This window comes from Schistocerca gregaria, unplaced genomic scaffold (assembly GCF_023897955.1).
Source record: "Schistocerca gregaria isolate iqSchGreg1 unplaced genomic scaffold, iqSchGreg1.2 ptg000256l, whole genome shotgun sequence".
In the NCBI taxonomy this organism is placed as follows: Eukaryota; Metazoa; Arthropoda; class Insecta; order Orthoptera; family Acrididae; genus Schistocerca; species Schistocerca gregaria.
The window spans coordinates 3,824,443-3,896,531 of NW_026061762.1; positions in this window are offsets into that span (position 1 = coordinate 3,824,443).

The following is a 72,089-nucleotide window of genomic DNA, read 5'->3' on the forward strand; positions in this document are numbered from 1 at the left end:
GCTAAAAAGTGAATAATCGACAACTAAAACTTGAATTGTACTACTTCTTACTGGCTATTACTTCAACTTAGAAACTCCTTCTGTGTTCTACTATGGTGCTTTTAGTGTCTCCGCATATGGCAGCACGCGACATAGCTTTGCAGACGATAAATGTAACCGTCTCAGGGAGAAAAGCGGCCAATGTGACGATCTGGCTTTAAGTCGATTCGATAACAAATGACGAAAATGGTCAGATTTCTCAGGTTTTTACTACATATGAACACTTTCACATTCTCCCATGTAACGCGGCTGCTAGTCCTCCTTTCATGCAAAATCTTAAGGTCCTAGGTCATGTCCAAGCCACCAAAGCCGGCTAAAAGGTGAATAATCGATAACTTAAACTTGAATTGTACTACTTCTTACTGGCTATTGCTTCAACTTAGAAGCTTCTTCTGTGTTCTACTATGGTGCTTTTAGTGTTTCCGCATACCGCAGCACGCGACATAGCTTTGCAGACGATAAATGTAACCGTCTCAGAGAGAAAAGCAGCCAATGTGACGATCTGGCTTTATGTCGATTCGATAACAAATGACGAAAACGGACGGATTTCTCAGGTTTTTACTACATCTGAACACTTTTCACATTCTCCCGTGCAACGCGGCTGCTGGTACTCCTTTCATGCAAAATCTTATGCTCCTAGGTCATATCATAGCCACCAAAGCCGGCTAAAAAGTGACAATCGACAAATGAAACTTGAATTGTACTACTTCTTACTGGCTATTACTTCAACTTAGAAGCTTCTTCTGTGTTCTATTATGGTGCTTTTAGTGTCTCCGCATACCGCAGCACGCGACATAGCTTTGCAGACGATAAATGTAACCATCTCAGAGAGAAAAGCGGCCAATATGACGATCTGGCTTTAAGTCGATTCGATAACAAATGACGAAAATGGACAGATTTCTCAGGTTTTTACTACATATGAACACTTTTCACATTCTCCCGTGCAACGCGGCTGCTAGTCATCCTTTCATGCAAAACCATAAGGTCCTAGGTTATGTTCAAGCCACCAAAGACGGCTAAAAAGTGAATAATCGATAACAAAAACTTGAATTGTACTACTTCTTACTGGCTATTACTTCAACTTTGAAGCTTCTTCTGTGTTCTACTATGGTGCTTTTAGTGTCTCCGCATACCGCAGCACGCGACATAGCTTTGCAGACGATAAATGTAACCGTCTCAGAGAGAAAAGCGGCCAATGTGACGATCTGGCTTTAAGTCGATTCGATAACAAATGACGAAAATGGACAGATTTCTCAGGTTTTTACTACATATGAACACTTTTCACATTCTCCCATGCAACGCGGCTGCTAGTCCTCCTTTCATGCAAAATCGTAAGGTCCTAGGTCATGTCCAAGCCACCAAAGCCGGCTAAAAGGTGAATAATCGATAACTAAAACTTGAATTGTACTACTTGCTACTGGCTATTGCTTCTACTTAGAAGCTTCTTCTGTATTCTACTATGGTGCTTTTAGTGTTTCCGCATACCGCAGCATGCGACATAGCTTTGCAGACGATAAATGTAACCGTCTCAGAGAGAAAAGCGGCCAATGTGACGATCTGGCTGTAAGTCGATTCGATAACAAATGACGAAAACGGACGGATTTCTCAGGTTTTTACTCCATATGAACACGTTTCACATTCTCCCGTGCAACGTGGCTGCTAGTCCTCCTTTCATGCAAAGTCTTAAGGTCCAAGGTCATGTCCAAGCCACCAAAGCCGGCTAAAAAGTGAATAATCGACAACTAAAACTTGAATTGTACTACTTCTTACTGGATATTACTTCAACTTAGAAGCTTCTTCTGTGTTCTACTATGGTGCTTTTAGTGTCTCCGCATACCGCAGCACACGACATAGCTTTGCAGACGATAAATGTAACCGTCTCAGAGAGAAAAGCGGCCAATGTGACGATCTGGCTTTAAGTCGATTCGATAACAAATGACGAAAACGGACGGATTTCTCAGGTTTCTACTACATATGAAAACTTTTCACATTCTCCCGTGCAACGCGGCTGCTAGTCTTCCTTTCATGCAAAATCTTAAGGTCCTTGGTCATGTCCAAGCCACCAAAGCCGGCTAAAAAGTGATTAATCGACAACTAAAACTTAAATAGTACTACTTCTTACTGGTTTTACTTCAATTTAGAAGCTTCTTCTGTGTTCTAATATGGTGATTTAGTGTCTCCGCATACCGCAGCACGCGACATAGCTTTGCAGACGATAAATGTAACCGTCTCAGAGAGAAAAGCGGCCAATGTGACGATCTGGCTTTAGGTCGATTCGATAACAAATGACGAAAACGGACGGATTTCTCAGGTTTTTACTACATATGAACACTTTTCAGATTCTCCCGTGCAACGCGGCTGCTAGTCCTCCTTTCATGCAAAATCGTAAGGTCCTAGGTCATGTCCAAGCCACCAAAGCCGGCTAAAAAGTGAATATTCGACAACTAAAACTTGAATTGTACTACTTCTTACTGGCTATTACTTCAACTTAGATGCTTCTTCTGTGTTCTACTATAGTGCTTTTAGTGTCTCCGCACACCGCATCACGCGACATAGCTTTGCAGACGATAAATGTAACCGTCTCAGAGAGAAAAGCGGCCAATGTGACGATCTGGCTTTAAGTCGATTCGATAACAAAGACGAAAATGGACAGATTTCTCAGGTTATTACTACATATGAACACTTTTCACATTCTCCCATGCAACGCAGCTGCTAGGTCTCCTTTCATGCAAAATCTTAAGGTCCTAGGTCATATCCAAGCCACCAAAGCCGGCTAAAAGGTGAATAATCGATAACTAAAATTTGAATTGTACTACTTCTTACTGGCTATTGCTTCAACTTAGAAGCTTCTTCTGTGTTCTACTATGGTGCTTTTAGTGTTTCCGCATACCGCAGCATCCGACATAGCTTTGCAGACGATAAATGTAACCGTCTCAGTGAGAAAAGCGGCCAATGTGACGATCTGGCTTTAAGTCGATTCGATAACAAATGACGAAAAGGGACGGATTTCTCAGGTTTTTACTACATATGAACACTTTTCACATTCTCCCGTGCAACGCGGCTGCTAGTCCTCCTTTCATGCAAAATCTTATGGTCCTAGGCCATGTCACTGCCACCAAAGCCGGCTACAAAGTGACAATCGACAACTAAAACTTGAATTGTACTACTTCTTACTGGCTATTACTTCAACTTAGAAGCTTCTTCTGTGTTCTAATATGGTGCTTTTAGTGTCTCCGCATACGGCAGCACGCGAAATAGCTTTGCAGATGATAAATGTAACCGTCTCAGAGAGAAGAGCGGCCAATGTGACGATCTGGCTTTAAGTCGATTCGATAACAAAGACGAAAACGGACAGATTTCTCAGGTTTCTACTACATATGAAAACTTTTCACATTCTCCCGTGCAACGCGGCTGCTAGTCTTCCTTTCATGCAAAATTCTAAGGTCCTAGGTCATGTCCAAGCCACCAAAGCCGGCTAAAAAGTGATTAACCGACAACTAAAACTTAAATAGTACTACTTCTTACCGGCTTTACTTCAATTTAGAAGCTTCTTCTGTGTTCTAATATGGTGCTTTTAGTGTCTCCGCATACCGCAGCACGCGACATAGCTTTGCAGACGATAAATGTAACCGTCTCAGAGAGAAAAGCGGCCAATATGACGATCTGGCTTTAGGTCGATTCGATAACAAATGACGAAAACGGACGGATTTCTCAGGTTTTTACTACATATGAACACTTTTCACATTCTCCCATGCAACGCGGCTGCTAGTCCTCCTTTTATGCAAAATCTTAAGGTCCTAGGTCATGTCCAAGCCACCAAAGCCGGCTAAAAAGTGAATAATCGACAACTAAAACTTGAATGGTACTACTTCTTACTGGCTATTACTTCAACTTAGAAGCTTCTTCTGTGTTCTACTATGGTGCTTTTAGTGTTTCCGCATACCGCAGCACGCGACATAGCTTTGAAGACGATACATGTAACCGTCTCAGAGAGAAAAGCGGCCAATGTGACGATCTGGCTTTAAGTCGATTCGATAACAAATGACGAAAACGGACGGATTTCTCAGGTTTTTACTACATATGAACACTTTTCACATTCTCCCGTGCAACGCGGCTGCTAGTCCTACTTTCATGCAAAATCTTAAGGTTCCACCTCATGTCCAAGCCACCAAAGCCGGCTAAAAAGTGAATAATCAATAACTAAAACATGAATTGTACTACTTCTTACTGGCTATTACTTCAACTTAGAAGCTTCTTCTGTGTTCTACTACGGTGCTTTTGGTGTCTCCACATATCGCAGCACGTGACATAGCTTTGCAGACGATAAATGTAACTGTTTCAGAGAGAAAAGCGGCCAATGTGACGATCTGGCTTTAAGTCGTTTCGATAACAAATGACGAAAACGGACGGATTTCTCATTTTTTTACCACATATGAACACATTTCACATTCTCCCGTGCAACGCGGCTGCAAGTACTCCTTTCATGCAAAATCTTAAGGTCCTAGGTCATGTCCAAGCCACCAAAGCCGGCTAAAAAGTGAATATTCGGCAACTAAAACTTGAAGTGTACTACTTCTTACTGGCTATTACTTCAAATTAGAAGCTTCTTCTGTGTTCTACTATGGTGCTTTTAGTGTCTCCGCACACCGCATTACGCGACATAGCTTTGCAGACGATAAATGTAACCGTCTCAGAGAGAAAAGCGGCCAATGTGACGATCTGGCTTTAAGTCGATTCGATAACAAATGACGAAAACGGACGGATTTCTCAGGTTTTTACTACATATGAACACTTTTCACATTCTCCCGTGCAACGCGGCTGCTAGTCCTCCTTTCATGCAAAATCTTATGGTCCTAGGCCATGTCACTGCCACCAAAGCCGGCTACAAAGTGACAATCGACAACTAAAACTTGAATTGTACTACTTCTTACTGGATATTACTTCAACTTAGAAGCTTCTTCTGTGTTCTAATATGGTGCTTTTAGTGTCTCCGCATACGGCAGCACGCGAAATAGCTTTGCAGATGATAAATGTAACCGTCTCAGAGAGAAAAGCGGCCAATGTGACGATGTGGCTTTAAGTTGATTCGATAACAAAGACGAAAACGGACAGATTTCTCAGGTTTCTACTACATATGAAAACTTTTCACATTCTCCCGTGCAACGCGGCAGCTAGTCTTCCTTTCATGCAAAATCTTAAGGTCCTAGGTCATGTCCAAGCCACCAAAGCCGGCTAAAAAGTGATTAACCGACAACTAAAACTTAAATAGTACTACTTCTTAACGGCTTTACTTCAATTTAGAAGCTTCTTCTGTGTTCTAATATGGTGCTTTTAGTGTCTCCGCATACCGCAGCACGCGACATAGCTTTGCAGACGATAAATGTAACCGTCTCAGAGAGAAAAGCGGCCAATATGACGATCTGGCTTTAGGTCGATTCGATAACAAATGACGAAAACGGACGGATTTCTCAGGTTTTTACTACATATGAACACTTTTCACATTCTCCCATGCAACGCGGCTGCTAGTCCTCCTTTGATGCAAAATCTTAAGGTCCTAGGTCATGTCCAAGCCACCAAAGCCGGCTAAAAAGTGAATAATCGACAACTAAAACTTGAATGGTACTACTTCTTACTGGCTATTACTTCAACTTAGAAGCTTCTTCTGTGTTCTACTATGGTGCTTTTAGTGTTTCCGCATACCGCAGCACGCGACATAGCCTTGAAGACGATACATGTAACCGTCTCAGAGAGAAAAGCGGCCAATGTGACGATCTGGCTTTAAGTCGATTCGATAACAAATGACGAAAACGGACGAATTTCTCAGGTTTTTACTACATATGAACACTTTTCACATTCTCCCGTGCAACGCGGCTGCTAGTCCTACTTTCATGCAAAATCTTAAGGTTCCACCTCATGTCCAAGCCACCAAAGCCGGCTAAAAAGTGAATAATCAATAACTAAAACATGAATTGTACTACTTCTTACTGGCTATTACTTCAACTTAGAAGCTTCTTCTGAGTTCTACTACGGTGCTTTTAGTGTCTCCACATATCGCAGCACGTGACATAGCTTTGCAGACGATAAATGTAACTGTTTCAGAGAGAAAAGCGCCCAATGTGACGATCTGGCTTTAAGTCGTTTCGATAACAAATGACGAAAACGGACGGATTTCTCATTTTTTTACCACATATGAACACATTTCACATTCTCCCGTGCAACGCGGCTGCAAGTACTCCTTTCATGCAAAATCTTAAGGTCCTAGGTCATGTCCAAGCCACCAAAGCCGGCTAAAAAGTGAATATTCGGCAACTAAAACTTGAAGTGTACTACTTCTTACTGGCTATTACTTCAAATTAGAAGCTTCTTCTGTGTTCTACTATGGTGCTTTTAGTGTCTCCGCACACCGCATTACGCGACATAGCTTTGCAGACGATAAATGTAACCGTCTCAGAGAGAAAAGCGGCCAATGTGACGATCTGGCTTTAAGTCGATTCGATAACAAATGACGAAAACGGACGGATTTCTCAGGTTTTTACTACATATGAACAGTTTTCACATTCTCCCGTGCAACGCGGCTGCTAGTCCTCCTTTCATGCAAAATCTTATGGTCCTAGGCCATGTCACTGCCACCAAAGCCGGCTACAAAGTGACAATCGACAACTAAAACTTGAATTGTACTACTTCTTACTGGATATTACTTCAACTTAGAAGCTTCTTCTGTGTTCTAATATGGTGCTTTTAGTGTCTCCGCATACGGCAGCACGCGAAATAGCTTTGCAGATGATAAATGTAACCGTCTCAGAGAGAAAAGCGGCCAATGTGACGATGTGGCTTTAAGTTGATTCGATAACAAAGACGAAAACGGACAGATTTCTCAGGTTTCTACTACATATGAAAACTTTTCACATTCTCCCGTGCAACGCGGCAGCTAGTCTTCCTTTCATGCAAAATCTTAAGGTCCTAGGTCATGTCCAAGCCACCAAAGCCGGCTAAAAAGTGATTAACCGACAACTAAAACTTAAATAGTACTACTTCTTAACGGCTTTACTTCAATTTAGAAGCTTCTTCTGTGTTCTAATATGGTGCTTTTAGTGTCTCCGCATACCGCAGCACGCGACATAGCTTTGCAGACGATAAATGTAACCGTCTCAGAGAGAAAAGCGGCCAATATGACGATCTGGCTTTAGGTCGATTCGATAACAAATGACGAAAACGGACGGATTTCTCAGGTTTTTACTACATATGAACACTTTTCACATTCTCCCATGCAACGCGGCTGCTAGTCCTCCTTTGATGCAAAATCTTAAGGTCCTAGGTCATGTCCAAGCCACCAAAGCCGGCTAAAAAGTGAATAATCGACAACTAAAACTTGAATGGTACTACTTCTTACTGGCTATTACTTCAACTTAGAAGCTTCTTCTGTGTTCTACTATGGTGCTTTTAGTGTTTCCGCATACCGCAGCACGCGACATAGCCTTGAAGACGATACATGTAACCGTCTCAGAGAGAAAAGCGGCCAATGTGACGATCTGGCTTTAAGTCGATTCGATAACAAATGACGAAAACGGACGAATTTCTCAGGTTTTTACTACATATGAACACTTTTCACATTCTCCCGTGCAACGCGGCTGCTAGTCCTACTTTCATGCAAAATCTTAAGGTTCCACCTCATGTCCAAGCCACCAAAGCCGGCTAAAAAGTGAATAATCAATAACTAAAACATGAATTGTACTACTTCTTACTGGCTATTACTTCAACTTAGAAGCTTCTTCTGAGTTCTACTACGGTGCTTTTAGTGTCTCCACATATCGCAGCACGTGACATAGCTTTGCAGACGATAAATGTAACTGTTTCAGAGAGAAAAGCGCCCAATGTGACGATCTGGCTTTAAGTCGTTTCGATAACAAATGACGAAAACGGACGGATTTCTCATTTTTTTACCACATATGAACACATTTCACATTCTCCCGTGCAACGCGGCTGCAAGTACTCCTTTCATGCAAAATCTTAAGGTCCTAGGTCATGTCCAAGACACCAAAGCCGGCTATAAAGTGAATATTCGGCAACAAAAACTTGAATTGTACTACTTCTTACTGGCTATTACTTCAAATTAGAAGCTTCTTCTGTGTTCTACTATGGTGCTTTTAGTGTTTCGGCATACCGCAGCACGCGACATAGCTCTGCAGACGACAAATGTAACCGTTTCAGAGAGAAGAACGGCCAATGTGACGATCTGGCTTTAAGTCGATTCGATAACAAATGACGAAAACGGACGGATTTCTCAGGTTTTTACTACATATGAACACTTTTCACATTCTCCCGTGCAACGCGGCTGCTATTCCTCCTTTCATGCAAAATCGTAAGGTCCTAGGTCATGTCCAAGCCACCAAAGCCGGCAAAAAAGTGAATATTCGACAACTAAAACTTGAATTGTACTACTTCTTACTGACTATTACTTCAACTTAGAAGCTTCATCTGTGTTCTACTATGGTGCTTTTAGTGTTCCCGCATACCGCAGCACGCGGCATAGCTTTGCAGACGATAAATGTAACCGTTTCAGAGAGAAGAGCGGCCAATGTGACGATCTGGCTTTAAATCGATTCGATAACAAATGACGAAAACGGACGGATTGATCAGGTTTTTACTACATATGAACACTTTTCACATTCTCCCATGCAACGCGGCTGCTAGTCCTCCTTTCATGCAGAATCTTAAGGTCCTAGGTCATGTCCAAGCCACCAAAGCAGGCTAAAACGTGAATAATCGACAACTAAAACTTGAATTTTACTACTTCTTACTGGCTACTACTTCAACTTAGAAGCTTCTTCTGTGTTCTACTATGGTGCTTTTAGTGTTTCCGCATACCGCAGCATGCAACATACCTTTGCAGACGATAAATGTAACCGTCTCAAAGAGAAAAGCGTCCAATGTGACGATCTGGCTTTAAGTCGATTCGATAACAAATGACGAAAAGGGACGGATTTCTCAGGTTTTTACTACATGTGAACACTTTTCACATTCTCCCGTGCAACGCGGCTGCTAGTCCTCCTTTCATGCAAAATCTTAAGGTCCTACGTCATGTCCAAGTCACCAAAGCTGGCTAAAAGGTGAATAATCGATAACTAAAAGTTTAATTGTACTACTTCTTACTGGCTATTACTTCAACTTAGAAGTTTCTTCTGTGTTCTACTATGGTGCTTTTAGTGTCTCCGCATACGGCAGCACGCGACATAGCTTTGCAGACGATAAATGTAACCGTCTCAGAGAGAAAAGCGGCCAATGTGACGATCTGGCTTTAAGTGCATTCGATAACAAAGACGAAACCGGACGGATTTCTCAGGTTTCTACTACATATGAACACTTTTCACATTCTCCCGTGCAAGGCGACTGATAGTCCTCCTTTCATGCAAAATCTTAAGGTCCTAGGTCATGTCCAAGCCACCAAAGCGGCTAAAAAGTGAATAATCGACAAGTAAAACTTGAATTGTACTACTTCTTACTGGCTATTACTTCAACTTAGAAGTTTCTTCTGTGTTCTAATATGGTTCATTTAGTGTCTCCGCATACCGCAGCACGCGACATTGCTTTGCAGACGATAAATGTAACCGTCTCAGAGAGAAAAGCGGCCAATGTGACGATCTGGCTTTAAGTCGATTCCATAACAAATGACGATAACGGACGGATTTCTCAGGTTTTTACTCCATATGAACACTTCTCATATTCTCCCGTGCAACGCGGCTGCTAGTCCTCCTTTAATGCAAAATCTTAAGGTCCTAGGTCTTATCCAAGCCACCAAAGCCGGCTAAAAAGTGAATAATCGATAATTAAAAATTGAATTGTACTACTTCTTACTGGCTATTACTTCAACTTAGAAGCTTCTTCTGTGTTCTACTATGGTGCTTTTAGTGTTCCCGCATACCGCAGCACGCGACCTAGCTTTGCAGACGATAAATGTAACCGTTTCAGAGAGAAGTGCGGCCAATGTGACGATCTGGCTTTAAATCGTTTCGATAACAAATGACGAAAACGGACGGATTTCTCAGGTTTTTACTACATATGAACACTTTTCACATTCTCCCATGCAACGCGGCTGCTAGTCCTCCTTTCATGCAGAATCTTAAGGTCCTAGGTCATGTTCAAGCCACCAAAGACGGCTAAAAAGTGAATAATCGATAACTAAAACTTGAATAGTACTACTTCTTACTGGCTATTACTTCAACTTAGAAGCTTCTTCTGTGTTCTACTATTGTGCTTTTAGTGTCTCCGCATACCGCAGCACGCGACATAGCTTTGCAGACGATAAATGTAACCGTCTCAGAGAGAAAAGCGGCCAATGTGACGATCTGGCTTTAAGTCGATTCGATAACAAATGACGAAAATGGTCAGATTTCTCAGGTTTTTACTACATATGAACACTTTTCACATTCTCCCGTGCAACGCGGCTGCTACTCCTCCTTTCATGCAAAATCTTAAGGTCCTAGGTCATGTCCAAGCCACCAAAGCCGGCTAAAAGGTGAATAATCGATAATTAAAACTTGAATTGTACTACTTCTTACTGGCTATTGCTTCAACTTAGAACCTTCTTCTGTATTCTACTATGGTGCTTTTAGTGTTTCCGCATACCGCAGCATGCGACATAGCTTTGCAGACGATAAATGTAACCGTCTCAGAGAGAAAAGCGGCCAATGTGACGATCTGGCGTTAAGTCGATTCGATTACAAATGACGAAAAGGGACGGACTTCTCAGGTTTTTACTACATGTGAACACTTTTCTTATTCTCCCGTGCAACGCGGCTGCTAGTCCTCTTTCATGCAAAATCTTATGGTCCTAGGTCTTGTCATTGCCACCAAAGCCGGCTCAAAAGTGACAATCGACAACTAAAACTTGAATTGTACTACTTCGTACTGGCTATTACTTGAACTTAGAAGCTTCTTCAGTGTTCTACTATGGTGCATTTAGTGTCTCCGCATACCGCAACACGCGAAATAGCTTTGCAGACGATAAATGTAACCGTCTCAGAGAGAAAAGCGGCCAATGTGACGATCTGGCTTTAAGACGATTCGATAACAAATAACGAAAACGGACGGATTTCTCAGGTTTTTACTCCTTATGAACACTTTTCACATTCTCCCGTGCAACGCGGCAGCTAGTACTCCTTTCATGCAAAATCTTAAGGTCCTAGGTCTTATCCAAGCCACCAAAGCCGGCTAAAAAGTGAATAATCGATAATTAAAACTTGAATTGTACTACTTCTTACTGGCTATTACTTCAACTTAGAAGCTTCTTCTGTGTTCTACTATGGTGCTTTTAGTTTTTCCGCATACCGCAGCACGCAACATAGCTTTGCAGACGATAAATGTAACCGTCTCAGAGAGAAAAGCGTCCAATGTGACGATCTGGCTGTAAGTCGATTCGATAACAAATGACGAAAACGGACGGATTTCTCAGGTTTTTACTACATGTGAACACTTTTCACATTCTCCCGTGCAACGCGGCTGCTAGTGCTCCTTTCATGCAAAATCTTAAGGTCCTAGGTCATGTCCAAGCCACCAAAGCCGGCTAAAATGTGAATAATCGACAACTACAACTTGAATTGTATTACTTCTTACTGGCTATTACTTCAATTTAGAAGCTTCTTCTGTGTTCTACTATGGTGCTTTTAGTGTCTCCGCATACCGCAGCACGCGACATAGCGTTGCAGACGATAAATGTAACCGTCTCAGAGAGAAAAGCGGCCAATGTGACGATCTGCCTTTAAGTCGATTCGATAACAAATGACGAAAACGGACGGATTTCTCAGGTTTTTACTACATATGAACACTTTTCACATTCTCCGGTGCAACGTGGCTGCTAGTCTTCCTTTCATGCAAAATTTTATGGTTCCACCTCATGTCCAAGCCACCAAAGCCGGCTAAAAAGTGAATAATCGACAACTAAAACTTGAATTGTACTACTTCTTACTTGCTATTGCTTCAACTTAGAAGCTTCTTCTGTGTTCTACTATGGTGCTTTTAGTGTCTCCGCATACCGCAACACGCGACATAGCTTTGCAGACGATAAATGTAACCGTCACAGAGAGAAAAGCGGCCAATGTGACGATCTGGCTTTAAATCGATTCGATAACAAATGACGAAAACGGACGGATTTCTCAGGTTTTTACTACATATGAACACTTTTCACATTCTCCCGTGCAACGCGGCTGCTAGTTTTCCATTCATGCAAAATGTTAAGGTCCTAGGTCATATCCAAGCCACCAAAGCCGGCTAAAATGTGAATAATCGATAATTAAAACTTGAATTGTACTACTTCTTACTGACTATTACTTCAACTTAGAAGCTTCTTCTGTGTTCTACTATGGTGCTTTTAGTGTTCCCGCATACCGAAGCACGCGACATAGCTTTGCAGACGATAAATGTAACCTTTTCAGAGAGAAGAGCGGCCAATGTGTCGATCTGGCTTTAAATCGATCGATAACAAATGACGAAAAAAGACGGATTTCTCAGGTTTTTACTACATATGAACACTTTTCACATTCTCCCGTGCAACGCGGCTGCTAGTCCTCCTTTCATGCAAAATCTTAAGGTCCTAGGTCATGTCCAAGCCACCAAAGCCGGCTAAAAAGTGATTAATCGACAACTAAAACTTAAATAGTACTACTTCTTTCTGTCTATTACTTCAATTTAGAAGCTTCTTCTGTGTTCTAATATGGTGCTTTTAGTGTCTCCGCATACCGCAGCACGCGACATAGCTTTGCAGACGATAAATGTAACCGTCTCAGAGAGAAAAGCGGCCAATGTGACGATCTGGCTTTAAGTTGATTCGATAACAAATGACGAAAACGGACGGAGTTCTCAGGTTTTTACTACATATGAACACTTTTCACATTCTCCCATGCAACGCGGCTGCTAGTCCTCCTTTCATGCAAAATCTTATGGTCCGAGGTCATGTCCAAGCCACCAAAGACGGCTAAAAAGTGAATAATCGATAACTAAAACTTGAATTGTACTACTTCTTACTGGCAATTACTTCAACTTAGAAGCTTCCTCTGTGTTCTACTATGGTGCTTTTAGTGTCTCCGCATACCGCAGCACGCGACATAGCTTTGCAGACGATAAATGTAACCGTCTCAGAAAGAAAAGCGGCCAATGTGACGATCTGGCTTTAAGTCGATTCGATAACAAATGACGAAAACGGACTGATTTCTCAGGTTTTTACTACATATGAACAATTTCACATTCTCCAGTGCAACGCGGCTGCTAGTCCTCCTTCCATGCAAAATCTTAAGGTCCTAGGTCATGTCAAAGCAACCAAAGCCGGCTAAAAAGTGAATAATCGACAACTAAAACTTGAATTGTACTACTTCTTACTGGCTATTACTTCAACTTAGAAACTCCTTCTGTGTTCTACTATGGTGCTTTTAGTGTCTCCGCATACGGCAGCACGCGACATAGCTTTGCAGACGATAAATGTAACCGTCTCAGGGAGAAAAGCGGCCAATGTGACGATCTGGCTTTAAGTCGATTCGATAACAAATGACGAAAATGGTCAGATTTCTCAGGTTTTTACTACATATGAACACTTTCACATTCTCCCATGTAACGCGGCTGCTAGTCCTCCTTTCATGCAAAATCTTAAGGTCCTAGGTCATGTCCAAGCCACCAAAGCCGGCTAAAAGGTGAATAATCGATAACTTAAACTTGAATTGTACTACTTCTTACTGGCTATTGCTTCAACTTAGAAGCTTCTTCTGTGTTCTACTATGGTGCTTTTAGTGTTTCCGCATACCGCAGCACGCGACATAGCTTTGCAGACGATAAATGTAACCGTCTCAGAGAGAAAAGCAGCCAATGTGACGATCTGGCTTTATGTCGATTCGACAACAAATGACGAAAACGGACGGATTTCTCAGGTTTTTACAACATATGAACACTTTTCACATTCTCCCGTCCAACGCGGCTGCTAGTACTCCTTTCATGCAAAATCTTATGCTTCTAGGTCATATCATAGCCACCAAAGCCGGCTAAAAAGTGACAATCGACAAATAAAACTTGAATTGTACTACATCTTACTGGCTATTACTTCAACTTAGAAGCTTCTTCTGTGTTCTGCTATGGTGCTTTTAGTGTCTCCGCATACGGCAGCACACGACGTAACTTTGCAGACGATAAATGTAACCGTCTCAGAGAGAAAAGCGGCCAATGTGACGATCTGGCTTTAAGTGCATTCGATAACAAAGACGAAACCGGACGGATTTCTCAGGTTTTTACTACATATGAACACTTTTCACATTCTCCCGTGCAACGCGACTGATAGTCCTCCTTTCATGCAAAATCTTAAGGTCCTAGGTCATGTTCAAGCCATCAAAGACAGCTAAAAAGTGAATAATCGATAACTAAAACTTGCATTGTACTACTTCTTACTGGCTATTACTTCAACTTAGAAGCTTCTTCTGTGTTCTATTATGGTGCTTTTAGTGTCTCCGCATACCGCAGCACGCGAGATAGCTTTGCAGACGATAAATGTAACCGTTTCAGAGAGAAGAGCGGCCAATGTGACGATCTGGCTTTAAATCGATTCGATAACAAATGACGAAAACGGACGGATTTCTCAGGTTTTTACTACATATGAACACTTTTCACATTCTCCCGTGCAACGCGGCTGCTAGTCTTCCTTTCATGCAAAATGTTAAGGTCCTAGGTCATATCCAAGCCACCAAAGCCGGCTAAAATGTGAATAATCGATAATTAAAACTTGAATTGTACTACTTCTTACTGACTATTTCTTCAACTTAGAAGCTTCTTCTGTGTTCTACTATGGTGCTTTTAGTGTTCCCGCATACCGAAGCACGCGACATAGCTTTGCAGACGATAAATGTAACCGTTTCAGAGAAAAGAGCGGCCAATGTGTCGATCTGGCTTTAAATCGATTCGATAACAAATGACGAAAAAAGACGGATTTCTCAGGTTTTTACTACATATGAACACTTTTCACATTCTCCCGTGCAACGCGGCTGCTAGTCTTCCTTTCATGCAAAATCTTAAGGTCCTAGGTCATGTCCAAGCCACCAAAGCCGGCTAAAAAGTGATTAATCGACAACTAAAACTTAAATAGTACTATTCATTCTGGCTATTACTTCAATTTAGAAGCTTCTTCTGTGTTCTAATATGTTGCTTTTAGTGTCTCCGCATACCGCAGCACGCGACGTAGCTTTGCAGACGATAAATGTAACCGTCTCAGAGAGAAAAGCGGCCAATGTGACGATCTGGCTTTAAGTCGATTCGATAACAAATGACGAAAATGGAAAGATTTCTCAGGTTTTTACTACATATGAACACTTTTCACATTCTCCCGTGCAACGCGGCTGCTAGTCATCCTTTCATGCAAAACCATAAGGTCCTAGGTTATGTTCAAGCCACCAAAGACGGCTAAAAAGTGAATAATCGATAACAAAAACTTGAATTGTACTACTTCTTACTGGCTATTACTTCAACTTAGAAGCTTCTTCTGTGTTCTACTATTGTGGTTTTAGTGTCTCCGCATACCGCAGCACGCGACATAGCTTTGCAGACGATAAATGTAACCGTCTCAGAGAGAAAAGCGGCCAATGTGACGATCTGGCTTTAAGTCGATTCGATAACAAATGACGAAAAGGGACGGATTTCTCAGGTTTTTACTACATATGAACACTTTTCACATTCTCCCATGCAACGCGGCTGCTAGTCCTCCTTTCATGCAAAATCTTATGGTCCTAGGCCATGTCACTGCCACCAAAGCCGGCTACAAAGTGACAATCGACAACTAAAACTTGAATTGTACTACTTCTTACTGGCTATTACTTCAACTTAGAAGCTTCTTCTGTGTTCTAATATGGTGCTTTTAGTGTCTCCGCATACGGCAGCACGCGAAATAGCTTTGCAGATGATAAATGTAACCGTCTCAGAGAGAAAAGCGGCCAATGTGACGATCTGGCTTTAAGTCGATTCGATAACAAAGACGAAAACGGACAGATTTCTCAGGTTTCTACTACATATGAAAACTTTTCACATTCTCCCGTGCAACGCGGCTGCTAGTCTTCCTTTCATGCAAAATCTTAAGGTCCTAGGTCATGTCCAAGCCACCAAAGCCGGCTAAAAAGTGATTAACCGACAACTAAAACTTAAATAGTACTACTTCTTACCGGCTTTACTTCAATTTAGAAGCTTCTTCTGTGTTCTAATATGGTGCTTTTAGTGTCTCCGCATACCGCAGCACGCGACATAGCTTTGCAGACGATAAATGTAACCGTCTCAGAGAGAAAAGCGGCCAATATGACGATCTGGCTTTAGGTCGATTCGATAACAAATGACGAAAACGGACGGATTTCTCAGGTTTTTACTACATAAGAACACTTTTCACATTCTCCCATGCAACGCGGCTGCTAGTCCTCCTTTTATGCAAAATCTTAAGGTTCTAGGTCATGTCCAAGCCACCAAAGCCGGCTAAAAAGTGAATAATCGACAACTAAAACTTGAATGGTACTACTTCTTACTGGCTATTACTTCAACTTAAAAGCTTCTTCTGTGTTCTACTATGGTGCTTTTAGTGTTTCCGCATACCGCAGCACGCGACATAGCCTTGAAGACGATACATGTAACCGTCTCAGAGAGAAAAGCGGCCAATGTGACGATCTGGCTTTAAGTCGATTCGATAACAAATGACGAAAACGGACGGATTTCTCAGGTTTTTACTACATATGAACACTTTTCACATTCTCCCGTGCAACGCGGCTGCTAGTCCTACTTTAATGCCAAATCTTAAGGTTCCACCTCATGTCCAAGCCACCAAAGCCGGCTAAAAAGTGAATAATCAATAACTAAAACATGAATTGTACTACTTCTTACTGGCTATTACTTCAACTTAGAAGCTTCTTCTGTGTTCTACTACGGTGCTTTTAGTGTCTCCACATATCGCAGCACGTGACATAGCTTTGCAGACGATAAATGTAACTGTTTCAGAGAGAAAAGCGGCCAATGTGACGATCTGGCTTTAAGTCGTTTCGATAACAAATGACGAAAACGGACGGATTTCTCATTTTTTTACCACATATGAACACATTTCACATTCTCCCGTGCAACGCGGCTGCAAGTTCTCCTTTCATGCAAAATCTTAAGGTCCTAGGTCATGTCCAAGACACCAAAGCCGGCTAAAAAGTGAATATTCGGCAACTAAAACTTGAATTGTACTACTTCTTACTGGCTATTACTTCAAATTAGAAGCTTCTTCTGTGTTCTACTATGGTGCTTTTAGTGTTTCGACATACCGCAGCACGCGACATAGCTCTGCAGACGACAAATGTAACCGTTTCAGAGAGAAGAACGGCCAATGTGACGATCTGGCTTTAAGTCGATTCGATAACAAATGACGAAAACGGACGGATTTCTCAGGTTTTTACTACATATGAACACTTTTCACATTCTCCCGTGCAACGCGGCTGCTATTCCTCCTTTCATGCAAAATCGTAAGGTCCTAGGTCATGTCCAAGCCATCAAAGCCGGCAAAAAAGTGAATATTCGACAACTAAAACTTAAATTGTACTACTTCTTAATGGCTGTTATTTCAACTTAGAAGCTTCTTCTGTGTTCTACTATGGTGCTTTTAGTGTCTCCGCACACCGCATCACGCGACATAGCTTTGCAGACGATAAATGTAACCGTCTCAGAGAGAAAAGCGGCCAATGTGACGATCTGGCTTTAAGTCGATTCGATAACAAATGACGAAAACGGACGGATTTCTCAGGTTTTTACTACATATGAACACTTTTCACATTCTCCCATGCAACGCGGCTGCTAGTCCTCCTTTCATGCAAAATCGTAAGGTTCTAGGTCATGTCCAAGCCACCAAAGCCGGCTAAAAAGTGAATAATCGATAACTAAAACTTGAATTGTACTACTTCTTACTGGCCATTACTTCAACTTAGAAGCTTCTTCTGTGTTCTAATATGGTGCTTTTAGTGTCTCCACATACCGCAGCACGCGACATAGCTTTGCAGACGATAAATGTAACCGTCTCAGTGAGAAAAGCGGCCAATGTGACGATCTGGCTTTAAGTCGACTCGATAACAAATGACGAAAACGGACGGATTTCTCAGGTTTTTACTACATATGAACACTTTTCACATTCTCGCGTGCAACGCGGCTGCTAGTCCTCCTTTCATGCAAAATCTTAAGCTTCCACCTAATGTCAAAGCCACCAAAGCCGGCTAAAAAGTGAATAATCGACAACTAAAACTTGAATTGTACTACTTCGTACTGGCTATTACTTCAAATTAGAAGCTTCTTCTGTGTGCTACTATGGTGCTTTTAGTGTTTCGGCATACCGCAGCACGCGACATAGCTTTGCAGACGACAAGTGTAACCGTTTCAGGGAGAAGAACGGCCAATGTGACGACCTGGCTTTAGTCGATTCGATAACAAATGACGAATACGGACGGATTTTTCAGATTTTTGCTACATATGAACACTTTTCACATTCTCCCGTGGAACGCGGCTGCTAGGTCTCCTTTCATGCAAAATCTTAAGGTCCTAGGTCATGTCCAAGCCACCAAAGCAGGATAAAAAGTGAATAATCGACAACTGAAACTTGAATTGTACTACATCTTACTGGCTATTACTTCAACTTAGAAGCTTCTTCTGTGTTCTACTATGGTGCTTTTAGTGTCTCCGCATACCGCAGCACGCGACATAGCTTTGCAGACGATAAATGTAACCGTTTCAGATAGAAGAGCGGCCAATGTGACGATCTGGCTTTAAGTCGATTCGATAACAAATGACGAAAACGGACGGATTTCTCAGGTTTTTACTACATATGAACACTTTTCACATTCTCGCGTGCAACGCGGCTGCTACTCCTACTTTCATGCAAAATATTAAGGTTCCACTTAATGTCGAAGCCACCAAAGCCGGCTAAAAAGTGAATAATCGACAACTAAAACTTGAATTGTTTTACTTCTTACTCTCTATTACTTCAACTTACAAGCTTCTTCTGTGTTCTAATATGGTGCTTTTAGTGTCTCCGCATACCGCAGCACGCGACATAGCTTTGCAGACGATAAATGTAACCGTTTCAGACAGAAGAGCGGCCAATGTGACGATGTGGCTTTAAGTCGATTCGATAACAAATGACGAAAACGGACGGATTAAGGGGCTTTTACTACATATGAACACTTTTCACATTCTCCCATGAAACGCGGCTGCTAGGTCTCCTTTCATGCAAAATCTTAAGGTCCTAGGTCACGTCCAAGCTATCAAAGCAGGCTAAAAAGTGAATAATCGACAACTAAAACTTGAATTGTACTACATCTTACTGGCTATTACTTCAACTTAGAAGATTCTTCTGTGTTCCACTATGGTGCTTTTAGTGTCTCCGCATACCGCAGCACGCGACATAGCTTTGCAGACGATAAATGTAACCGTTTCAGACAGAAGAGCGGCCAATGTGACGATCTGGCTTTAAGTCGATTCGATAACAAATGACGAAAACGGACAGATTTCTCAGGTTTTTACTACATATGAACACTTTTCACATTCTCGCGTGCAACGCGGCTGCTACTCCTCCTTTCATGCAAAATATTAAGGTTCCACCTAATGTCGAAGCCACCAAAGCCGGCTAAAAAGTGAATAATCGACAACTAAAACTTGAATTGTACTACTTCTTACTCTCTATTACTTCAACTTACAAGCTTCTTCTGTGTTCTACTATGGTGCTTTTAGTGTTTCCGCATACTGCGGCACGCGACATAACTTTGCAAACGATAAATGTAACTCTTTCAGAGAGAAGAACGGCCAATGTGACGATTTGGCTTTAAGTCGATTCGATAACAAATGACGAAAACGGACGGATTTCTCAGGTTTTTCTACATATGAACACTTTTCACATTCTCCCGTGCAACGCGGCTGCAAGTCCTCCTGTCATGTAAAATCTTAAGATCCTAGGTCATGTCCAAGCCACCAAAGCCGGCTAAAAAGTGAATAATCGACAACTAAAACTTGAATTGTACTACTTCTTACTGGCTATTACTTCAACTTAGAAGCTTCTTCTGTGTTCTACTATGGTGCTTTTAGTGTTTCGGCATACCGCAGCACGCGACACAGCTTTCCAGACGATAAGTGTAACCGTTTCAGAGAGAAGAGCGGCCAATGTGACGATCTGGCTTTAAGTCGATTCGATAACAAATGACGAAAACGGACGGATTTCTCAGGTTTTTACTTTATATGAACACTTTTCACATTCTCCCATACAACGCGGCTGCTAGTCCTCCTTTCATGCAAAATCTTAAGGTCCTAGGTCATGTCCAAGCCATCAAAGCCGGCTAAAAAGTGAATAATCGATAACTAAGACTTGAATTGTACTACTTCTTACTGCCTATTACTTCAACTTAGAAGCTTCTTCTGTGTTCTACTATGGTGCTTTTAGTGTCTCCGCATACCGCAGCACGCGACATAGCTTTGCAGACGATAAATGTAACCGTCTCAGAGAGAAAAGCGGCCAATGTGACGATCTGGCTTTAAGTCGACTCGATAACAAATGACGAAAACTGACGGATTTCTCAGGTTTTTACTACATATGAACACTTTTCACATTCTCACGTGAAACGCGGCTGCTAGTCCTCCTTTCATGCAAAATCTTAAGGTCCTAGGTCATGTCCAAGCCATCAAAGCCGGCTAAAAAGTGAATAATCGATAACTAAGACTTGAATTGTACTACTTCTTACTGCCTATTACTTCAACTTAGATGCTTCTTCTGTGTTCTACTATGGTGCTTTAAGTGTTTCCGCATACCGTAGCACGCGACATAGCTTTGCAGACGGTAAATGTAACCGTCTCAGAGATAAGAACGGCCAATGTGACGATCTGGCTTTAAGTCGATTCGATAACAAATGACGAAAGCGGACGGATTTCTGAGGTTTTTACTACATATGAACACTTTTCACATTCTCGCGGGCAACGCGACTGCTACTCCTCCTTTCATGCAAAATCTTAAGGTCCTAGGTCATGCCCAAGCCACCAAAGCCGGCTAAAAAGTAAATAATCGACAACTAAAACTTTAATTGTACTACTTCTTACTGGCTATTACTTCAAATTATAAGCTTCTTTTGTGTTCTACTATGGTGCTTTTAGTGTTTACGCATACCGCAGCACGCGACATAGCTTTGCAGACGATATATGTAACCGTTTCAGAGAGAAGAGCGGCCAATGTGACGATCTGGCTTTAAGTCGATTCGATAACAAATGACGAAAACGGACGGATTTCTCAGGTTCTTACTACATATGAACACTTTTCACATTCTCCCGTGCAACGCGGCTGCTAGTCCTCCTTTCAAGCAAAATCTTATGGTCCTACGTCATGTCCAAGCCACCAAAGCCGGCTAAAAAGTGAAAAATCGACAACTAAAACTTGAATTGTACTACTTCTTACTGGCTATTACTTCAATTTAGAAGCATCTTTTGTGTTCTACTATGGTGCTTTTAGTGTTTCCGCTTACCGCAGCACGCGACATAGCTTTGCAGACGATATATGTAACCGTTTCAGAGAGAAGAGCGGCCAATGTGACGATCTGGCTTTAAGTCGATTCGATAACAAATGACGATAACGGACGGATTTCTCAGGTTCTTACTACATATGAACACTTTTCACATTCTCCCGTGCAACGCGGTTGCTAGTCCTCCTTTCAAGCAAAATCTTAAGGTCCTAGGTCATGTCCAAGCCACCAAAGCCGGCAAAAACGTGAATAATCGACAACTAAAACTTGAATTGAACTACTTCTTACTGGCTATTACTTCAACTTAGAAGCTTCTTCTGTGTTCTACTATGGTGCTTTTAGTGTTTCGGCACACCGCAGCACGCGACATAGCTTTGCAGACGATAATTGTAACCGTTTCAGAGAGAAGAGCGGCCAATGTGACGATCTGGCTTTAAATCGATTCGATAACAAATGACGAAAACGGACGGATTTCTCAGGTTTTTACTACATATGAACACTTTTCACACTCTCTCGTGCAACGCGGCTGCTAGTCTTCCTTTCATGCAAAATCTTAAGGTTCCACCTCATGTCCAAGCCATCAAAGCCGGCTAAAAAGTGAATAATCGACAACTAAAGCTTGAATTGTACTACTTCTTACTGGCTATTACTTCAACTAAGAAGCTTCTTCTGTGTTCTACTATGGTGCTTTTAGTCTCTCCGCACACCGCAGCACGCGACATAGCTTTGCAGACGATAAATGTAACCGTCTCAGAGAGAAAAGCGGCCAATGTGACGATCTGGCTTTAAGTCGATTCGATAACAAAGACGAAAACGGACGGATTTCTCAGGTTTCTACTACATATGAACACTTTTCACATTCTCCCATGCAACGCGGCTGCTAGTCTCCCTTTCATGCAAAATCTTAAGGTCCTAGGTCATGTCCAAGCCACCAAAGCCGGCTAAAAAGTGATTAATCGACAACTAAAACTTAAATAGTACTACTTCTTACTGGCATTACTTCAATTTAGAACCTTCTTCTGTGTTTTAATATGGTGCTTTTATTGTCTCCGCATACCGCAGCACGCGACATAGCTTTGCAGACGATAAATGTAACCGTCTCAGAGAGAAAAGCGGCCAATGTGACGATCTGGCTTTAAGTCGAGTCGATAACAAATGACGAAAACGGACGGATTTCTCAGGTTTTTACTACATATGAACACTTTTCACACTCTCTCGTGCAACGCGGCTGCTAGTCTTCCTTTCATGCAAAATCTTAAGGTTCCACCACATGTCCAAGCCATCAAAGCCGGCTAAAAAGTGAATAATCGACAACTAAAGATTGAATTGTACTACTTCTTACTGGCTATTACTTCAACTTAGAAGCATCTTCTGTGTTTTACTATGGTGCTTTTAGTGTCTCCGCATACTCAGCACGCGACATAGCTTTGCAGACGATAATTGTAACCGTCTCAGAAAGAAAAGCGGCCAATGTGACGATCTGTCTTTAAGTCGATTCGATAACAAATGACGAAAGCGGACGGATTTCTCAGGTTTTTACTACATATGAACACTTTTCACATTCTCGCGTGCAACGCGGCTGCTACTCCTCCTTTCATGCAAAATATTAAGGTTCCACCTAATGTCAAAGCCACCAAAACCGGCTAAATAGTGTATAATCGACAACTAAAACTTGAATTGTACTACTTCTTACTGGCTATTACTTCAACATAGAAGCTTCTTCTGTGTTCTACTATGGTGCTTTTAGTGTTTCGGCATACCGCAGCACGCGACATAGCTTTGCAGACGATAAGTGTAACCGTTTCAGAGAGAAGGGCGGCCAATGTGACGATCTGGCTTTAAGTCGATTCGATAACAAATGACGAAAACGGACGGATTTCTCAGGTTTTTACTACATATGAACACTTTTCACACTCTCTCGTGCAACGCGGCTGCTAGTCTTCCTTTCATGCAAAATCTTAAGGTTCCACCTCATGTCCAAGCCATCAAAGCCGGCTAAAAAGTGAATAATCGACAACTAAAGCTTGAATTGTACTACTTCTTACTGGCTATTACTTCAACTTAGAAGCTTCTTCTGTGTTTTACTATGGTGCGTTTAGTGTCTCCGCATACCTCAGCACGCGACATAGCATTGCAGACGATAATTGTAACCGTCTCAGAAAGAAAAGCGGCCAATGTGACGATCTGTCTTTATGTCGATTCGATAACAAATGACGAAAGCGGACGGATTTCTCAGGTTTTTACTACATATGAACACTTTTCACATTCTCGCGTGCAACGCGGCTGCTACTCCTCCTTTCATGCAAAATATTAAGGTTCCACCTAATGTCAAAGCCACCAAAGCCGGCTAAATAGTGTATAATCGACAACTAAAACTTGAATTGTACTACTTCTTACTGGCTATTACTTCAACTTAGAAGCTTTTTCTGTGTTTTACTATGGTGCTTTTAGTGTCTCCGCTTACCACAGCACGCGACATAGCTTTGCAGACGATAAGTGTAACCGTTTCAGAGAGAAGAGCGGCCAATGTGACGATCTGGCTTTAAGTCGATTCGATAACAAATGACGAAAACGGACGGATTTCTCAGGTTTTTACTACATATGAAAACTTTTCACACTCTCTCGTGCAACGCGGCTGCTAGTCTTCCTTTCATGCAAAATCTTAAGGTTCCACCTCATGTCCAAGCCATCAAAGCCGGCTAAAAAGTGAATAATCGACAACTAAAGCTTGAATTGTACTACTTCTTACTGGCTATTACTTCAACTTAGAAGCTTCTTCTGTGTTTTACTATGGTGCTTTTTGTGTCTCCGCATACCTCAGCACGCGACATAGCTTTGCAGACGATAATTGTAACCGTCTCAGAAAGAAAAGCGGCCAATGTGACGATCTGTCTTTATGTCGATTCGATAACAAATGACGAAAGCGGACGGATTTCTCATTTTTTTACTACATATGAACACTTTTCACATTCTCGCGTGCAACGCGGCTGCTACTCCTCCTTTCATGCAAAATATTAAGGTTCCACCTAATGTCAAAGCCACCAAAGCCGGCTAAATAGTGTATAATCGACAACTAAAACTTGAATTGTACTACTTCTTACTGGCTATTACTTCAACTTAGAAGCTTCTTCTGTGTTTTACTATGGTGCTTTAAGTGTTTCCGCATACCGTAGCACGCGACATAGCTTTGCAGACGATAATTGTAACCGTTTCAGAGAGAAGAGCGGCCAATGTGACGATCTGGCTTTAAGTCGATTCGATAACAAATGACGAAAACGGACGGATTTCTCAGGTTCTTACTACATATGAACACTTTTCACATTCTCCCGTGCAACGCGGCTGCTAGTCCTCCTTTCAAGCAAAATCTTATGGTCCTACGTCATGTCCAAGCCACCAAAGCCGGCTAAAAAGTGAAAAATCGACAACTAAAACTTGAATTGTACTACTTCTTACTGGCTATTACTTCAATTTAGAAGCATCTTTTGTGTTCTACTATGGTGCTTTTAGTGTTTCCGCTTACCGCAGCACGCGACATAGCTTTGCAGACGATATATGTAACCGTTTCAGAGAGAAGAGCGGCCAATGTGACGATCTGGCTTTAAGTCGATTCGATAACAAATGACGATAACGGACGGATTTCTCAGGTTCTTACTACATATGAACACTTTTCACATTCTCCCGTGCAACGCGGTTGCTAGTCCTCCTTTCAAGCAAAATCTTAAGGTCCTAGGTCATGTCCAAGCCACCAAAGCCGGCAAAAACGTGAATAATCGACAACTAAAACTTGAATTGAACTACTTCTTACTGGCTATTACTTCAACTTAGAAGCTTCTTCTGTGTTCTACTATGGTGCTTTTAGTGTTTCGGCACACCGCAGCACGCGACATAGCTTTGCAGACGATAATTGTAACCGTTTCAGAGAGAAGAGCGGCCAATGTGACGATCTGGCTTTAAATCGATTCGATAACAAATGACGAAAACGGACGGATTTCTCAGGTTTTTACTACATATGAACACTTTTCACACTCTCTCGTGCAACGCGGCTGCTAGTCTCCCTTTCATGCAAAATCTTAAGGTTCCACCTCATGTCCAAGCCATCAAAGCCGGCTAAAAAGTGAATAATCGACAACTAAAGCTTGAATTGTACTACTTCTTACTGGCTATTACTTCAACTAAGAAGCTTCTTCTGTGTTCTACTATGGTGCTTTTAGTCTCTCCGCACACCGCAGCACGCGACATAGCTTTGCAGACGATAAATGTAACCGTCTCAGAGAGAAAAGCGGCCAATGTGACGATCTGGCTTTAAGTCGATTCGATAACAAAGACGAAAACGGACGGATTTCTCAGGTTTCTACTACATATGAACACTTTTCACATTCTCCCATGCAACGCGGCTGCTAGTCTCCCTTTCATGCAAAATCTTAAGGTCCTAGGTCATGTCCAAGCCACCAAAGCCGGCTAAAAAGTGATTAATCGACAACTAAAACTTAAATAGTACTACTTCTTACTGGCATTACTTCAATTTAGAACCTTCTTCTGTGTTTTAATATGGTGCTTTTATTGTCTCCGCATACCGCAGCACGCGACATAGCTTTGCAGACGATAAATGTAACCGTCTCAGAGAGAAAAGCGGCCAATGTGACGATCTGGCTTTAAGTCGAGTCGATAACAAATGACGAAAACGGACGGATTTCTCAGGTTTTTACTACATATGAACACTTTTCACACTCTCTCGTGCAACGCGGCTGCTAGTCTTCCTTTCATGCAAAATCTTAAGGTTCCACCACATGTCCAAGCCATCAAAGCCGGCTAAAAAGTGAATAATCGACAACTAAAGATTGAATTGTACTACTTCTTACTGGCTATTACTTCAACTTAGAAGCATCTTCTGTGTTTTACTATGGTGCTTTTAGTGTCTCCGCATACTCAGCACGCGACATAGCTTTGCAGACGATAATTGTAACCGTCTCAGAAAGAAAAGCGGCCAATGTGACGATCTGTCTTTAAGTCGATTCGATAACAAATGACGAAAGCGGACGGATTTCTCAGGTTTTTACTACATATGAACACTTTTCACATTCTCGCGTGCAACGCGGCTGCTACTCCTCCTTTCATGCAAAATATTAAGGTTCCACCTAATGTCAAAGCCACCAAAACCGGCTAAATAGTGTATAATCGACAACTAAAACTTGAATTGTACTACTTCTTACTGGCTATTACTTCAACATAGAAGCTTCTTCTGTGTTCTACTATGGTGCTTTTAGTGTTTCGGCATACCGCAGCACGCGACATAGCTTTGCAGACGATAAGTGTAACCGTTTCAGAGAGAAGGGCGGCCAATGTGACGATCTGGCTTTAAGTCGATTCGATAACAAATGACGAAAACGGACGGATTTCTCAGGTTTTTACTACATATGAACACTTTTCACACTCTCTCGTGCAACGCGGCTGCTAGTCTTCCTTTCATGCAAAATCTTAAGGTTCCACCTCATGTCCAAGCCATCAAAGCCGGCTAAAAAGTGAATAATCGACAACTAAAGCTTGAATTGTACTACTTCTTACTGGCTATTACTTCAACTTAGAAGCTTCTTCTGTGTTTTACTATGGTGCGTTTAGTGTCTCCGCATACCTCAGCACGCGACATAGCATTGCAGACGATAATTGTAACCGTCTCAGAAAGAAAAGCGGCCAATGTGACGATCTGTCTTTATGTCGATTCGATAACAAATGACGAAAGCGGACGGATTTCTCAGGTTTTTACTACATATGAACACTTTTCACATTCTCGCGTGCAACGCGGCTGCTACTCCTCCTTTCATGCAAAATATTAAGGTTCCACCTAATGTCAAAGCCACCAAAGCCGGCTAAATAGTGTATAATCGACAACTAAAACTTGAATTGTACTACTTCTTACTGGCTATTACTTCAACTTAGAAGCTTTTTCTGTGTTTTACTATGGTGCTTTTAGTGTCTCCGCTTACCACAGCACGCGACATAGCTTTGCAGACGATAAGTGTAACCGTTTCAGAGAGAAGAGCGGCCAATGTGACGATCTGGCTTTAAGTCGATTCGATAACAAATGACGAAAACGGACGGATTTCTCAGGTTTTTACTACATATGAAAACTTTTCACACTCTCTCGTGCAACGCGGCTGCTAGTCTTCCTTTCATGCAAAATCTTAAGGTTCCACCTCATGTCCAAGCCATCAAAGCCGGCTAAAAAGTGAATAATCGACAACTAAAGCTTGAATTGTACTACTTCTTACTGGCTATTACTTCAACTTAGAAGCTTCTTCTGTGTTTTACTATGGTGCTTTTTGTGTCTCCGCATACCTCAGCACGCGACATAGCTTTGCAGACGATAATTGTAACCGTCTCAGAAAGAAAAGCGGCCAATGTGACGATCTGTCTTTATGTCGATTCGATAACAAATGACGAAAGCGGACGGATTTCTCATTTTTTGCTACATATGAACACTTTTCACATTCTCGCGTGCAACGCGGCTGCTACTCCTCCTTTCATGCAAAATATTAAGGTTCCACCTAATGTCAAAGCCACCAAAGCCGGCTAAATAGTGTATAATCGACAACTAAAACTTGAATTGTACTACTTCTTACTGGCTATTACTTCAACTTAGAAGCTTCTTCTGTGTTTTACTATGGTGCTTTTAGTGTCTCCGCTTACCGCAGCACGCGACATAGCTTTGCAGACGACATATGTAACCGTTTCAGAGAGAAGAGCGGCCAATGTGACGATCTGGCTTTAAGTCGATTCGATAACAAATGACGAAAACGGACGGATTTCTCCGGTTCTTACTGCATATGAACACTTTTCACATTCTCCCGTGCTACGCGGCTGCTAGTCCTCCTTTCAAGCAAAATCTTATGGTCCTACGTCATGTCCAAGCCACCAAAGCCGGCAAAAACGTGAATAATCGACAACTAAAACTTGAATTGTACTACTTCTTACTGGCTATTACTTCAACTTAGAAGCTTCTTCTGTGTTCTACTATGGTGATTTTAGTGTTTCGGCATACCGCAGCACGCGACATAGCTTTGCAGACGATAAGTGTAACCGTTTCAGAGAGAAGAGCGGCCAATGTGACATCTGGCTTTAAGTCGATTCGATAACAAATGACGAAAACGGACGGATTTCTCAGGTTTTTACTACATATGAACACTTTTCACACTCTCTCGTGCAACGCGGCTGCTAGTCTTCCTTTCATGCAAAATCTTAAGGTTCCACCTCATGTCCAAGCCATCAAAGCCGGCTAAAAAGTGAATAATCGACAACTAAAGCTTGAATTGTACTACTTCTTACTGGCTATTACTTCAACTTAGAAGCTTCTTCTGTGTTTTACTATGGTGCGTTTAGTGTCTCCGCATACCTCAGCACGCGACATAGCATTGCAGACGATAATTGTAACCGTCTCAGAAAGAAAAGCGGCCAATGTGACGATCTGTCTTTATGTCGATTCGATAACAAATGACGAAAGCGGACGGATTTCTCAGGTTTTTACTACATATGAACACTTTTCACATTCTCGCGTGCAACGCGGCTGCTACTCCTCCTTTCATGCAAAATATTAAGGTTCCACCTAATGTCAAAGCCACCAAACCCGGCTAAATAGTGTATAATCGACAACTAAAACTTGAATTGTACTACTTCTTACTGGCTATTACTTCAACTTAGAAGCTTCTTCTGTGTTTTACTATGGTGCTTTTAGTGTCTCCGCTTACCGCAGCACGCGACATAGCTTTGCAGACGATAAGTGTAACCGTTTCAGAGAGAAGAGCGGCCAATGTGACGATCTGGCTTTAAGTCGATTCGATAACAAATGACGAAAACGGACGGATTTCTCAGGTTTTTACTACATATGAAAACTTTTCACACTCTCTCGTGCAACGCGGCTGGTAGTCTTCCTTTCATGCAAAATCTTAAGGTTCCACCTCATGTCCAAGCCATCAAAGCCGGCTAAAAAGTGAATAATCGACAACTAAAGCTTGAATTGTACTACTTCTTACTGGCTATTACTTCAACTTAGAAGCTTCTTCTGTGTTTTACTATGGTGCTTTTTGTGTCTCCGCATACCTCAGCACGCGACATAGCTTTGCAGACGATAATTGTAACCGTCTCAGAAAGAAAAGCGGCCAATGTGACGATCTGTCTTTATGTCGATTCGATAACAAATGACGAAAGCGGACGGATTTCTCAGGTTTTTACTACATATGAACACTTTTCACATTCTCGCGTGCAACGCGGCTGCTACTCCTCCTTTCATGCAAAATATTAAGGTTCCACCTAATGTCAAAGCCACCAAAGCCGGCTAAATAGTGTATAATCGACAACTAAAACTTGAATTGTACTACTTCTTACTGGCTATTATTTCAACTTAGAAGCTTCTTCTGTGTCTTACTATGGTGCTTTTAGTGTCTCCGCTTACCGCAGCACGCGACATAGCTTTGCAGACGACATATGTAACCGTTTCAGAGAGAAGAGCGGCCAATGTGACGATCTGGCTTTAAGTCGATTCGATAACAAATGACGAAAACGGACGGATTTCTCAGGTTCTTACTACATATGAACACTTTTCACATTCTCCCGTGCTACGCGGCTGCTAGTCCTCCTTTCAAGCAAAATCTTATGGTCCTACGTCATGTCCAAGCCACCAAAGCCGGCAAAAACGTGAATAATCGACAACTAAAACTTGAATTGTACTACTTCTTACTGGCTATTACTTCAACTTAGAAGCTTCTTCTGTGTTCTACTACGGTGATTTTAGTGTTTCGGCATACCGCAGCACGCGACATAGCTTTGCAGACGATAAGTGTAACCGTTTCAGAGAGAAGAGCGGCCAATGTGACATCTGGCTTTAAGTCGATTCGATAACAAATGACGAAAACGGACGGATTTCTCAGGTTTTTACTACATATGAACACTTTTCACACTCTCTCGTGCAACGCGGCTGCTAGTCTTCCTTTCATGCAAAATCTTAAGGTTCCACCTCATGTCCAAGCCATCAAAGCCGGCTAAAAAGTGAATAATCGACAACTAAAACTTGAATTGTACTACTTCTTACTGGCTATTACTTCAACTTAGAAGCTTCTTCTGTGTTTTACTATGGTGCTTTTAGTGTCTCCGCATACCTCAGCACGCGACATAGCTTTGCAGACGATAATTGTAACCGTCTCAGAAAGAAAAGCGGCCAATGTGACGATCTGTCTTTATGTCGATTCGATAACAAATGACGAAAGTGGACGGATTTCTCAGGTTTTTACTACATATGAACACCTTTCACATTCTCGCGTGCAACGCGGCTGCTACTCCTCCTTTCATGCAAAATATTAAGGTTCCACCAAATGTCAAAGCCACCAAATCCGGCTAAATAGTGTATAATCGACAACTAAAACTTGAATTGTACTACTTCTTACTGGCTATTACTTCAACTTAGAAGCTTCTTCTGTGTTTTACTATGGTGCTTTTAGTGTCTCCGCTTACCGCAGCACGCGACATAGCTTTGCAGACGATAAATGTAACCGTCTCAGAGAGAAAAGCGGCCAATGTGACGATCGGGCTTTAAGTCGATTCGATAACAAATGACGAAAACGGAGGGATTTCTCAGGTTTTTACTACATATGAACCCTTTTCACATTCTCCCATGCAACGCGGCTGCTAGTCCTCCTTTCATGCAAAATCTTAAGGTCCTAGGTCATGTCCAAGCCACCAAAGCAGGCTAAAAGTGAATAATCGACAACTGAAACTTCAATTGTACTACTTCTTACTGGCTATTACTTCAACATAGAAGCTTCTTCTGTGTTCTACTATGGTGCTTTTAGTGTGTCCGCATACCGCAGCACGCGACATAGCTTTGCAGACGATAAATGTAACCGTTTCACAGAGAAGAGCGGCCAATGTGACGATCTGGCTTTAAGTCGATTCGACAACAATTGACGAAAACGGACGGATTTCTCAGGTTTTTACTACATATGAACACTTTTCACATTCTCCCATGCAACGCGGCTGCTACTCCTCCTTTCATGCAACATCTTAAGGTCCTAGGTCATGTCCAAGCCACCAAAGCAGGCTAAAAAGTGAATAATCGACAACTAAAACTTCAAATATACTACTTTTTACTGGCTACTACTTCAACATAGAAGCTTCTTCTGTGTTCTACTATGGTGGTTTTAGTGTTTCCGCATACCGCAGCACGCGACATAGCTTTGCAGACGATAAATGTAACCGTTTCAGAGAGAAGAACGGCCAATGTGACGATCTGGCTTTAAGTCGATTCGATAACAAATGACGAAAACGGACGGATTTCTCAGGTTTTTACTACATATGAACACTTTTCACATTCTCCCTTGCAACGCGGCTGCAAGTCCTCCTTTCACGCAAAATCTTAAGGTCCTAGGTGATGTCCAAGCCACCAAAGCCGGCTAAAAAGAGAATAATCGACAACTAAAACTTGAATTGTACTACTTCTTACTGGCTATTGCTTCAACGTAGAAGCTTCTTCTGTGTTCTACTATGGTGCTTTTAGTGTCTCCGCATACCGCAGCACGCGACATAGCTTTGCATACGATAAATGTAACCGTCTCAGAGAGAAAAGCGGCCAATGTGACGATCTGGCTTTAAGTAGATTCGATAACAAATGACGAAAACGGACTGATTTCTCAGGTTTTTACTACATATGAACACTTTTCACATTCTCCCATGCAACGCGGCTGCTAGTCCTCGTTTCATGCAACATCTTAAAGTCCTAGGTCACGTCCAATCCACCAAAGCCGGCTAAAAAGTGAATAATCGACAACTAAAACTTGAATTGTGCTACTTCTTACTGGCTATTACTTCAACATAGAAGCTTCTTCTGTGTTCTACTATGGTGCTTTTAGTGTTTCGGTGTACTGCAGCACGCGACATAGCTTTGCAGACGATAAATGTAAGCGTTTCAGAGAGAAGAACGGCCAATGTGACGAACTGGCTTTAAGTCGATTCGATAACAAATGACGAAAACGGACGGATTTATCAGGTTTTTATTACATATGAACACTTTTCACATTCTCCCGTGCAACGCGGCTGCTAGTCCTCCTTTCATGCAAAATCTTAAGGTCCTAGGTGATGTCCAAGCCACCAAAGCAGGCTAAAAAGTGAATAATCGACAACTAAAACATCAATTGTACTACTTCTTACTGGCTATTACTTCAACATAGAAGCTTCTTCTGTGTTCTACTATGGTGCTTTTAGTGTTTCCGCATACCGCAGCACGCGACATAGCTTTGCAGACGATAAATGTAACCGTTTCAGAGAGAAAAGCGGCCAATGTGACGATCTGGCTTTAAGTCGATTCGATAACAATAGACGAAAACGGACGGATTTCTCAGGTTTTTACTACATATGAACACTTTTCATATTCTGCCTTGCAACGCGGCTGCAAGTCCTCCTTTCACGCAAAATCTTAAGGTCCTAGGTGATGTCCAAGCCACCAAAGCCGGCTAAAAAGTGAATAATCGACAACTAAAACTTGAATTGTACTACTTCTTACTGTCTATTACTTCAACATAGAAGCTTCTTCTGTGTTCTACTATGGTGATTTTAGTGTTTCCGCATACCGCAGCACGCGACATAGCTTTGCAGACGATAAATGTAACCGTTTCAGAGAGAAGAGCGGCCAATGTGACGATCTGGCTTTAAGTCGATTAGATAACAAATGACGAAAACGGACGGATTTCTCAGGTTTTTACTGCATATGAACACTTTTCACATTCTCCCGTGCAACGCGGCTGCTAGTCCTCCTTTCATGCAAAATCTTAAGGTCCTAGGTCATGCCCAAGCCACCAAAGCCGGCTAAAAAGTGAATAATCGACAACTAAAACTTGAATTGTACTACTTCTTACTGGCTATTGCTTCAACTTAGAAGCTTCTTCTGTGTTCTACTATGGTGCTTTTAGTGTCTCCGCATACCGCAGCACGCGACATAGCTTTGCATACGATAAATGTAACCGTCTCAGAGAGAAAAGCGGCCAATGTGACGATCTGACTTTAAGTCGATTCGATAACAAGTGACGAAAGCGGACGGATTTCTCAGGTTTTTACTACATATGAACATTTTTCACATTCTCGCGGGCAACGCGGCTGCTACTCCTCCTTTCATGCAAAATCTTAAGGTCCTAGGTCATGTCCAAGCCACCAAAGACGGCTAAAAAGTGAATAATCGATAACTAAAACTTGAACTGTACTACTTCTTACTGGCTATTACATCAACTTAGAAGCTTCTTCTGTGCTCTACTATGGTGCTTTTAGTGTCTCCGCATACCGCAGAACGCGACATAGCTTTGCAGACGATAAATGTAACCGTCTCAGAGAGAAAAGCGGCCAATGTGACGATCTGGCTTTAAGTCGATTCGATAACAAATGACGAAAACGGACTGATTTCTCAGGTTTTTACTACATATATGAACACTTTTCACATTCTCCCATGCAACGCGGCTGCTAGTCCTCCTTTCATGCAACATCTTAAAGTCCTAGGTCGTGTCCAATCCACCAAAGCCGGCTAAAAAGTGAATAATCGACAACTAAATCTTGAATTGTACTACTTGTTACTGGCTATTACTTCAACATAGAAGCTTCTTCTGTGTTCTACTATGGTGCTTTTAGTGTTTCCGCATACCGCAGCACCCGACATAGCTTTGCAGACGAAAAATGTAACCGTTTCACAGAGAAGAGCGGCCAATGTGACGATCTGGCTTTAAGTCGATTCGACAACAATTGACGAAAACGGACGGATTTCTCAGGTTTTTACTACATATGAACACTTTTCACATTCTCCCTTGCAACGCGGGTGCAAGTCCTCCTTTCATGCAAAATCTTAAGGTCCTAGGTGATGTCCAAGCCACCAAAGCAGGCTAAAAAGTGAATAATCGATAACTAAAACTTCAATTATACTACTTCTTACTGGCTATTACTTCAACATAGAAGCTTCTTCTGTGTTCTAAAAGGTGCTTTTAGTGTTTCCGCATACCGCAGCACGCGACATAGCTTTGCAGACGATAAATGTAACCGTGTCAGAGAGAAGAGCGGCCAATGTGACGATCTGGCTTTAAGTCGATTCGATAACAAATGACGAAAACAGACTGATTTCTCAGGTTTTTACTACATATGAACACTTTTCACATTCTCGCGGGCAACGCGGCTGCTACTCCTCCTTTCATGCAAAATCTTAAGGTCCTAGGTCATGTCCAAGCCACCAAAGCCGGCTAAAAAGTGAATAATCGACAACTAAAACTTGAATTGTACTACTTCTTACTGTCTATTACTTCAACATAGAAGCTTCTTCTGTGTTCTACTATGGTGATTTTAGTGTTTCCGCCTACCGCAGCACGCGACATAGCTTTGCAGACGATAAATGTAATCGTTTCAGAGAGAAGAGCGGCCAATGTGACGATCTGGCTTTAAGTCGATTTGATAACAAATGACGAAAACGGACGGATTTCTCAGGTTTTTACTGCATATGAACACTTTTCACATTCTCCCGTGCAACGCGGCTGCTAGTCCTCCTTTCATGCAAAATCTTAAGGTCCTAGGTCATGCCCAAGCCACCAAAGCCGGCTAAAAAGTGAATAATCGACAACTAAAACTTGAATTGTACTACTTCTTACTGGCTATTGCTTCAACTTAGAAGCTTCTTCTGTGTTCTACTATGGTGCTTTTAGTGTCTCCGCATACCGCAGCACGCGACATAGCTTTGCATACGATAAATGTAACCGTCTCAGAGAGAAAACCGGCCAATGTGACGATCTGACTTTAAGTCGATTCGATAACAAGTGACGAAAGCGGACGGATTTCTCAGGTTTTTACTACATATGAACACTTTTCACATTCTCGCGGGCAACGCGGCTGCTACTCCTCCTTTCATGCAAAATCTTAAGGTCCTAGGTCATGTCCAAGCCACCAAAGACGGCTAAAAAGTGAATAATCGATAACTAAAACTTGAATTGTACTACTTCTTACTGGCTATTACTTCAACTTAGAAGCTTCTTCTGTGCTCTACTATGGTGCTTTTAGTGTCTCCGCATACCGCAGCACGCGACATAGCTTTGCAGACGATAAATGTAACCGTCTCAGAGAGAAAAGGGGCCAATGTGACGATCTGGCTTTAAGTCGATTGGATAACAAATGACGAAAACGGACTGATTTCTCAGGTTTTTACTACATATGAACACTTTTCACATTCTCCCATGCAACGCGGCTGCTAGTCCTCCTTTCATGCAACATCTTAAAGTCCTAGGTCATGTCCAATCCACCAAAGCCGGCTAAAAAGTGAATAATCGACAACTAAAACTTGAATTGTACTAGTTGTTACTGGCTATTACTTCAACATAGAAGCTTCTTCTGTGTTCTACTATGGTGCTTTTAGTGTTTCCGCATACCGCAGCACGCGACATAGCTTTGCAGACGATAAATGTAACCGTTTCAGAGAGAAGAGCGGCCAATGTGACGATCTGGCTTTAAGTCGATTCGATAACAAATGACGAAAACGGACGGATTTCTCAGGTTTTTACTACATATGAACACTTTTCACATTCTCCCTTGCAACGCGGGTGCAAGTCCTCCTTTCATGCAAAATCTTAAGGTCCTAGGTGATGTCCAAGCCACCAAAGACGGCTAAAAAGTGAATAATCGATAACTAAAACTTGAATTGTTCTACTTCTTACTGGCTATTGCTTCAACTTAGAAGCTTCTTCTGTGTTCTACTATGGTGCTTTTAGTGTCTCCGCATACCGCAGCACGTGACATAGCTTTGCAGACGATAAATGTAACCGTTTCAGAGAGAAGAACGGCCAATGTGACGATCTGGCTTTAAGTCGATTCGATAACAAATGACGAAAACGGACGGATTTATCAGGTTTTTACTACATATGAACACTTTTCACATTCTCCCGTGCAACGCGGCTGCTAGTCCTCCTTTCATGCAAAATCTTAAGGTCCTAGGTCATGTCCAAGCCACCAAAGCAGGCTAAAAATTGAATAATCGACCACTAAAACTTCAATTATACTACTTCTTACTGGCTATTACTTCAACATAGAAGCTTCTTCTGTGTTCTACTATGGTGCTTTTAGTGTTTCCGCATATCGCAGCACGCGACATAGCTTTGCAGACGATAAAAGTAACCGTTTCAGAGAGAAGAGCGGCCAATGTGACGAACTGGCTTTAAGTCGATTCGATAACAAATGACGAAAACGGACGGATTTCTCAGGTTTTTACTACATATGAACACTATTCACTTTCTCCCATGCAACGCGGCTGCTAGTCCTCCTTTCATGCAAAATCTTAAGGTCCTAGGTCATGTCCAAGCCACCAAAGCCGGCTCAAAAGTGAATAATCGACAACTGAAACTTCAATTGTACTGCTTCTTACTGGCTATTACTTCAACATAGAAGCTTCTTCTGTGTTCTACTATGGTGCTTTTAGTGTTTCCGCATACCGCAGCACGCGACATAGCTTTGCAGACGATAAATGTAACCGTTTCAGAGAGAAGAGCGGCCAATGTGACGATCTGGCTTTAAGTCGATTCGATAACAAATGACGAAAACGGACGGATTTCTCAGGTTTTTACTACATATGAACACTTTTCACATTCTCGCGGGCAACGCGGCTGCTACTCCTCCTTCCATGCAAAATCTTAAGGTCCTAGGTCATGTCCAAGCCACCAAAGACGGCTAAAAAATGAATAATCGATAACTAAAACTTGAATTGTACTACTTCTTACTGGCTATTACTTCAACTTAGAAGCTTCTTCTGTGCTCTACTATGGTGCTTTTAGTGTCTCCGCATACCGCAGCACGCGACATAGCTTTGCAGACGATAAATGTAACCGTCTCAGAGAGAAAAGCGGCCAATGTGACGATCTGGCTTTAAGTCGATTCGATAACAAATGACGAAAACGGACGGAATTCTCAGGTTTTTACTACATATGAACACTTTTCACATTCTCCCATGCAACGCGGCTGCTAGTCCTCCTTTCATGCAACACCTTAAAGTCCTAGGTGATGTCCAAGCCACCAAAGCCGGCTAAAAAGTGAATAATCGATAACTAAAACTTGAATTGTACTACTTCTTACTGGCTATTGCTTCAACTTAGAAGCTTCTTCTGTGTTCTACTATGGTACTTTTAGTGTCTCCGCATACCGCAGCACGTGACATAGCTTTGCAGACGATAAATGTAACCGTCTCAGAGAGAAAAGCGGCCAATGTGACGATCTGTCTTTAAGTCGATTCGATAACAAATGACGAAAGCGGACGGATTTCTCAGGTTTTTACTACATATGAACACTTTTCACATTCTCCCGTGCAACGCGGCTGCTAGTCCTCCTTTCATGCAAAATCTTAAGGTCCTAGGTCATGTCCAAGCCACCAAAGCAGGCCAAAAAGTGAATAATCGACAACTAAAACTTCAATTGTACTACTTCTTACTGGCTATTACTTCAACATAGAAGCTTCTTCTGTGTTCTACTATGGTGCTTTTAGTGTTTCCGCATACCGCAGCACGCGACATAGCTTTGCAGACGATAAATGTAACCGTCTCAGAGAGAAGAGCGGCCAATGTGACGATCTGGCTTTAAGTCGATTCGATAACAAATGACGAAAACGGACGGATTTCTCAGGTTTTTACTACATATGAACACTTTTCACATTCTCCCTTGCAACGCGGGTGCAAGTCCTCCTTTCATGCAAAATCTTAAGGTCCTAGGTGATGTCCAAGCCACCAAAGCCGGCTAAAAAGTGAATAATCGATAACTAAAACTTGAATTGTACTACTTCTTACTGGCTATTACTTCAACTTAGAAGCTTCTTCTGTGTTCTACTATGGTACTTTTAGTGTCTCCGCATACCGCAGCACGTGACATAGCTTTGCAGACGATAAATGTAACCGTCTCAGAGAGAAAAGCGGCCAATGTGACGATCTGTCTTTAAATCGATTAGATGACAAATGACGAAAGCGGACGGATTTCTCAGGTTTTTACTACATAGGAAGACTTTTCACATTCTCGCGGGCAACGCGGCTGCTACTCCTCCTTTCATGCAAAATCTTAAGGTCCTAGGTCATGTCCAAGCCACCAAAGCCGGCTAAAAAGAGATTAATCGACAACTAAAACTTGAACTGTACTACTTCTTACCGGCTATTACTTCAAATTAGAAGCTTCTTCTGTGTTCTACTATGGTGCTTTTAGTGTTTCGGTATACTGCAGCACGCGACATAGCTTTGCAGACGATAAATGCAACCGTTTCAGAGAGAAGAACGGCCAATGTGACGATCTGGCTTTAAGTCGATTCGATAACAAATGACGAAAACGGACGGATCTATCAGGTTTTTACTACATATGAACCCTTTTCACATTCTCCCGTGCAACGCGGCAGCTAGTCCTCCTTTCATGCAAAATCTTAAGGTCCTAGGTCATGTCCAAGCCACCAAAGCAGGCCAAAAAGTGAATAATCGACAACTAAAACTTCAATTGTACTACTTCTTACTGGCTATTACTTCAACATAGAAGCTTCTTCTGTGTTCTACTATGGTGCTTTTAGAGTTTCCGCATACCGCAGCACGCGACATAGCTTTGCAGACTATAAATGTAACCGTTTCAGAGAGAAGAGCGGCCAATGTGACGAACTGGCTTTAAGTCGATTCGATACCAAATGACGAAAACGGACGGATTTCTCAGGTTTTTACTACATATGAACACTTTTCACTTTCTCCCATGCAACGCGGCTGCTAGTCCTCCTTTCATGCAAAATCTTAAGGACCTAGGTCATGTCCAAGCCACCAAAGCAGGCTAAAAAGTGAATAATCGACAACTAAAACTTCAATTGTACTACTTCTTACTGGCTATTACTTCAACATAGAAGCTTCTTCTGTGTTCTACTATGGTGCTTTTAGTGTTTCCGCATACCGCAGCACGCGACATAGCTTTGCAGACGATAAATGTAACCGTTTCAGAGAGAAGAGCGGCCAATGTGACGATCTGGCTTTAAGTCGATTCGATAACAAATGACGAAAACGGACGGATTTCTCAGGTTTTTACTACATATGAACACTTTTCACATTCTCCCTTTCAACGCGGCTGCAAGTCCTCCTTTCACGCAAAATCTTAAGGTCCTAGGTGATGTCCAAGCCACCAAAGCCGGCTAAAAAGTGAATAATCGACAACTAAAACTTGAATTGTACTACTTCTTACTGGCTATTGCTTCAACTTAGAAGCTTCTTCTGTGCTCTACTATGGTGCTATCAGTGTCTCCGCATACCGCAGCACGCGACATAGCTTTGCAGACGATAAATGTAACCGTCTCAGAGAGAAGAACGGCCAATGTGACGATCTGGCTTTAAGTCGATTCGATAGCAAATGACGAAAACGGACGGATTTCTCAGGTTTTTACTACATATGAACACTTTTCACATTCTCCCTTGCAACGCGGGTGCAAGTCCTCCTTTCATGCAAAACTTAAGGTCCTAGGTGATGTCCAAGCCACCAAAGCCGGCTAAAAAGTGAATAATCGATAACTAAAACTTGAATTGTACTACTTCTTACTGGCTATTGCTTCAACTTAGAAGCTTCTTCTGTGTTCTACTATGGTACTTTTAGTGTCTCCGCATACCGCAGCACGTGACATAGCTTTTCAGACGATAAATGTAACCGTCTCAGAGAGAAAAGCGGCCAATGTGACGATCTGTCTTTAAATCGATTAGATAACAAATGACGAAAGCGGACGGATTTCTCAGGTTTTTACTACATAGGAACACTTTTCACATTCTCGCGGGCAACGCGGCTGCTACTCCTCCTTTCATGCAAAATCTTAAGGTCCTAGGTGATGTCCAAGCCACCAAAGCCGGCTAAAAAGTGAATAATCGACAACTAAAACTTGAATTGTACTACTTCTTACTGGCTATTGCTTCAAATTAGAAGCTTCTTCTGTGCTCTACTATGGTGCTATCAGTGTCTCCGCATACCGCAGCACGCGACATAGCTTTGCAGACGATAAATGTAACCGTCTCAGAGAGAAGAACGGCCAATGTGACGAACTGGCTTTAAGTCGATTCGATACCAAATGACGAAAACGGACGGATTTCTCAGGTTTTTACTACATATGAACACTTTTCACTTTCTCCCATGCAACGCGGCTGCTAGTCCTCCTTTCATGCAAAATCTTAAGGTCCTAGGTCATGTCCAAGCCACCAAAGCAGGCTAAAAAGTGAATAATCGACAACTAAAACTTCAATTGTACTACTTCTTACTGGCTATTACTTCAACATAGAAGCTTCTTCTGTGTTCTACTATGGTGCTTTTAGTGTTTCCGCATACCGCAGCACGCGACATAGCTTTGCAGACGATAAATGTAACCGTTTCAGAGAGAAGAGCGGCCAATGTGACGATCTGGCTTTAAGTCGATTCGATAACAAATGACGAAAACGGACGGATTTCTCAGGTTTTTACTACATATGAACACTTTTCACATTCTCCCTTTCAACGCGGCTGCAAGTCCTCCTTTCACGCAAAATCTTAAGGTCCTAGGTGATGTCCAAGCCACCAAAGCCGGCTAAAAAGTGAATAATCGACAACTAAAACTTGAATTGTACTACTTCTTACTGGCTATTGCTTCAACTTAGAAGCTTCTTCTGTGCTCTACTATGGTGCTATCAGTGTCTCCGCATACCGCAGCACGCGACATAGCTTTGCAGACGATAAATGTAACCGTCTCAGAGAGAAGAACGGCCAATGTGACGATCTGGCTTTAAGTCGATTCGATAGCAAATGACGAAAACGGACGGATTTCTCAGGTTTTTACTACATATGAACACTTTTCACATTCTCCCTTGCAACGCGGGTGCAAGTCCTCCTTTCATGCAAAATCTTAAGGTCCTAGGTGATGTCCAAGCCACCAAAGCCGGCTAAAAAGTGAATAATCGATAACTAAAACTTGAATTGTACTACTTCTTACTGGCTATTGCTTCAACTTAGAAGCTTCTTCTGTGTTCTACTATGGTACTTTTAGTGTCTCCGCATACCGCAGCACGTGACATAGCTTTGCAGACGATAAATGTAACCGTCTCAGAGAGAAAAGCGGCCAATGTGACGATCTGTCTTTAAATCGATTAGATAACAAATGACGAAAGCGGACGGATTTCTCAGGTTTTTACTACATAGGAACACTTTTCACATTCTCGCGGGCAACGCGGCTGCTACTCCTCCTTTCATGCAAAATCTTAAGGTGCTAGGTCATGTCCAAGCCACCAAAGCCGGCTAAAAAGTGATTAATCGACAACTAAAACTTGAATTGTACTACTTCTTACCGGCTATTACTTCAAATTAGAAGCTTCTTCTGTGTTCTACTATGGTGCTTTAAGTGTTTCGGTATACTGCAGCACGCGACATAGCTTTGCAAACGATAAATGTAACCGTTTCAGAGAGAAGAACGGCCAATGTGACGATCTGGCTTTAAGTCGATTCGATAACAAATGACGAAAACGGACGGATCTATTAGGTTTTTACTACATATGAACACTTTTCACATTCTCCCGTGCAACGCGGCTGCTAGTCCTCCTTTCATGCAAAATCTTAAGGTCCTAGGTCATGTCCAAGCTACCAAAGCAGGCCAAAAAGTGAATAATCGACAACTAAAACTTCAATTGTACTACTTCTTACTGGCTATTACTTCAACATAGAAGCTTCTTCTGTGTTCTACTATGGTGCTTTTAGTGTTTCCGCATACCGCAGCACGCGACATAGCTTTGCAGACGATAAATGTAACCGTCTCAGAGAGAAGAACGGCCAATGTGACGAACTGGCTTTAAGTCGATTCGATACCAAATGACGAAAACGGACGGATTTCTCAGGTTTTTACTACATATGAACACTTTTCACTTTCTCCCATGCAACGCGGCTGCTAGTCCTCCTTTCATGCAAAATCTTAAGGTCCTAGGTCATGTCCAAGCCACCAAAGCAGGCTAAAAAGTGAATAATCGACAACTAAAACTTCAATTGTACTGCTTCTTACTGGCTATTACTTCAACATAGAAGCTTCTTCTGTGTTCTACTATGGTGCTTTTAGTGTTTCCGCATACCGCAGCACGCGACATAGCTTTGCAGACGATAAATGTAACCGTTTCAGAGAGAAGAGCGGCCAATGTGACGATCTGGCTTTAAGTCGATTCGATAACAAATGACGAAAACGGACGGATTTCTCAGGTTTTTACTACATATGAACACTTTTCACATTCTCCCTTTCAACGCGGCTGCAAGTCCTCCTTTCACGCAAAATCTTAAGGTCCTAGGTGATGTCCAAGCCACCAAAGCCGGCTAAAAAGTGAATAATCGACAACTAAAACTTGAATTGTACTACTTCTTACTGGCTATTGCTTCAACTTAGAAGCTTCTTCTGTGCTCTACTATGGTGCTATCAGTGTCTCCGCATACCGCAGCACGCGACATAGCTTTGCAGACGATAAATGTAACCGTCTCAGAGAGAAGAACGGCCAATGTGACGATCTGGCTTTAAGTCGATTCGATAGCAAATGACGAAAACGGACGGATTTCTCAGGTTTTTACTACATATGAACACTTTTCACATTCTCCCTTGCAACGCGGGTGCAAGTCCTCCTTTCATGCAAAATCTTAAGGTCCTAGGTGATGTCCAAGCCACCAAAGCCGGCTAAAAAGTGAATAATCGATAACTAAAACTTGAATTGTACTACTTCTTACTGGCTATTGCTTCAACTTAGAAGCTTCTTCTGTGTTCTACTATGGTACTTTTAGTGTCTCCGCATACCGCAGCACGTGACATAGCTTTGCAGACGATAAATGTAACCGTCTCAGAGAGAAAAGCGGCCAATGTGACGATCTGTCTTTAAATCGATTAGATAACAAATGACGAAAGCGGACGGATTTCTCAGGTTTTTACTACATAGGAACACTTTTCACATTCTCGCGGGCAACGCGGCTGCTACTCCTCCTTTCATGCAAAATCTTAAGGTGCTAGGTCATGTCCAAGCCACCAAAGCCGGCTAAAAAGTGATTAATCGACAACTAAAACTTGAATTGTACTACTTCTTACCGGCTATTACTTCAAATTAGAAGCTTCTTCTGTGTTCTACTATGGTGCTTTAAGTGTTTCGGTATACTGCAGCACGCGACATAGCTTTGCAAACGATAAATGTAACCGTTTCAGAGAGAAGAACGGCCAATGTGACGATCTGGCTTTAAGTCGATTCGATAACAAATGACGAAAACGGACGGATCTATTAGGTTTTTACTACATATGAACACTTTTCACATTCTCCCGTGCAACGCGGCTGCTAGTCCTCCTTTCATGCAAAATCTTAAGGTCCTAGGTCATGTCCAAGCTACCAAAGCAGGCCAAAAAGTGAATAATCGACAACTAAAACTTCAATTGTACTACTTCTTACTGGCTATTACTTCAACATAGAAGCTTCTTCTGTGTTCTACTATGGTGCTTTTAGTGTTTCCGCATACCGCAGCACGCGACATAGCTTTGCAGACTATAAATGTAACCGTTTCAGAGAGAAGGGCGGCCAATGTGACGAACTGGCTTTAAGTCGATTCGATAACAAATGACGAAAACGGACGGATTTCTCAGGTTTTTACTACATATGAACACTTTTCACTTTCTCCCATGCAACGCGGCTGCAAGTCCTCCTTTCACGCAAAATCTTAAGGTCCTAGGTGATGTCCAAGCCACCAAAGCCGGCTAAAAAGTGAATAATCGACAACTAAAACTTGAATTGTACTACTTCTTACTGGCTATTGCTTCAAATTAGAAGCTTCTTCTGTGCTCTACTATGGTGCTATCAGTGTCTCCGCATACCGCAGCACGCGACATAGCTTTGCAGACGATAAATGTAACCGTCTCAGAGAGAAGAACGGCCAATGTGACGATCTGGCTTTAAGTCGATTCGATAGCAAATGACGAAAACGGACGGATTTCTCAGGTTTTTACTACATATGAACACTTTTCACATTCTCCCTTGCAACGCGGGTGCAAGTCCTCCTTTCATGCAAAATCTTAAGGTCCTAGGTGATGTCCAAGCCACCAAAGCCGGCTAAAAAGTGAATAATCGATAACTAAAACTTGAATTGTACTACTTCTTACTGGCTATTACTTCAACTTAGAAGCTTCTTCTGTGTTCTACTATGGTACTTTTAGTGTCTCCGCATACCGCAGCACGTGACATAGCTTTGCAGACGATAAATGTAACCGTCTCAGAGAGAAAAGCGGCCAATGTGACGATCTGTCTTTAAATCGATTAGATGACAAATGACGAAAGCGGACGGATTTCTCAGGTTTTTACTACATAGGAACACTTTTCACATTCTCGCGGGCAACGCGGCTGCTACTCCTCCTTTCATGCAAAATCTTAAGGTCCTAGGTCATGTCCAAGCCACCAAAGCCGGCTAAAAAGAGATTAATCGACAACTAAAACTTGAATTGTACTACTTCTTACCGGCTATTACTTCAAATTAGAAGCTTCTTCTGTGTTCTACTATGGTGCTTTTAGTGTTTCGGTATACTGCAGCACGCGACATAGCTTTGCAGACGATAAATGTAACCGTTTCAGAGAGAAGAACGGCCAATGTGACGATCTGGCTTTAAGTCGATTCGATAACAAATGACGAAAACGGACGGATTTCTCAGGTTTTTACTACATATGAACACTTTTCACTTTCTCCCATGCAACGCGGCTGCTAGTCCTCCTTTCATGCAACATCTTATGGTCCTAGGTCATGTCCAAGAAACCAAAGCAGGCTAAAAAGTGAATAATCGACAACTAAAACTTGAATTGTACTACTTCTTACTGGCTATTGCTTCAACTTAGAAGCTTCTTCTGTGCACTACTATTGTGCTATTAGTGTCTCCGCATACCGCAGCACGCGACATAGCTTTGCAGACGATAAATGTAACCGTCTCAGAGAGAAGAACGGCAAATGTGACGATCTAGCTTTAAGTCGATTCGATAACAAATGACGAAAACGGACGGATTTCTCAGGTTTTTACTACATATGAACACTTTTCACATTCTCCCATGCAACGCGGCTGCTAGTCCTCCTTTCATGCAACATCTTAAGGTCCTAGGTCATGTCCAAGCCACCATAGCCGGCTAAAAAGTGAATAATCGAAAACTAAAACTTGATTTGTACTACTTCTTACTGGCTATTACTTCAAATTAGAAGCTTCTTCTTTGTTCTACTATGGTGCTTTCAGTGTTTCGGTATACTGCAGCACGCGACATAGCTTTGCAGACGATAAATGTAACCGTTTCAGAGAGAAGAACGGCCAATGTGACGATCTGGCTTTAAGTCGATTCGATAACGAATGACGAAAACGGACGGATTTATCAGGTTTTTACTACATATGAACACTTTTCACATTCTCCCGTGCAACGCGGCTGCTAGTCCTCCTTTCATGCAAAATCTTAAGGTCCTAGGTCATGCACAAGCCACCAAAGCCGGCTAAAATGTGAATAATCGATAACTAAAACTTGAATTGTACTACTTCTTACTGGCTATTGCTTCAACTTAGAAGCTTCTTCTGTGTTCTACTATGGTGCTTTTAGTGTCTCCGCATACCGCAGCACGCGACATAGCTTTGCAGACGATAAATGTAACCGTCTCAGAGAGAAAAGCGGCCAATGTGACGATCTGGCTTTAAGACGATTCGATAACAAATGACGAAAACGGACTGATTTCTCAGGTTTTTACTACTTATGAACACTTTTCACATTCTCCCATGCAACGCGGCTGCTAGTCCTCCTTTCATGCAACATCTTAAAGTCCTAGGTCATGTCCAATCCACCAAAGCTGGCTAAAAAGTGAATAATCGACAACTAAAACTTGAATTGTACTACTTCTTACTGGCTATTACTTCAACATAGAAGCTTCTTCTGTGTTCTACTATGGTGCTTTTAGTGTTTCCGCATACCGCAGCACGCGACATAGCTTTGCAGACGATAAATGTAACCGTTTCAGAGAGAAGAGCGGCCAATGTGACGATCTGGCTTTAAGTCGATTCGATAACAAATGACGAAAACGGACGGATTTCTCAGGTTGTTACTACATATGAACACTTTTCACATTCTCCCTTGCAACGTGGGTGCAAGTCCTCCTTTCATGCAAAATCTTAAGGTCCTAGGTGATGTCCAAGCCACCAAAGCCGGCTAAAAAGTGAATAATCGATAACTAAAACTTGAATTGCACTACTTCTTACTGGCTATTGCTTCAACTTAGAAGCTTCTTCTGTGTTCTACTATGGTGCTTTTAGTGTCTCCGCATACCGCAGCACGTGACATAGCTTTGCAGACGATAAATGTAACCGTCTCAGAGAGAAAAGCGGCCAATGTGACGATCTGTCTTTAAGTCGATTCGATAACAAATGACGAAAGCGGACGGATTTCTCAGGTTTTTACTACATATGAACACTTTTCACATTCTCGCGGGCAACGCGGCTGCTACTCCTCCTTTCATGCAAAATCTTAAGGTCCTAGGTCATGTCCAAGCCACCAAAGCCGGCTAAAAAGTGAATAATCGACAACTAAAACTTGAATTGTACTACTTCTTACTGGCTATTACTTCAAATTAGAAGCTTCTTCTGTGTTGTACTATGGTGCTTTTAGTGTTTCGGTATACTGCAGCGCGCGACATAGCTTTGCAGACGATAAATGTAACCGTTTCAGAGAGAAGAATGGCCAATGTGACGATCTGGCTTTAAGTCGATTCGATAACAAATGACGAAAACGGACGGATTTATCAGGTTTTTACTACATATGAACACTTTTCACATTCTCCCGTGCAACGCGGCTGCTAGTCCTCCTTTCATGCAAAATCTTAAGGTCCTAGGTCATGTCCATGCCACCAAAGCAGGCTAAAAAGTGAATAATCGACAACTGAAACTTCAATGGTACTACTTCTTACTGGCTATTACTTCAACATAGAAGCTTCTTCTGTGTTCTACTATGGTGCTTTTAGTGTTTCCGCATACCGCAGCACGCGACATAGCTTTGCAGACGATAAATGTAACCGTTTCAGAGAGAAGAGCGGCCAATGTGACGAACTGGCTTTAAGTCGATTCGATAACAAATGACGAAAACGGACGGATTTCTCAGGTTTTTACTACATATGAACACTTTTCACTTTCTCCCATGCAACGCGGCTGCTAGTCCTCCTTTCATGCAACATCTTAAGGTCCTAGGTCATGTCCAAGCCACCAAAGCAGGCTAAAAAGTGAATAATCGACAACTAAAACTTCAATTGTACTACTTCTTACTGGCTATTACTTCAACATAGAAGCTTCATCTGTGTTCTACTATGGTGCTTTTAGTGTTTCCGCATACCGCAGCACGCGACATAGCTTTGCAGACGATAAATGTAACCGTTTCAGAGAGAAGAGCGGCCAATGTGACGATCTGGCTTTAAGTCGATTCGATAACAAATGACGAAAACGGACGGATTTCTCAGGTTTTTACTACATATGAACACTTTTCACATTCTCCCTTGCAACGCGGCTGCAAGTCCTCCTTTCACGCAAAATCTTAAGGTCCTAGGTGATGTCCAAGCCACCAAAGCCGGCTAAAAAGTGAATAATCGAAAACTAAAACTTGAATTGTACTACTTCTTACTGGCTATTGCTTCAACTTAGAAGCTTCTTCTGTGCTCTACTATGGTGCTTTTAGTGTCTCCGCATACCGCAGCACGCGACATAGCTTTGCAGACGATAAATGTAACCGTCTCAGAGAGAAGAACGGCCAATGTGACGATCTGGCTTTAAGACGATTCGATAACAAATGACGTAAACGGACGGATTTCTCAGGTTTTTACTACATATGAACACTTTTCACATTCTCCCATGCAACGCGGCTGCTAGTCCTCCTTTCATGCAACATCTTAAGGTCCTAGGTCATGTCCAAGCCACCAAAGCCGGCTAAAAAGTGAATAATCGAAAACTAAAACTTGAATTGTACTACTTCTTACTGGCTATTACTTCAAATTAGAAGCTTCTTCTGTGTTCTACTATGGTGCTTTTAGTGTTTCGGTATACTGCAGCACGCGACATAGCTTTGCAGACGATAAATGTAACCGTTTCAGAGAGAAGAACGGCCAATGTGACGATCTGGCTTTAAGTCGATTCGATAACGAATGACGAAAACGGACGGATTTCTCAGGTTTTTACTACATATGAACACTTTTCACATTCTCCCTTGCAACGTGGGTGCAAGTCCTCCTTTCATGCAAAATCTTAAGGTCCTAGGTGATGTCCAAGCCACCAAAGCCGGCTAAAAAGTGAATAATCGATAACTAAAACTTGAATTGCACTACTTCTTACTGACTATTGCTTCAACTTAGAAGCTTCTTCTGTGTTCTACTATGGTGCTTTTAGTGTCTCCGCATACCGCAGCACGTGACATAGCTTTGCAGACGATAAATGTAACCGTCTCAGAGAAAAAAGCGGCCAATGTGACGATCTGTCTTTAAGTCGATTCGATAACAAATGACGAAAGCGGACGGATTTCTCAGGTTTTTACTACATATGAACACTTTTCACATTCTCGCGGGCAACGCGGCTGCTACTCCTCCTTTCATGCAAAATCTTAAGGTCCTAGGTCATGTCCAAGCCACCAAAGCCGGCTAAAAAGTGAATAATCGACAACTAAAACTTGAATTGTACTACTTCTTACTGGCTATTACTTCAAATTAGAAGCTTCTTCTGTGTTCTACTATGGTGCTTTTAGTGTTTCGGTATACTGCAGCGCGCGACATAGCTTTGCAGACGATAAATGTAACCGTTTCAGAGAGAAGAACGGCCAATGTGAAGATCTGGCTTTAAGTCGATTCGATAACAAATGACGAAAACGGACGGATTTATCAGGTTTTTACTACATATGAACACTTTTCACATTCTCCCGTGCAACGCGGCTGCTAGTCCTCCTTTCATGCAAAATCTTAAGGTCCTAGGTCATGTCCAAGCCACCAAAGCAGGCTAAAAAGTGAATAATCGACAACTAAAACTTTAATTTTACTACTTCTTACTGGCTATTACTTCAACTTAGAAGCTTCTTCTGTGCTCTACTATGGTGCTTTTAGTGTCTCCGCATACCGCAGCACGCGACATAGCTTTGCAGACGATAAATGTAACCGTCTCAGAGAGAAAAGCGGCCAATGTGACGATCTGGCTTTAAGTCGATTCGATAACAAATGACGAAAACGGACTGATTTCTCAGGTTTTTACTACATATGAACACTTTTCACATTCTCCCATGCAACGCGGCTGCTAGTCCTCCTTTCATGCAACATCTTAAAGTCCTAGGTCATGTCCAATCCACCAAAGCCGGCTAAAAAGTGAATAATCGAAAACTAAAACTTGAATTGTACTACTTCTTACTGGCTATTACTCCAAATTAGAAGCTTCTTCTGTGTTCTACTATGGTGCTTTTAGTGTTTCGGTATACTGCAGCACGCGACATAGCTTTGCAGACGATAAATGTAACCGTTTCAGAGAGAAGAACGGCCAATGTGACGATCTGGCTTTTAGTCGATTCGATAACAAATGACGAAAACGGACGGATTTCTCAGGTTTTTACTACATATGAACACTTTTCACTTTCTCCCATGCAACGCGGCTGCTAGTCCTCCTTTCATGCAAAATCTTAAGGTCCTAGGTCATGTCCAAGCCACTAAAGCAGGCTAAAAAGTGAATAATCGACAACTAAAACTTCAATTGTACTACTTCTTACTGGCTATTACTTCAACATAGAAGCTTCATCTGTGTTCTACTATGGTGCTTTTAGTGTTTCCGCATACCGCAGCACGCGACATAGCTTTGCAGACGATAAATGTAACCGTTTCAGAGAGAAGAGCGGCCAATGTGACGATCTGGCTTTAAGTCGATTCGACAACAAATGACGAAAACGGACGGATTTCTCAGGTTTTTACTACATATGAACATTTTTCACATTCTCCCTTGCAACGCGGCTGCAAGTCCTCCTTTCACGCAAAATCTTAAGGTCCTAGGTGATGTCCAAGCCACCAAAGCCGGCTAAAAAGTGAATAATCGACAACTAAAACTTGAATTGTACTACTTCTTACTGGCTATTGCTTCAACTTAGAAGCTTCTTCTGTGTTCTACTATGGTGCTTTTAGTGTCTCCGCATACCGCAGCACGTGACATAGCTTTGCAGACGATAAATGTAACCGTCTCAGAGAGAAAAGCGGCCAATGTGACGATCTGTCTTTAAGGCGATTCGATAACAAATGACGAAAGCGGACTGATTTCTCACGTTTTTACTACATATGAACACTTTTCACATTCTCGCGGGCAACGCGGCTGCTACTCCTCCTTTCATGCAAAATCTTAAGGTCCTAGGTCATGTCAAAGCCACCAAAGCCGGCTAAAAAGTGAATAATCGACAACTAAAACTTGAATTGTACTACTTCTTACTGGCTATTACTTCAAATTAGAAGCTTCTTCTGTGTTCTACTATGGTGCTTTTAGTGTTTCGGTATACTGCAGCACGCGACATAGCTTTGCAGACGATAAATGTAACCGTTTCAGAGAGAAGAACGGCCAATGTGACGATCTGGCTTTAAGTCGATTCGATAACAAATGACGAAAACGGACTGATTTCTCAGGTTTTTACTACATATGAACACTTTTCACATTCTCCCGTGCAACGCGGCTGCTAGTCCTCCTTTCATGCAAAATCTTAAGGTCCTAGGTCATGTCCAAGCCACCAAGGCAGGCTAAAAAGTGAATAATCGACAACTAAAACTTCAATTGTACTACTTCTTACTGGCTATTACTTCAACATAGAAGCTTCTTCTGTGTTCTACTATGGTGCTTTTAGTGTTTCCGCATACCGCAGCACGCGACATAGCTTTGCAGACGATAAATGTAACCGTTTCAGAGAGAAGAGCGGCCAATGTGACGAACTGGCTTTAAGTCGATTCGATAACAAATGACGAAAACGGACGGATTTCTCAGGTTTTTACTACATATGAACACTTCTCACATTCTCCCGTGCAACGCGGCTGCTACTCCTCCTTTCATGCAAAATATTAAGGTTCCACCTAATGTCCAAGCCACCAAAGCCGGCTAAAAAGTGAATAATCGACAACTAAAACTTGAATTGTACTACTTCTTACTGGCTATTACTTCAAATTAGAAGCTTCTTCTGTGTTCTACTAAGGTGCTTTTAGTGTTTCGGCATACCGCAGCTCGCGACATAGCTTTGCAGACGATAATTGTAACCGTTTCAGAGAGAAGAACGGCCAATGTGACGATCTGGCTTTAAGTCGATTCGATAACAAATGAAGAAAACGGACGGATTTCTCAGGTTTTTACTACATATGAATACTTTTCACATTCTCCCATGCAACGCGGCTGGTAGTCCTCCTTTCATGAACATCTTAAGGTCCTAGGTCATGTCCAAGCCACCAAAGCCGGCTAAAAAGTGAATAATCGAAAACTAAAACTTGAATTGTACTACTTCTTACTGGCTATTACTTCAGATTAGAAGCTTCTTCTGTGTTCTACTATGGTGCTTTTAGTGTTTCGGTATACTGCAGCACGCGACATAGCTTTGCAGACGATAAATGTAACAGTTTCAGAAAGAAGAACGGCCAATGTGACGATCTGGCTTTAAGTCGATTCGATAACGAATGACGAAAACGGACGTATTTATCAGGTTTTTACTACATATGAACACTTTTCACATTCTCCCGTGCAACGCGGCTGCTAGTCCTCCTTTCATGCAAAATCTTAAGGTCCTAGGTCATGCCCAATCCACCAAAGCCGGCTAAAAAGTGAATAATCGACAACTAAAACTTGAATTGTACTGCTTCTTACTGGCTATTACTTCAAATTAGAAGCTTCTTCTGTGTTCTACTAAGGTGCTTTTAGTGTTTCGGCATACCGCAGCACGCGACATAGCTTTGCAGACGATAAATGTAACCGTTTCAGAGAGAAGAGCGGCCAATGTGACGAACTGGCTTTAAGTCGATTCGATAACAAATGACGAAAACGGACGGATTTCTCAGGTTTTTACTACATATGAACACTTTTCACATTCTCCCGTGCAACGCGGCTGCTAGTCCTCCTTTCATGCAAAATCTTAAGGTCCTAGGTCATGTCCAAGCCACCAAAGCCGGCTAAAAAGTGAATAATCGAAAACTAAAACTTGAATTGTACTACTTCTTACTGGCTATTACTTCAAATTAGAAGCTTCTTCTATGTTCTACTATGGTGCTTTTAGTGTTTCGGTATACTGCAGCACGCGACATAGCTTTGCAGACGATAAATGTAACCGTTTCAGAGAGAAGAACGGCCAATGTGACGATCTGGCTTTAAGTCGATTCGATAACGAATGACGAAAACGGACGGATTTATCAGGTTTTTACTACATATGAACACTTTTCACATTCTTCCGTGCAACGCGGCTGCTAGTCCTCCTTTCATGCAAAATCTTAAGGTCCTAGGTCATGCCCAAGCCACCAAAGCCGGCTAAAAAGTGAATAATCGACAACTAAAACTTGAATTGTACTACTTCTTACTGGCTATTGCTTCAACGTAGAAGCTTCTTCTGTGTTCTACTATGGTGCTTTTAGTGTCTCCGCATACCGCAGCACGCGACATAGCTTTGCATACGATAAATGTAACCGTCTCAGAGAGAAAAGCGGCCAATGTGACGATCTGACTTTAAGTCGATTCGATAACAAGTGACGAAAGCGGACGGATTTCTCAGGTTTTTACTACATATGAACACTTTTCACATTCTCGCGGGCAACGCTGCTGCTACTCCTCCTTTCATGCAAAATCTTAAGGTCCTAGGTCATGTCCAAGCCACCAAAGACGGCTAAAAAGTGAATAATCGATAACTAAAACTTGAATTGTACTACTTCTTACTGGCTATTGCTTCAACTTAGAAGCTTCTTCTGTGTTCTACTATGGTGCTTTTAGTGTCTCCGCATACCGCAGCACGTGACATAGCTTTGCAGACGATAAATGTAACCGTCTCAGAGAGAAAAGCGGCCAATGTGACGATCTGTCTTTAAGGCGATTCGATAACAAATGACGAAAGCGGACGGATTTCTCAGGTTTTTACTACATATGAACACTTTTCACATTCTCCCGTGCAACGCGGCTGCTACTCCTCCTTTCATGCAAAATATTAAGGTTCCACCTAATGTCCAAGCCACCAAAGCCGGCTAAAAAGTGAATAATCGACAACTAAAACTTGATTTGTACTACTTCTTACTGGCTATTACTTCAAATTAGAAGCTTCTTCTGTGTTCTACTATGGTGCTTTTAGTGTTTCGGTATACTGCAGCACGCGACATAGCTTTGCAGACGATAAATGTAACCGTCTCAGAGAGAAAAGCGGCCAATGTGACGATCTGGCTTTAAGTCGATTCGATAACAAATGACGAAAACGGACTGATTTCTCAGGTTTTTACTACATATGAACACTTTTCACATTCTCCTATGCAACGCGGCTGCTAGTCCTCCTTTCATGCAACATCTTAAAGTCCTAGGTCATGTCCAATCCACCAAAGCCGGCTAAAAAGTGAATAATCGACAACTAAAACTTGAATTGTACTACTTCGTACTGGCTATTACTTCAACATAGAAGCTTCTTCTGTGTTCTACTATGGTGCTTTTAGTGTTTCCGCATACCGCAGCACGCGACATAGCTTTGCAGACGATAAATGTAACCGTTTCAGAGAGAAGTGCGGCCAATGTGACGATCTGGCTTTAAGTCGATTCGATAACAAATGACGAAAACGGACGGATTTCTCAGGTTTTTACTACATATGAACACTTTTCACATTCTCCCTTGCAACGCGGGTGCAAGTCCTCCTTTCATGCAAAATCTTAAGGTCCTAGGTGATGTCCAAGCCACCAAAGCCGGCTAAAAAGTGAATAATCGATAACTAAAACTTGAATTGTACTACTTCTTACTGGCTATTGCTTCAACTTAGAAGCTTCTTCTGTGTTCTACTATGGTGCTTTTAGTGTCTCCGCATACCGCAGCACGTGACATAGCTTTGCAGACGATAAATGTAACCGTCTCAGAGAGAAAAGCGGCCAATGTGACGATCTGTCTTTAAGGCGATTCGATAACAAATGACGAAAGCGGACGGATTTCTCAGGTTTTTACTACATATGAACACTTTTCACATTCTCGCGGGCAACGCGGCTGCTACTCCTCCTTTCATGCAAAATCTTAAGGTCCTAGGTCATGTCCAAGCCACCAAAGCCGGCTAAAAAGTGAATAATCGACAACTAAAACTTGAATTGTACTACTTCTTACTGGCTATTACTTCAAATTAGAAGCTTCTTCTGTGTTCTACTATGGTGCTTTTAGTGTTTCGGTATACTGCAGCACGCGACATAGCTTTGCAGACGATAAATGTAACCGTTTCAGAGAGAAGAACGGCCAATGTGACGATCTGGCTTTAAGTCGATTCGATAACAAATGACGAAAACGGACGGATTTATCAGGTTTTTACTACATATGAACACTTTTCACATTCTCCCGTGCAACGCGGCTGCTAGTCCTCCTTTCATGCAAAATCTTAAGGTCCTAGGTCATGTCCAAGCCACCAAAGCAGGCTAAAAAGTGAATAATCGACAACTAAAACTTCAATTTTACTACTTCTTACTGGCTATTACTTCAACATAGAAGCTTCTTCTGTGTTCTACTATGGTGCTTTTAGTGTCTCCGCATACCGCAGCACGCGACATAGCTTTGCATACGATAAAGGTAACCGTCTCAGAGAGAAAAGCGGCCAATGTGACGATCTGACTTTAAGTCGATTCGATAACAAGTGACGAAAGCGGACGGATTTCTCAGGTTTTTACTACATATGAACACTTTTCACATTCTCGCGGGCAACGCTGTTGCTACTCCTCCTTTCATGCAAAATCTTAAGGTCCTAGGTCATGTCCAAGCCACCAAAGACGGCTAAAAAGTGAATAATCGATAACTAAAACTTGAATTGTACTACTTCTTACTGGCTATTACTTCAACTTAGAAGCTTCTTCTGTGCTCTACTATGGTGCTTTTAGTGTCTCCGCATACCGCAGCACGCGACATAGCTTTGCAGACGATAAATGTAATCGTCTCAGAGAGAAAAGCGGCCAATGTGACGATCTGGCTTTAAGTCGATTCGATAACAAATGACGAAAACGGACGGATTTATCAGGTTTTTACTACATATGAACACTTTTCACATTCTCCCGTGCAACGCGGCTGCTAGACCTCCTTTCATGCAAAATCTTAAGGTCCTAGGTCATGTCCAAGCCACCAAAGCAGGCTAAAAAGTGAATAATCGACAACTAAAACTTCAATTGTACTACTTCTTACTGGCTATTACTTCAACATAGAAGCTTCTTCTGTGTTCTACTATGGTGCCTTTAGTGTTTCCGCATACCGCAGCACGCGACATAGCTTTGCAGACGATAAATGTAACCGTTTCAGAGAGAAGAGCGGCCAATGTGACGAACTGGCTTTAAGTCGATTCGATAACAAATGACGAAAACGGACGGATTTCTCAGGTTTTTACTACATATGAACACTTTTCACTTTCTCCCATGCAACGCGGCTGCTAGTCCTCCTTTCATGCAAAATCTAAAAGTCCTAGGTCATGTCCAAGCCACCAAAGCAAGCTAAAAAGTGAATAATCTACAACTAAACCTTCAATTGTACTACTTCTTACTGGCTATTACTTCAACATAGAAGCTTCTTCTGTGTTCTACTATGGTGCTTTTAGTGTTTCCGCATACCGCAGCACGCGACATAGCTTTGCAGACGATAAATGTAACCGTTTCAGAGAGAAGAGCGGCCAATGTGACGATCTGGCTTTAAGTCGATTCGATAACAAATGACGAAAACGGACGGATTTCTCAGGTTTTTACTACATATGAACACTTTTCACATTCTCCCTTGCAACGCGGCTGCAAGTCCTCCTTTCACGCAAAATCTTAAGGTCCTAGGTGATGTCCAAGCCACCAAAGCCGGCTAAAAAGTGATTAATCGACAACTAAAACTTGAATTGTACTACTTCTTACTGGCTATTACTTCAACATAGAAGCTTCTTCTGTGTTCTACTATGGTGCTTTTAGTGTTTCCGCATACCGCAGCACGCGACATAGCTTTGCAGACGATAAATGTAACCGTTTCAGAGAGAAGAGCGGCCAATGTGACGATCTGGCTTTAAGTCGATTCGATAACAAATGACGAAAACGGACGGATTTCTCAGGTTTTTACTACATATGAACACTTTTCACATTCTCCCTTGCAACGCGGGTGCAAGTCCTCCTTTCATGCAAAATCTTAAGGTCCTAGGTAATGTCCAAGCCACCAATGCCGGCTAAAAAGTGAATAATCGATAACTAAAACTTGAATTGTACTACTTCTTACTGGCTATTGCTTCAACTTAGAAGCTTCTTCTGTGTTCTACTACTGTGCTTTTAGTGTCTCCGCATACCGCAGCACGTGACATAGCTTTGCAGACGATAAATGTAACCGTCTCAGAGAGAAAAGCGGCCAATGTGACGATCTGTCTTTAAGGCGATTAGATAACAAATGACGAAAGCGGACGGATTTCTCAGGTTTTTACTACATATGAACACTTTTCACATTCTCCCGTGCAACGCGGCTGCTACTCCTCCTTTCATGCAAAATATTAAGGTTCCACCTAATGTCCAAGCCACCAAAGCCGGCTAAAAAGTGAATAATCGACAACTAAAACTTGAATTGTACTACTTCTTACTGGCTATTACTTCAAATTAGAAGCTTCTTCTGTGTTCTACTATGATGCTTTTAGTGTTTCGGCATACCGCAGCACGCGACATAGCTTTGCAGACTATAAATGTAACCGTTTCAGAGAGAAGAACGGCCAATGTGACGATCTGGCTTTAAGTCGATTCGATAACAAATGACGAAAACGGACGGATTTATCAGGTTTTTACTACATATGAATCCTTTTCACATTCTCCCGTGCAACGCGGCTGCTAGACCTCCTTTCATGCAAAATCTTAAGGTCCTAGGTCATGTCCAAGCCACCAAAGCAGGCTAAAAAGTGAATAATCGACAACTAAAACTTCAATTGTACTACTTCTTACTGGCTATTACTTCAACATAGAAGGTTCTTCTGTGTTCTACTATGGTGCCTTTAGTGTTTCCGCATACCGCAGCACGCGACATAGCTTTGCAGACGATAAATGTAACCGTTTCAGAGAGAAGAGCGGCCAATATGACGAACTGGCTTTAAGTCGATTCGATAACAAATGACGAAAACGGACGGATTTCTCAGGTTTTTACTACATATGAACACTTTTCACTTTCTCCCATGCAACGCGGCTGCTAGTCCTCCTTTCATGCAAAATCTAAAGGTCCTAGGTCATGTCCAAGCCACCAAAGCAGGCTAAAAAGTGAATAATCTACAACTAAAACTTCAATTGTACTACTTCTTACTGGCTATTACTTCAACATAGAAGCTTCTTCTGTGTTCTACTATGGTGCTTTTAGTGTTTCCGCATACCGCAGCACGCGACATAGCTTTGCAGACGATAAATGTAACCGTTTCAGAGAGAAGAGCGGCCAATGTGACGATCTGGCTTTAAGTCGATTCGATAACAAATGACGAAAACGGACGGATTTCTCAGGTTTTTACTACATATGAACACTTTTCACATTCTCCCGTGCAACGCGGCTGCTAGTCCTCCTTTCATGCAAAATCTTAAGGTCCTAGGTCATGTCCAAGCCACCAAAGCCGGCTAAAAAGTGAATAATCGACAACTAAAACTTCAATTGTACTACTTCTTACTAGCTATTACTTCAACATAGAAGCTTCATCTGTTTTCTACTATGGTGCTTTTAGTGTTTCCGCATACCGCAGCACGCGACATAGCTTTGCAGACGATAAATGTAACCGTTTCAGAGAGAAGAGCGGCCAATGTGACGAACTGGCTTTAAGTCGATTCGATAACAAATGACGAAAACGGACGGATTTCTCAGGTTTTTACTACATATGAACACTTTTCACTTTCTCCCATGCAACGCGGCTGTTAGTCCTCCTTTCATGCAAAATCGTAAGGTCCTAGGTCATGTCCAAGCCACCAAAGACGGCTAAAAAGTGAATAATCGACAACTAAAACTTGAATTGTACTACTTCTTACTGGCTATATCTTCAACTTAGAAGCTTCTTCTGTGCTCTACTATGGTGCTTTTAGTGTCTCCGCATACCGCAGCACGCGACATAGCTTTGCAGACGATAAATGTAACCGTCTCAGAGAGAAGAACGGCCAATGTGACGATCTGGCTTTAAGTCGATTCGATAACAAATGACGATAACGGACGGATTTATCAGGTTTTTACTACATATGAACACTTTTCACATTCTCCCATGCAACGCGGCTGCTAGTCCCCCTTTCATGCAACATCTTAAGGTCCTAGGTCATGTCCAAGCCACCAAAGCCGGCTAAAAAGTGAATAATCGAAAACTAAAACTTGAATTGTACTACTTCTTACTGGCTATTACTTCAAATTAGAAGCTTCTTCTGTGTTCTACTACGGTGCTTTTAGTGTTTCGGTATACTGCAGCACGCGACATAGCTTTGCAGACGATAAATGTAACCGTTTCAGAGAGAAAAGCGGCCAATGTGACGATCTGACTTTAAGTCGATTCGATAACAAGAGACGAAAGCGGACGGATTTCTCAGGTTTTTACTACATATGAACACTTTTCACATTCTCGCGGGCAACGCGGCTGCTACTCCTCCTTTCATGCAAAATCTTAAGGTCCTAGGTCATGTCCAAGCCACCAAAGACGGCTAAAAAGTGAATAATCGATAACTAAAACTTGAATTGTACTACTTCTTACTGGCTATTACTTCAACTTAGAAGCATCTTCTGTGCTCTACTATGGTGCTTTTAGTGTCTCCGCATACCGCAGCACGCGACATAGCTTTGCAGACGATAAATGTAACCGTTTCAGAGAGAAGAGCGGCCAATGTGACGAACTGGCTTTAAGTCGATTCGATAACAAATGACGAAAACGGACGGATTTCTCAAGTTTTTACTACATATGAACACTTTTCACATTCTCCCGTGCAACGCGGCTACTACTCCTCCTTTCATGCAAAATATTAAGGTTCCACCTAATGTCCAAGCCACCAAAGCCGGCTAAAAAGTGAATAATCTATAATTAAAACTTGAATTGAACTACTTCTTACTAGCTATTACTTCAACATAGAAGCTTCTTCTGTTTTCTACTATGGTGCTTTTAGTGTTTCCGCATACCGCAGCACGCGACATAGCTTTGCAGACGATAAATGTAACCGTTTCAGAGAGAAGAGCGGCCAATGTGACGAACTGGCTTTAAGTCGATTCGATAACAAATGACGAAAACGGACGGATTTCTCAGGTTTTTACTACATATGACCACTTTTCACTTTCTCCCATGCAACGCGGCTGTTAGTCCTCCTTTCATGCAAAATCGTAAGGTCCTAGGTCATGTCCAAGCCACCAAAGACGGCTAAAAAGTGAATAATCGACAACTAAAACTTGAATTGTACTACTTCTTACTGGCTATATCTTCAACTTAGAAGCTTCTTCTGTGCTCTACTATGGTGCTTTTAGTGTCTCCGCATACCGCAGCACGCGACATAGCTTTGCAGACGATAAATGTAACCGTCTCAGAGAGAAGAACGGCCAATGTGACGATCTGGCTTTAAGTCGATTCGATAACAAATGACGATAACGGACGGATTTATCAGGTTTTTACTACATATGAACACTTTTCACATTCTCCCATGCAACGCGGCTGCTAGTCCCCCTTTCATGCAACATCTTAAGGTCCTAGGTCATGTCCAAGCCACCAAAGCCGGCTAAAAAGTGAATAATCGACAACTAAAACTTGAATTGTACTACTTCTTACTGGATATTACTTCAAATTAGAAGCTTCTTCTGTGTTCTACTAAGGTGCTTTTAGTGTTTCGTCATACCGCAGCACGCGACATAGCTTTGCAGACGATAAATGTAACCGTTTCAGAGAGAAGAACGGCCAATGTGACGAACTGGCATTAAGTCGATTGGATAACATATGACGAAAACGGACGGATTTCTCAGGTTTTTACTACATATGAACACTTTTCACATTCTCCCTTGCAACGCGGGTGCAAGTCCTCCTTTCATGCAAAATCTTAAGGTCCTAGGTGATGTCCAAGCCACCAAAGCCGGCTAAAAAGTGAATAATCGATAACTAAAACTTGAATTGTACTACTTCTTACTGGCTATTGCTTCAACTTAGAAGCTTCCTCTGTGTTCTACTATGGTGCTTTTAGTGTCTCCGCATACCGCAGCACGTGACATAGCTTTGCAGACGATAAATGTAACCGTCTCAGAGAGAAAAGCGGCCAATGTGACGATCTGTCTTTAAGTCGATTCGATAACAAATGACGAAAGCGGACGGATTTCTCAGGTTTTTACTACATATGAACACTTTTCACATTCTCGCGGGCAACGCGGCTGCTACTCCTCCTTTCATGCAAAATCTTCAGGTCCTAGGTCATGTCCAAGCCACCAAAGCCGGCTAAAAAGTGAATAATCGACAACTAAAACTTGATTTGTACTACCTCTTACTGGATATTACTTCAAATTAGAAGCTTCTTCTGTGTTCTACTATGGTGCTTTTAGTGTTTCGGTATACTGCAGCACGCGACATAGCTTTGCAGACGATAAATGTAACCGTTTCAGAGAGAAGAACGGCCAATGTGACGATCTGGCTTTAAGTCGATTCGATAACAAATGACGAAAACGGACGGATTTATCAGGTTTTTACTACATATGAATCCTTTTTACATTCTCCCGTGCAACGCGGCTGCTAGACCTCCTTTCATGCAAAATCTTAAGGTCCTAGGTCATGTCCAAGCCACCAAAGCAGGCTAAAAAGTGAATAATCGACAACTAAAACTTCAATTGTACTACTTCTTACTGGCTATTACTTCAACATAGAAGGTTCTTCTGTGTTCTACTATGGTGCCTTTAGTGTTTCCGCATACCGCAGCACGCGACATAGCTTTGCAGACGATAAATGTAACCGTTTCAGAGAGAAGAGCGGCCAATATGACGAACTGGCTTTAAGTCGATTCGATAACAAATGACGAAAACGGACGGATTTCTCAGGTTTTTACTACATATGAACACTTTTCACTTTCTCCCATGCAACGCGGCTGCTAGTCCTCCTTTCATGCAAAATCTAAAGGTCCTAGGTCATGTCCAAGCCACCAAAGCAGGCTAAAAAGTGAATAATCTACAACTAAAACTTCAATTGTACTACTTCTTACTGGCTATTACTTCAACATAGAAGCTTCTTCTGTGTTCTACTATGGTGCTTTTAGTGTTTCCGCATACCGCAGCACGCGACATAGCTTTGCAGACGATAAATGTAACCGTTTCAGAGAGAAGAGCGGCCAATGTGACGATCTGGCTTTAAGTCGATTCGATAACAAATGACGAAAACGGACGGATTTCTCAGGTTTTTACTACATATGAACACTTTTCACATTCTCCCGTGCAACGCGGCTGCTAGTCCTCCTTTCATGCAAAATCTTAAGGTCCTAGGTCATGTCCAAGCCACCAAAGCAGGCTAAAAAGTGAATAATCGACAACTAAAACTTCAATTGTACTACTTCTTACTAGCTATTACTTCAACATAGAAGCTTCTTCTGTTTTCTACTATGGTGCTTTTAGTGTTTCCGCATACCGCAGCACGCGACATAGCTTTGCAGACGATAAATGTAACCGTTTCAGAGAGAAGAGCGGCCAATGTGACGAACTGGCTTTAAGTCGATTCGATAACAAATGACGAAAACGGACGGATTTCTCAGGTTTTTACTACATATGAACACTTTTCACTTTCTCCCATGCAACGCGGCTGTTAGTCCTCCTTTCATGCAAAATCGTAAGGTCCTAGGTCATGTCCAAGCCACCAAAGACGGCTAAAAAGTGAATAATCGACAACTAAAACTTGAATTGTACTACTTCTTACTGGCTATATCTTCAACTTAGAAGCTTCTTCTTTGCTCTACTATGGTGCTTTTAGTGTCTCCGCATACCGCAGCACGCGACATAGCTTTGCAGACGATAAATGTAACCGTCTCAGAGAGAAGAACGGCCAATGTGACGATCTGGCTTTAAGTCGATTCGATAACAAATGACGATAACGGACGGATTTATCAGGTTTTTACTACATATGAACACTTTTCACATTCTCCCATGCAACGCGGCTGCTAGTCCCCCTTTCATGCAACATCTTAAGGTCCTAGGTCATGTCCAAGCCACCAAAGCCGGCTAAAAAGTGAATAATCGAAAACTAAAACTTGAATTGTACTACTTCTTACTGGCTATTACTTCAAATTAGAAGCTTCTTCTGTGTTCTACTACGGTGCTTTTAGTGTTTCGGTATACTGCAGCACGCGACATAGCTTTGCAGACGATAAATGTAACCGTTTCAGAGAGAAAAGCGGCCAATGTGACGATCTGACTTTAAGTCGATTCGATAACAAGAGACGAAAGCGGACGGATTTCTCAGGTTTTTACTACATATGAACACTTTTCACATTCTCGCGGGCAACGCGGCTGCTACTCCTCCTTTCATGCAAAATCTTAAGGTCCTAGGTCATGTCCAAACCACCAAAGACGGCTAAAAAGTGAATAATCGATAACTAAAACTTGAATTGTACTACTTCTTACTGGCTATTACTTCAACTTAGAAGCATCTTCTGTGCTCTACTATGGTGCTTTTAGTGTCTCCGCATACCGCAGCACGCGACATAGCTTTGCAGACGATAAATGTAACCGTTTCAGAGAGAAGAGCGGCCAATGTGACGAACTGGCTTTAAGTCGATTCGATAACAAATGACGAAAACGGACGGATTTCTCAAGTTTTTACTACATATGAACACTTTTCACATTCTCCCGTGCAACGCGGCTACTACTCCTCCTTTCATGCAAAATATTAAGGTTCCACCTAATGTCCAAGCCACCAAAGCCGGCTAAAAAGTGAATAATCTATAATTAAAACTTGAATTGAACTACTTCTTACTAGCTATTACTTCAACATAGAAGCTTCTTCTGTTTTCTACTATGGTGCTTTTAGTGTTTCCGCATACCGCAGCACGCGACATAGCTTTGCAGACGATAAATGTAACCGTTTCAGAGAGAAGAGCGGCCAATGTGACGAACTGGCTTTAAGTCGATTCGATAACAAATGACGAAAACGGACGGATTTCTCAGGTTTTTACTACATATGAACACTTTTCACTTTCTCCCATGCAACGCGGCTGTTAGTCCTCCTTTCATGCAAAATCGTAAGGTCCTAGGTCATGTCCAAGCCACCAAAGACGGCTAAAAAGTGAATAATCGACAACTAAAACTAGAATTGTACTACTTCTTACTGGCTATATCTTCAACTTAGAAGCTTCTTCTGTGCTCTACTATGGTGCTTTTAGTGTCTCCGCATACCGCAGCACGCGACATAGCTTTGCAGACGATAAATGTAACCGTCTCAGAGAGAAGAACGGCCAATGTGACGATCTGGCTTTAAGTCGATTCGATAACAAATGACGATAACGGAAGGATTTATCAGGTTTTTACTACATATGAACACTTTTCACATTCTCCCATGCAACGCGGCTGCTAGTCCCCCTTTCATGCAACATCTTAAGGTCCTAGGTCATGTCCAAGCCACCAAAGCCGGCTAAAAAGTGAATAATCGAAAACTAAAACTTGAATTGTACTACTTCTTACTGGCTATTACTTCAAATTAGAAGCTTCTTCTGTGTTCTACTACGGTGCTTTTAGTGTTTCGGTATACTGCAGCACGCGACATAGCTTTGCAGACGATAAATGTAACCGTTTCAGAGAGAAAAGAGGCCAATGTGACGATCTGACTTTAAGTCGATTCGATAACAAGAGACGAAAGCGGACGGATTTCTCAGGTTTTTACTACATATGAACACTTTTCACATTCTCGCGGGCAACGCGGCTGCTACTCCTCCTTTCATGCAAAATCTTAAGGTCCTAGGTCATGTCCAAGCCACCAAAGACGGCTAAAAAGTGAATAATCGATAACTAAAATTTGAATTGTACTACTTCTTACTGGCTATTACTTCAACTTAGAAGCATCTTCTGTGCTCTACTATGGTGCTTTTAGTGTCTCCGCATACCGCAGCACGCGACATAGCTTTGCAGACGATAAATGTAACCGTTTCAGAGAGAAGAGCGGCCAATGTGACGAACTGGCTTTAAGTCGATTCGATAACAAATGACGAAAACGGACGGATTTCTCAAGTTTTTACTACATATGAACACTTTTCACATTCTCCCGTGCAACGCGGCTACTACTCCTCCTTTCATGCAAATATTAAGGTTCCACCTAATGTCCAAGCCACCAAAGCCGGCTAAAAAGTGAATAATCGACAACTAAAACTTGAATTGTACTACTTCTTACTGGATATTACTTCAAATTAGAAGCTTATTCTGTGTTCTACTAAGGTGCTTTTAGTGTTTCGGCATACCGCAGCACGCGACATAGCTTTGCAGACGATAAATGTAACCGTTTCAGAGAGAAGAACGGCCAATGTGACGAACTGGCATTAAGTCGATTGGATAACATATGACGAAAACGGACGGATTTCTCAGGTTTTTACTACATATGAACACTTTTCACATTCTCCCTTGCAACGCGGGTGCAAGTCCTCCTTTCATGCAAAATCTTAAGGTCCTAGGTGATGTCCAAGCCACCAAAGCCGGCTAAAAAGTGAATAATCGATAACTAAAACTTGAATTGTACTACTTCTTACTGGCTATTGCTTCAACTTAGAAGCTTCCTCTGTGTTCTACTATGGTGCTTTTAGTGTCTCCGCATACCGCAGCACGTGACATAGCTTTGCAGACGATAAATGTAACCGTCTCAGAGAGAAAAGCGGCCAATGTGACGATCTGTCTTTAAGTCGATTCGATAACAAATGACGAAAGCGGACGGATTTCTCAGGTTTTTACTACATATGAACACTTTTCACATTCTCGCGGGCAACGCGGCTGCTACTCCTCCTTTCATGCAAAATCTTAAGGTCCTAGGTCATGTCCAAGCCACCAAAGCCGGCTAAAAAGTGAATAATCGACAACTAAAACTTGATTTGTACTACCTCTTACTGGATATTACTTCAAATTAGAAGCTTCTTCTGTGTTCTACTATGGTGCTTTTAGTGTTTCGGTATACTGCAGCACGCGACATAGCTTTGCAGACGATAAATGTAACCGTTTCAGAGAGAAGAACGGCCAATGTGACGATCTGGCTTTAAGTCGATTCGATAACAAATGACGAAAACGGACGGATTTCTCAGGTTTTTACTACATATGAACACTTTTCACATTCTCCCGTGCAACGCGGCTGCTAGTCCTCCTTTCATGCAAAATCTTAAGGTCCTAGGTCATGTCCAAGCCACCAAAGCAGGCTAAAAAGTGAATAATCGACAACTAAAACTTCAATTGTACTACTTATTACTAGCTATTACTTCAACATAGAAGCTTCTTCTGTTTTCTACTATGGTGCTTTTAGTGTTTCCGCATACCGCAGCACGCGACATAGCTTTGCAGACGATAAATGTAACCGTTTCAGAGAGAAGAGCGGCCAATGTGACGAACTGGCTTTAAGTCGATTCGATAACAAATGACGAAAACGGACGGATTTCTCAGGTTTTTACTACATATGAACACTTTTCACTTTCTCCCATGCAACGCGGCTGTTAGTCCTCCTTTCATGCAAAATCGTAAGGTCCTAGGTCATGTCCAAGCCACCAAAGACGGCTAAAAAGTGAATAATCGACAACTAAAACTTGAATTGTACTACTTCTTACTGGCTATTGCTTCAACTTAGAAGCTTCTTCTGTACTCTACTATGGTGCTTTTAGTGTCTCCGCATACCGCAGCACGCGACATAGCTTTGCAGACGATAAATGTAACCGTCTCAGAGAGAAGAACGGCCAATGTGACGATCTGGCTTTAAGTCGATTCGATAACAAATGACGATAACGGACGGATTTATCAGGTTTTTACTACATATGAACACTTTTCACATTCTCCCATGCAACGCGGCTGCTAGTCCCCCTTTCATGCAACATCTTAAGGTCCTAGGTCATGTCCAAGCCACCAAAGCCGGCTAAAAAGTGAATAATCGAAAACTAAAACTTGAATTGTACTACTTCTTACTGGCTATTACTTCAAATTAGAAGCTTCTTCTGTGTTCTACTACGGTGCTTTTAGTGTTTCGGTATACTGCAGCACGCGACATAGCTTTGCAGACGATAAATGTAACCGTTTCAGAGAGAAGAACGGCCAATGTGACGATCTGGCTTTAAGTCGATTCGATAACAAATGACGAAAACGGACGGATTTCTCAGGTTTTTACTACATATGAACACTTTTCACTTTCTCCCATGCAACGCGGCTGCTAGTCCTCCTTTCATGCAAAATCTTAAGGTCCTTGGTAATGTCCAAGCCACCAAAGCAGGCTAAAAAGTGAATAATCGACAACTAAAAATTCAATTGTACTACTTCTTACAGGCTATTACTTCAACATAGAAGCTTCTTCTGTGTTCTACTATGGTGCTTTTAGTGTTTCCGCATACCGCAGCACGCGACATAGCTTTGCAGACGATAAATGTAACCGTTTCAGAGAGAAGAGCGGTCAATTTGACGATCTGGCTTTAAGTCGATTCGATAACAAATGACGAAAACGGACGGATTTCTCAAGTTTTTACTACATATGAACACTTTTCACATTCTCCCATGCAACGCGGCTGCTAGTCCTCCTTTCATGCAAAATCTTAAGGTCCTAGGTCATGTCCAAGCCACTAAAGCCGGCTAAAATGTGAATAATCGACAATTAAAACTTGAATAGTACTACTTCTTACTGGCTATTACTTCAACTTAGAAGCTTCTTCTGTGTTCTACTATGATGCTTTAAGTGTTTCCCCATACCGCAGCACGCGACATAGCTTTGCAGACGATAAATGTAACCATTTCAGAGAGAAGAGCGGCCAATGTGACGATCTGGCTTTAAGTCGATTCGATAACAAATGACGAAAACGGACGGATTTCTCAGGTTTTTACTACATATGAACACTTTTCACATTCTCCCTTGCAACGCGGCTGCAAGTCCTCCTTTCACGCAAAATCTTAAGGTCCTAGGTGATGTCCAAGCCACCAAAGCCGGCTAAAAAGTGAATAATCGACAACTAAAACTTGAATTGTACTACTTCTTACTGGCTATTGCTTCAACGTAGAAGCTTCTTCTGTGTTCTACTATGGTGCTTTTAGTGTCTCCGCATACCGCAGCACGCGACATAGCTTTGCATACGATAAATGTAACCGTCTCAGAGAGAAAAGCGGCCAATGTGACGATCTGACTTTAAGTCGATTCGATAACAAGTGACGAAAGCGGACGGATTTCTCAGGTTTTTACTACATATGAACACTTTTCACATTCTCCCATGCAACGCGGCTGCTAGTCCTCCTTTCATGCAACATCTTAAAGTCCTAGGTCATGTCCAATCCACCAAAGCCGGCTAAAAAGTGAATAATCGACAACTAAATCTTGAATTGTACTACTTCTTACTGTCTATTACTTCAACATAGAAGCTTTTTCTGTGTTCTACTATGGTGCTTTTAGTGTTTCCGCATACCGCAGCACGCGACATAGCTTTGCAGACGATAAATGTAACCGTTTCAGAGAAAAGAGCGGCCAATGTGACGATCTGGTTTTAAGTCGATTCGATAACAAGTGACGAAAACGGACGGATTTCTCAGGTTTTTACTGCATATGAACACTTTTCACATTCTCCCGTGCAACGCGGCTGCTAGTCCTGCTTTCATGCAAAATGTTAAGGTCCTAGGTCATGCCCAAGCCACCAAAGCCGGCTAAAAAGTGAATAATCGACAACTAAAACTTGAATTGTACTACTTCTTACTGGCTATTGCTTCAACTTAGAAGCTTCTTCTGTGTTCTACTATGGTGCTTTTAGTGTCTCCGCATACCGCAGCACGCGACATAGCTTTGCAGACGATAAATGTAACCGTCTCAGAGAGAAAAGCGGCCAATGTGACGATCTGGCTTTAAGTCGATTCGATAACAAATGACGAAAACGGACTGATTTCTCAGGTTTTTACTACATATGAACACTTTTCACATTCTCCCATGCAACGCGGCTGCTAGTCCTCCTTTCATGCAACATCTTAAAGACCTAGGTCATGTCCAAGCCACCAAAGCCTGCTAAAAAGTGAATAATCGATAACTAAAACTTGAATTGTACTACTTCTTACTGTCTATTACTTCAACATAGAAGCTTCTTCTGTGTTCTACTATGGTGCTTTTAGTGTTTCCGCATACCGCAGCACGTGACATAGCTTTGCAGACGATAAATGTAACCGTTTCAGTGAGAAGAGCGGCCAATGTGACGATCTGGCTTTAAGTCGATTCGATAACAAATGACGAAAACGGACGGATTTCTCAGGTTTTTACTGCATATGAACACTTTTCACATCCCGCGTGCAAAGCGGCTGCTAGTCCTCCGTTCATGCAAAATCTTAAGGTCCTAGGTCATGCCCAAGCCACCAAAGACGGCTAAAAAGTGAATAATCGATAACTAAAACTTGAATTGTACTACTTCTTACTGGCTATTACTTCAACTTAGAAGCTTCTTCTGTGCTCTACTATGGTGCTTTTAGTGTCTCCGCATACCGCAGCACGGGACATAGCTTTGCAGACGATAAATGTAACCGTTTCAGAGAGAAGAACGGCCAATGTGACCATCTGGCTTTAAGTCGATTCGATAACAAATGAAGAAAACGGACGGATTTCTCAGGTTTTTACAGCATATGAACACTTTTCACATTCTCCCGTGCAACGCGGCTGCTACTCCTCCTTTCATGCAAAATATTAAGGTTCCACCTAATGTCCAAGCCACCAAAGCCGGCTAAAAAGTGAATAATCGACAACTAAAACTTGAATTGTACTACTTCTTACTGGCTATTACTTCAAATTAGAAGCTTCTTCTGTGTTCTACTAAGGTGCTTTTAGTGTTTCGGCATACCGCAGCACGCGACATAGCTTTGCAGACGATAAATGTAACCGTTTCAGAGAGAAGAACGGCCAATGTGACCATCTGGCTTTAAGTCGATTCGATAACAAATGAAGAAAACGGATGGATTTCTCAGGTTTTTACTACATATGAATACTTTTCACATTCTCCCATGCAACGCGGCTGCTAGTCCTCCTTTCATGACCATCTTAAGGTCCTAGGTCATGTCCAAGCCACCAAAGCCGGCTAAAAAGTGAATAATCGAAAACTAAAACTTGAATTGTACTACTTCTTACTGGCTATTACTTCAAATTAGAAGCTTCTTCTGTGTTCTACTATGATGCTTTTAGTGTTTCGGCATACCGCAGCACGCGACATAGCTTTGCAGACGATAAATGTAACCGTTTCAGAGAGAAGAACGGCCAATGTGACGATCTGGCTTTAAGTCGATTCGATAACAAATGACGAAAACGGACGGATTTATCAGGTTTTTACTACATATGAACACTTTTCACATTCTCCCGTGCAACGCGGCTGCTAGACCTCCTTTCATGCAAAATCTTAAAGTCCTAGGTCATGTCCAAGCCACCAAAGCAGGCTAAAAAGTGAATAATCGACAACTAAAACTTCAATTGTACTACTTCTTACTGGCTATTACTTCAACATAGAAGCTTCTTCTGTGTTCTACTATGGTGCCTTCAGTGTTTCCGCATACCGCAGCACGCGACATAGCTTTGCAGACGATAAATGTAACCGTTTCAGAGAGAAGAGCGGCCAATGTGACGAACTGGCTTTAAGTCGATTCGATAACAAATGACGAAAACGGACGGATTTCTCAGGTTTTTACTACATATGAACACTTTTCACTTTCTCCCATGCAACGCGGCTGCTAGTCCTCCTTTCATGCAAAATCTAAAGGTCCTAGGTCATGTCCAAGCCACCAAAGCAGGCTAAAAAGTGAATAATCGACAACTAAAACTTCAATTGTACTACTTATTACTAGCTATTACTTCAACATAGAAGCTTCTTCTGTTTTCTACTATGGTGCTTTTAGTGTTTCCGCATACCGCAGCACGCGACATAGCTTTGCAGACGATAAATGTAACCGTTTCAGAGAGAAGAGCGGCCAATGTGACGAACTGGCTTTAAGTCGATTCGATAACAAATGACGAAAACGGACGGATTTCTCAGGTTTTTACTACATATGAACACTTTTCACTTTCTCCCATGCAACGCGGCTGTTAGTCCTCCTTTCATGCAAAATCGTAAGGTCCTAGGTCATGTCCAAGCCACCAAAGACGGCTAAAAAGTGAATAATCGACAACTAAAACTTGAATTGTATTACTTCTTACTGGCTATTGCTTCAACTTAGAAGCTTCTTCTGTACTCTACTATGGTGCTTTTAGTGTCTCCGCATACCGCAGCACGCGACATAGCTTTGCAGACGATAAATGTAACCGTCTCAGAGAGAAGAACGGCCAATGTGACGATCTGGCTTTAAGTCGATTCGATAACAAATGACGATAACGGACGGATTTATCAGGTTTTTACTACATATGAACACTTTTCACATTCTCCCATGCAACGCGGCTGCTAGTCCCCCTTTCATGCAACATCTTAAGGTCCTAGGTCATGTCCAAGCCACCAAAGCCGGCTAAAAAGTGAATAATCGAAAACTAAAACTTGAATTGTACTACTTCTTACTGGCTATTACTTCAAATTAGAAGCTTCTTCTGTGTTCTACTACGGTGCTTTTAGTGTTTCGGTATACTGCAGCACGCGACATAGCTTTGCAGACGATAAATGTAACCGTTTCAGAGAGAAGAACGGCCAATGTGACGATCTGGCTTTAAGTCGATTCGATAACAAATGACGAAAACGGACGGATTTCTCAGGTTTTTACTACATATGAACACTTTTCACTTTCTCCCATGCAACGCGGCTGCTAGTCCTCCTTTCATGCAAAATCTTAAGGTCCTTGGTAATGTCCAAGCCACCAAAGCAGGCTAAAAAGTGAATAATCGACAACTAAAAATTCAATTGTACTACTTCTTACAGGCTATTACTTCAACATAGAAGCTTCTTCTGTGTTCTACTATGGTGCTTTTAGTGTTTCCGCATACCGCAGCACGCGACATAGCTTTGCAGACGATAAATGTAACCGTTTCAGAGAGAAGAGCGGTCAATTTGACGATCTGGCTTTAAGTCGATTCGATAACAAATGACGAAAACGGACGGATTTCTCAAGTTTTTACTACATATGAACACTTTTCACATTCTCCCATGCAACGCGGCTGCTAGTCCTCCTTTCATGCAAAATCTTAAGGTCC